Raw genomic sequence first — 72,089 nt, 5'->3', positions numbered from 1 at the left:
AGGATTGATCATAAGTGTATGGCTCCTCCCACCTTTTGTTATCACATCCTTGATACATTTTTTCATTGTAATCTCCACTTCCTACAACATAGTTGTAATCATACTCATAGCCAAAATGAGAATTCATGATAGCAAGAGGAAAATAAAAACAAAATCAAATAAGAAGCAAGAAAATTAAATCCTAAAACTAGCAAGAGCTAACAAAAGCAAACATATTCACACTATTCACATATATACAATAACCAATAACATAACACCATTGCAATTCCCCGGCAACGGCGCCATTTTGACGATTGGATTTTTGACGGTTTAGAATTTCACTAATGAAATCTCGTTGTAAAGTATAGTTTCTAAACCAAACAATAATCCTTTCATACAAAAATTTGTTTGTCACTAGTACAAACCCCTAGAATTTATAAACCGAAGTATTGGACCTCGGGTCGTCTCTCAAAGGACTTGCAGGGTAGTGTTCTTGTTATTGGTTATGGATTTATTTATTTTGGGGTTTTAGATGAGAAAAATGAATAGTAAATGGTAAGAAAACTTTATTAACAAAATGGTCTTGGCAAGATTTGGTTGTCAAGGGTCTTCATCATTATCACTAGCCACAAGTATGGTAGTTGCAAGGATTAATCCCACTTAGTCATCCTTAAATCAATTAACAAAGGAAAGTCAAGTGAGTTATATCAATCCTAGTCCATAAGTCCTAGCTTTCCACTAATTGGATTAATGAAGGCTAGAGTTAATGGCTATCAACTAGCAATCAATTGGACACTAGTGACTCAAGAAATCCTAAGTTACCTTCTCAAGCCAAGAACATAAAATTCTACTCTAACATCCTCTCAAGCATTTCATCAAACACTTGGAGGGTAATGAAAGAAAGCATTTTTATTTGTAAGAATAAAAGGAATCAACAACCAACAATTACAACCTAACTCACTTCTCTCTAGAATTAGGATTAGGATTAGGATAATCTTTCTTCTTAGATCTAGATTTAATTCATGCTTTGATTCAATTTTCTTTTATCAATTCTTAATCTTCTCATCTCTCCCTTTCTAGTTATGTGCTTTGATAATTGTAATTCTTCATTTTGTTTTGGATATATTGTTGTTCCTTTGTTTTCTTCCAATAATGCAATTTGAGGTAATTCATGATAGTTGTGATTTCCTTGATTGTTGTTGTTAATTCTTTGCAATAATTGTAGTTATATTCTATTCTTGTTATCAATTTACTATGCTTTTCTTTTGTGCCTTCCAAGTGTTTGATGAAATGCTTGGTAGGATTTTAGTGTAGGTTTTGTTCCTCTTGGCTTTGGTTGAGTAATTAGTGACTCTTGAGTTATCTAATCCTTTTGTTGATTGATAATTAGAAGTTGCTAATTGATTTGAATACCTCTAAAGCTAGTCTATCCTTTAGGAGTTGATTAGGACTTGAGGAATCAAATTGATTCATCCACTTGACTTTCCTCCATGGTTAGAGGTTAACTAAGTGGGAGTAATGGATAATTTGTTATCACAATTGAGGAGGATAACTAGGATAGGACTTCTAGTTCTCATGTCTTGCCAAGAGCTTTGCTAGTTGTTAGTTTATTTTCTTTGCCATTTATATTTCTTATCTAAAATCTTAAAAACCCCCAAATATAACTCACAACATAACAAGACACTTTATTGTAAATCCTAGGGAGAACGACCCGAGGTTTAAATACTTCGGTTTATAGATTTTAGGGGTTTGTACTTGTGACAAACAAATTTTTGTATGAAAGGATTATTGCTTGGTTTAGAAACTATACTTCGACGAGATTTTATTTGAGAAATTCTAAACCGTCAAAAATCCAATCGTCAAAATGGCGCCGTTGCCGGGGATTTGCAATGGTGTTATGTTATTGGTTATTGTACATATGTGAATAGTGTAGATAGCTTGTCTTTTGCTTGTTTACTAGATTTTGTTAGTTCTATTTTGTCTTTCCATAATGAATTCTCACTTTGGCTATGAGTTTGGTTCTAATTGTGTTGTAGGGAATGTGAACTTCAATGCTAACATGTACCAAGGATGGAACACTCAAAGATGGGAGGAGCCTCAAGGAATTGATCACTCCTATTGGCAACAACCTCCGGATACTTATAGGTATAATTTCCATCCTAATGCATGTCAATTTAATGGCTATGATGACTCTTCTTGTGACACTCAACAACCACCATCATATGCCTATGAATCTCATCCTCAACATGAACCTCAACCATACTCACAAGCCTTTCCATACCAAGCACCTTCCTATGATCCATATCCATCATATGACAAATCATCCATACCATATTTTTATGACCATCATGAGCAAGAACCCTTCGAACCACCAAAACCTTATCAAGATCACTACCAAGAACCACCTCAATACACACCATCTCCACAATTTTATCAAGAAGAACCACCTTCCTACCATGAATCCTCTCTCCAAAATAATGAACCTTCCTACTCACCCCAAGCCCCAATAGATGATTCTCTCACCTTGCTACTTCAAGGACAAGCGGATATGCAAAGGAACACCTTAGAATTTGTGACTAACTTGACCAAGGTAGTGCATACTTTAGCCTACAAATGTTTGAACACTCAAGGTGCTTCCCTAGCCATATATGGAGAATCAATTGAAGAGCAAAGCGTGAAGGAGAGATTGAAAACTCCGGTGGGGGATAAGGGATGCTATTTTGTGTTGGAACAATTGGAGGAGCCTATGATCATTGAAGAAAAGGAAGAAGTGGTTGAAGATCTAGGGGATGTTGAAAGTCCATGGGAATGTAGCATCATGGAGCACTTTCCCAAGAAGCTTGATATTGATGTTGAGGAGGGTGCGCAACCTCCAAGGCATGCCATAGTTGGAGACTTGGAAGAAGCTTATCAAGAGATGGATTCAATCATGGATGAATTCCTCTCTACAATGGAATCCTCTCCCATTGGACATGAAGTTGAAACTATAAAAGAGTGTGCACAACATCCCAAGGATAACGAAAATGGCATGGTGTATATCGAAATTGAAGAATATGAAGAGGTTGATCTAGAGATGGATTCATTCATCAATGAATTCCTATCCAAAATTGAATCACCTCTCATTGGGCAAGAAACCGAAGCTCTTGAAGACAACACCAAGCCAAGCGAAAAAGGGGAAAAGGTTGAAATTGAAGAAGCTTGTGAAGAGGTGGAAACAACCAAAGAAGAGCCTAAAGAAGTAGACCTTGCATTGTCTAAGTGTGGGGAGGTCTCCCTTCCCAAGTCACCATCCAACACAACATTCAAGTGGGTAAAACTTCTATCCCTAAGCTTCACTTTCTCACTTGAATATGGTTTGATTGAAAATGATGGGCAACTTAGAGCTCTTTGTGGAGTTAAGAGTAAGAGGGAATGGTGTAATGGTTGGAAAAAGAATGTTAGGATCATTAAGGTTAAACCCTCAAGGCATAAATACTATGGTTGGAGGAATGCTAAATTGCATGGGTCTAGGAAGTTGTTTGGAAGCCTCTTTGAGAATTCCAAGGCCATACCACCCGGATGGAATAATGACGATCAATCTAAGGACGGGTGTCAAAACAAAGTGTGGGATCCCGGATCGCACAATGAAAATCAAATTTGGGAGCTCATGGTTTGTGGAGAACTCCATCAAAGCTTGAAGATATTGAAATTGAAGAATGGAGCTTATTGGAGATTCAAGCATTGGTGGAAGTTCCAAGATGAGTACAAGCACAAGCCACCTTGAGAAGAGCTCCCCATAAGTCCAACTTAAGGACTTAAACTAAAAGTGCTAGGTGGGAGACACCCCACCATGGTAAACTCTTTCCATACTCTTTTAGTTTTGTTAATAAGTGAATTGAGTTGCCATTATAGGTAGATTCTCATTTTCATTTTTATCTTTTGTAACTATTGGTAAAATTAGTTTAATTTCTTGTTTTTTATTGTTTTATTGAGTTTAGTTAGAAGTATAATATGATAAATAAGGTTTTAGGGTGTTTTGGTAGCAGTTTGGAGGTTTGGAATGCTTGGATTGGTGCAAGAACTTAGAAAAAAAGATTTTTGAAAAACAGAACACCATCCACGCGTGCGCGCACATGACGCGGACGCGCACCTGAGCATTTTTGACCATCCACGCGGACGCGCACTGTATGCGTACGCGTGGATGCAAAAAATTCAACCCCAGCCAAAAACCCGAGAGTTAGGCCTGGGCTGTGCGAACATTGGGCCTAAGGCACAAGCCTATGCACGCGTGCGCGCACCTGGCGCGTACGCGCACATGATCTTAAATTCGCAATGCACGCGCACGCACACTGTGCGCGCGCGCGTCGATTGCACAATCTGCACCCCAGTACTTTTACCCGAGAGTTGTGCCAGACTTGGGCCGACACTATGCCTCCGGCCTAACTCGATGCACGCGTGCGCGCACTTGGCGCGTACGCGTCCTTCGACCAATATACCCATCGACGCGTAAACATGCATGACGCGCACGCGTCGGTAAAAAAAAAAAGAGTTTTTTTCTCCTCTTCCATTTTCTTTTGTTCATCACATTCGCATACTTCTACTCTTCCCATTTTCATTTAGTTTTTGTAGTATGTTTTCGTATTTTTAGTCATTTCAATAATGGTGTTGGATTCTTACACTCAATTGTTGAGAAATTCTTGCATTATTTTGGTGCTTCTTGACTTGTTTGATATTGTTGGGTGATGAAACTTTTAAATCAATGCTTCATCTTGTATAACTCTTATGTCTTTGTGCATTGATATGACCTCATATTGTCTTTCATGACCCACTTCTTCTTATGTGAACTTGATGTGCCATATGCTCTTCATGCTTTGCTTTCACTCTTGCATCAAGCATCATTGATATGCCATTAGCTTATATTGTTTTTTCACTTACATGTGTAGCTACCATGTAGTAGAGAAGCATACCTTTATTTGGCATTAGCCCCCGCCTATATTCTATTTGCTTTGATATCTTTGTTATAGGCTTAATTTTCTTTCTTTTTCTCTCCTTCTAGGTTGGCCACCAAGAAGGAAAGGAATGAGAAAGCTTCTAAATGGGGCAACAAACAAGTTCATCCGCACAACCTTTTGAAGGAGCTCATCAATTGTAGCAACCCGTCCACCTTGTTCTTCTTTGCATGCACCGAGGACGGTGCAATCTTCAAGTGTGGGGAGGTCATTCGACCGATCTCCGTGGGTAACAATTTCCTTTTTCAACACCAATGTTAGCTAGCTATTGCATTGCATGATAGGTTGCATGTTAAGTTAAAATTTATACATATTTTACTACCTTCTTCTTAGGACTACTTGGTTAGGGTGATGATTTCTTTTCCAAGAAACTGTTTTAGGGCACCCTACCAATTTGAAAAAGAAAATTTGTGGAACTTGCTTGAAAGAATTTATTTTGGAACATGGTTTTTGAGCTAAGAACACAAGCAAGTGAGATTTGAGCCTAATAGTGTGGTTACATCTTATAACCACTTATTTTTCCTTCTTGTGTGTATTATTCTCTTCCTATGATTGTGATCTTTGCTGGTTGACAAACCCCATTTTTAGGGTTTATCTTGTATTGATTTTAGGGGATTTTATCACCTTTCACCCACATTTATTCAATAAAATAGCATGGTTTTGTATATTCTCCTTTAATTGTGCTTAAGAGTGAAAACATGCTTTTTAGGTCTTAAAATAGCTAAATCTAATTCTCCTTGATTCCATTAGATGCCTTGATATGTTTGTTAAGTGATTTAAGGTTTAGGAGGCAAAGATTGGATCAAGGGAATGAAGAAAGAAAGCATGAAAAGTTGGAGAATTCATGAAGAAATGAAAGAACCGGAAAGCTGTCAAGCCGACCTCTTCGCACTTAAACGACCATAACTTGAGCTACAGAGGTCCAAATGAGGCGGTTCCAGTTGGGTTGGAAAGATAACATCTGGGGCTTCGAAACGATATAAGATTTGTCATAGTTGCTACACGTATGGTGGCGCGCACGCGCATAGTACGCGCACGCACCGTTGCTGCCATCTGGTTCACTTAATGCAACATGTGGCCAGCGATTTTAGAAGCCTTGTGGGCCCAATCCAACTCATTTCTGATGCTATTTAAGCCAAGGATTGAAGAGGAATCAACTAACTTTTAACCATTAGTCATAGTTTAGTTTTAGAAGTAGTTTCTAGAGAGAGAAGCTCTCACTTCTCTCTAGAATTAGGATTAGGATTAGGATTAGTTCTTAGATCTAGGTTTTAATCTTTGCTTTCTTCTACTTCTACCTTTCAATTCTTTGTTGCTACATTCATCTTCTTCTATTCTTTTGTTGTAATTTCCTTTATGTTGTTATCACATTTTATTGTAGATCTAGTATTGTTCTTTCTACATTCTTCCAATTCAATAAGAGGTAATTCATAATAAATGTGTCTTCTTTGCCCTTCCATTGTTGATCTCTTGTTTTTGTAGTTATAGATTCCTTTAATTCTTGCAATTTATGTTGTTTACTTCTATTGCACTCTATGTGTTTGTTGAAATGTCTCTTTTAGTTTTAGTGTAGATTTTGTTCCTCTTGGCCTAGGTAGAGTAATTAGTGACACTAGAGTTATCTAATTCCTTTGTTGATTGATAATTGAAGAGATTGCTAATTGGTTTGGAGTGCACTAAAGCTAGTCTTTCCTTGGGAGTTGGCTAGGACTTGTGGCTCAAGTCAATTCATCCACTTGACTTTCCTTTCTTTAGTAAGGGTTAACTAAGTGGTAGCAATGAACAATTCTCATCACAATTGAGAAGGATAACTAGGATAGGACTTCTAATTCTCATACCTTACCAAGAGCCTTTTATAGTTGTTAGTTTATTTTCATTGCCATTTACTTCCATGTCTCTTATCCAAAACCCCAAAACAACTCAAACCAATAACAAGACACTTTATTGCAATTCCTAGGGAGAACGACCCGAGGTTTGAATACTTCGGTTTATAAAATTAGGGGTTTGTTACTTGTGACAAACAAATTTTTGTATGAAAGGATTATTGCTTGGTTTAGAAACTATACTTCGACGAGATTTTATTTGAGAAATTCTAAACCGCCAAAAATCCAATCGTCAAAATGGCGCCGTTGCCGGGGAATTGCAATGGTGTTATGTTATTGGTTATTGTATATATGTGAATATTGTGAATAGTTTGATTTTTTTTGGATTGCTTGCTAGTTAGGACTTTGTTTCATTATTTCTTAGTAGTTTTTGTTTTTATTTTCTCTTTTCACTATGAATTCTCATTTTGGCTATGAGTGTGATTACAACTATGTTGTAGGAAGTGGAGATTATAATGAAGATGTGTATCAAGGATGGGATAACCAAAGGTGGGAGGAGCCATATGCATATAATCAATCCTCATGGCAACAACCCCCACCAATGCACTATGAAGAAGAGCCATTCCATGATGCATACCAATCAAATGGCTATGGTGAATCCCCTTGTGATTTTCAAGAACCACCACCATATGCCTATGATCCATATCCTCAACATAACTCTCAACCATACTCACAAGCCTCTTTTCACCAACCACCTTCATATGACCCTAATTCATATCCATCCTACCAACAACCATATGAGCAATATGAACCACACATAGAGCAACCACCACAACATCAACATTTTCAAGAGCTACCCCCTCCATATTATTACCAAGATGAACCACCTCCAATATACGAAAATTTTCAACCACAAGATGAATACTACTTTCCACCACAACCTCCCATGGAAGAATACTCATATCCATTGATCCAAGAGCCACATGATCCTAATCATATTATCCAAGAGGAACAAGAGTCAAGGGATCATCTCAAGGAAGCATTGGATCAATTTCAAGCAACCATGGAGTGTGTTGTGCAACAAGTGGAAAGAATGGAAAATATTGAACCACCACAACTCTACCAAGAAGAACCACATTCCTACTATGAACCCTTCCCCCAAATTGATGAATCCTTCCACCCATCCCAATCTCTAATGGATGAAACCCTTGGTGTTCTTGTTGAAGGGCAAGAAGAGATGAAAAGGGATGTGCAAAATTTCATGGCCGCCTTGGATGCGGTAACAAATCAACTAGCCTCCCAATGCTTGAACACTCAAGGAACTCCCATGGCTACATGTGGAGAATCAAATGAAGAACATAGCATGAAGGAGAGATTGGAAACTCCGGTGGGAAATGAGGGAAGTTGCTTTGTATTGGAACAATTAGAGGAAGCTTTAATTGTTGAAGACAAGGAAGAAGTGGTAGAAGACTTAGGAGATGCGGAGCCTCCATGGGAACATAGAGTTGAAGAAAACCCCTCCAAGATGATTGAAATTGATGCTAGGGAGGAAAGTGCACACCTTCCAAGGCATATTCCATACGAAGACTTGGATGGGATAGGGCAAGGATTGAGTTCCCTTGGTGATGAAGAGCAAGCATCAAGTCCTAGTGGTGGAGAATCCTTTGAACTTGAAGAACCTTCTCCCGGTGCATTTGAAAATGTTGTGGAGGTAAACTTCTTTCACCCTCCCAATTATAGTTTGATTAAGGGAAAAGGCTTAGATAGTATTAATGAACAAATGATTGAATTAGAGAAATCTTGTGAAGAGGTGGAAGTCCTTAGAAATAGAAGGATGGAAGTGGAATACGCTTTGTCAAGATCGTTGGAAGCATCTTTGCCTAGGTTGTCATCTACTCCCTCACTTGAGTGGGTAAAATTCATTTCTATTAGCTTTATTGTCCCACTTGAGTATGGCTTGCTTGAAACGGATGGTCAACTTAGGATGCTTTGTGGAATGAAGCGTAAGCGAAAGATGTTTCGTGGTTGGCGTTGCAAATCAAGGCTCATTTTGGTTGATACTTCAAGAGTTGAATACAAAGGTGGGAATAGTGCTCAAATAGATGGGTCTAGGAGGATTGTTGGGCACTTCATAGAGAATTCACCCTACTCACCACCCGGTTGGACTAATAATGATGATCAACCTCAAGACGGGTGTGAAAACAAAGTGTGGGACCCTGGATCACAAAAAGAGGATCAACTTTGGGAGCCCCAAGCTTGTGAAGAACTCCGTCAACACTTGGCTCAATCCATGAGAAATCTTGGGGCACAATGGAGAACCAAGCATTGGTGGGAGTTCCAAGATGAGTACAAGCACAAGCCACCTTGAGAGAAGCTCCCCATAAGTCCAACTTAAGGACAATAAATAAAAGTGCTAGGTGGGAGACACCCCACCATGGTAAACTCTTTCCATACTCTTTTTGTTTTGTTAATAAGTGAATTGAGTTGCCATTGTAGGTAGATTCTCATTTTCATTTTTATCTTTTGTAAATATTGGTAGAATTAGTTTAATTTCTTGTTTTTATTGTTTTAGTATAGTATGATAAATAAGGTTTTAGGGTGTTTTGGTAGCTGTTTGGAGGTTTGGAATGCTTGGATTGGTGCAAGAACTTGAAAAAAAAATTTTGAAAAACAGAACACCATCCACGCGTTCGTGCACATGACGCGGACGCACACCTGAGCATTTTCGACCATCCACGCGGACGCGCACTGTACGCGTACGCGTGGATGCAAAAAAAATTCAACCCCAGCCAAAAACCCGAGAGTTAGGCCTGGACTGTGCGAACATTGGGCCTAAGGCACAAGCCTATGCACGCGTGCGCGCACCTGGCGCGTACGCGCCCTTCAACCAATATGCACATCGACGCGTAAGCAATAAGTCAGTCATTTGTCTGGTACCTAACAATGGTATCAGAGCCAAAGGCTGCTGATTAATATATTTTTTTCGCTGTGAGTTACCGTAAAAAAAAAGGCAGCAAAGTATAAAATTCCAAATTTTAGTGGGAGTAATTTTTTCATATGGAAATTGAAGATAAAAGCCATTATAAGAAAAGACAATTGCGTGACAGCAATTGAAGGTAGACCCACTAGAATTACAGATGAAAAATGGAAGGAGATGGACAATAATGCTGTTGCAAACTTACACTTGGCACTAGCTGATTCAGTTTTATCAAGTGTAGCAAAGAAAAAAGACAGCAAAGAAAATTTGGGATGCTCTCACCAAATTATATGAAGTCAAGTCACTTCACAATAAGATATTCTTGAAGAGAAGACTTTATACTCTTCGAATGAATGAATCCACATCGGCAACGGATAACATCAATAATCTAAATATGTTATTTTCCCAACTCTCATCGTTGGAATATACCATAGTGGAAAATGAACGTGCAGAGCTTTTACTTCAAAGTCTACCAGATTTATATGATCATCTTATCATTATTTAACTAATAATATTTTGACTGATTATCTTTCTTTTGATGACACAGCTGCTGCGATTCTTGAAGAAGAATCTAGGCACAAGAACAAGGAAGATAGATTAGAAAGTTCAAAACAAGCAGAGGCTTTGTTGATGACAAGAGGGAGATCAATGGAGTGTGGTTCCAGTGGGAGTCAAAGTAGACCAAAGTCACAAAGTAAGAAGCAGGTCAAATGCTACAATTGTGGTAAGAGAGGGCACTTCAAGAAAGATTGTTGGAATAAGAAGAGTATAGAGAAGGTTCCAGAAGGATCAAGTTCTCAAGGATGTGTTGCGAGCACCTCTGATGATGGAGAAATCCTGTATGGCGAAGCAATAATTAGTTCTAAAGGCAGTAAACAACTTACTGATGTTTGGATTGTTGATTCAGGAGCAACATGGCACATAACTTCTCATCGTGATTGGTTTTGTACATATAAACCTGTCTTGGAAGGATCAGTGTTTATGGGAAATGATCACGCCTTAGAAATTGTTGGAATGGGTACTGTCAAAATAAAAATGTTTGATGGTTCTATTCGTTCACTTCAAGGGGTAAGACACGTGAAAGGCTTGAAGAAGAATTTGTTGTCGATTGGGCAATTGGATGAACTTGGTTGTAAGACCCATATTGAAGGTGGGATCTTGAAAGTTGTTAAAGGAGCTCTTGTAGTAATAAAAGCAGAAAAGATTGCAGCAAATCTATACATGCTTGTGGGAGAAACTTTGCAAGAGACAGAGGCATCAGTTGCTTCAACAAGCCAAGAAGAAATGACGATGATATGGCATTGCAAACTAGGCCACATGTCAAAACGAGGCTTGAAGATTCTTGTAGAACGTAATTGGTGCACGAAATTGTGATCTCAATGGCGCCAACAACTTGGTACGCATAATTGTAATCTCAACTCTTTTTCACAACTTCGCACAACTAACCAGCAAGTGTACTGGGTCGTCCAAGTAATAAACCTTACGTGAGTAAGGGTCGATCCCACGGAGATTGTCGGCTTGAAGCAAGCTATGGTCGCCTTGTAAATCTCAGTCAGGCGGATACAAATGGTTATAGAGTTTTAATAATTAAAAGATAAATAGAACATAAAATAAAGATAGAGATACTTATGTAAATCATTGGTGGCAATTTCAGATAAGTGTATGGAGATGCTTTATCCCTCTTGAATCTCTGCTTTCCTACTACCTTCATCCAATCCTTCATACTCCTTTCTATGGCAAGCTGTATGTAGGGCGTCACCATTGTCAATGGCTACTTCCCATCCTCTCAGTGAAAAAGGTCCTCTACGATTTCCCGCATGGCTAATCAGCTGTTGGTTCTCGATCGTGTAGGAATAGGATTTACTATCCTTTTGCGTCTGTCACCACGCCCTACAGTCGCGAGTTTGAAACTCGTTACAGTCATCCCATCCCAGATCCTACTCGGAATACCACAGACAAGGTTTAAACTTTCTGGATCTCAAGAATGCTGCCAATTGATTCTAGCTTATACCACGAAGACTCTGGTCTCACGGAATGGAAGGCTCTGTTGTCAGGAGAGGCAACCATGCGTCGTGGACCAGGAATCCAAGAGATACACACTCTAGCTTTCACAGGTAGAACGGTAGTGTTTGTCAGGCACGCGTTCATAAGTGAGAATGGTGATGAGTGTCACGTATCATCACATTCATTAGGTTGAAGTGTGAATGAATATCTTAGAATGAGAATAAGCATGAATTGAATAGAAAACAGTAGTCATTGCATTAATACTCGAGGAACAGCAGAGCTCCACACCCTTAATCTATGGTGTGTAGAAACTCCACCGTTAAAAGTACATAAGTGATAGAGGTCCAGGTATGGCCGTGAGGCCAGCCGCCAATGTCTAAGATCGCATAAACTGATCAAAGATAGATACCCCAATGAAAATAAAATAGTAAAAAGTCCTATTTATACTAGACTAGTTACTAGGGGTACAGAAATGAGTAAATGATGCAGAAATCCACTTCCGGGCCCACTTTGTGTGTGCTTGAGCTGAGCATTGAAGCTTTCACGTGTAGAGGTCTTCCTTGGAGTTGAACGACAATTTGTAACTTGTTTCTGGTGTTTGACTCTGCTTTGCAACTTGTTTCTGGTGTTTAACGCCAGAATATGGCAGAAAGCCGGCGTTAAACGCCAGTTTGTGCCGTCTAAACTCGGGCAAAGTATGAACTATTATATATTGCTGAAAAGTCCTGGATGTATACTTTCCCACGCAATTGAGAGTGCGCAATTGGACGTCTGTAGCTCCAAAAATTTCATTTCGAGTGCAGGGAGGTCAGAATCTAACAGCATCAGTAGTCTTTATTCAGCCTCTGAATCAGATTTTTGCTCAGGTCCCTCAATTTCAGCCAGAAAATACCTGAAATCACAGAAAAACACACAAACTCATAGTAAAGTCTAGAAATGTGAATTTTTCTTAAAAACTACTAAAAATATACTAAAAACTAACTAAATCATACTAAAAACTATGTAAAAACAATGCCAAAAAGCATATAAATTATCCGCTCATCACAATACCAAACTTAAATTGTTGCTTGTCCCCAAGTAACTGAAAATAAAATAGGATAAAAAGAAGAGAGTATACAATGAATCTCACAATATCAATGAAACTTAGTCCCAATTAGATGAGCGGGGCTAGTAGCTTTTTGCTTCTGAACAGTTTTGGCATCTCACTTTATCCTTTGAAATTCAGAATAATTGGCATCTATAGGAACTCAGAATTTCAGATAGTGTTATTGATTCTCCTAGTTCAGTATGTTGATTCTTGAACACAACTACTTTATGAGTCTTGGCCGTAGCCCTAAGCACTTTGTTTTCCAGTATTACCACCGGATACATAAATGCCACAGACACATAACTGGGTGAACCTTTTCTGATTGTGACTCAGCTTTGCTAAAGTCCCCAATTAGAGGTGTCCAAAGTTCTTAAGCACACTCTTTTTGCTTTGGATCACGACTTTAACCACTCAGTCTTCAAGCTTTTCACTTGGACCTTCATGACACAAGCACATTGTTAGGGACAGCTTGATTTAGCCGCTTAGGCCTGGATTTTATTTCCTTGGGCCCTCCTATCCATTAATGCTCAAAGCCTTGGATCCTTCTTACCCTTGCCTCTTGGTTTTAAGGGCTATTGGCTGTTTCTGCTTGCTTTTTGCTTCTCTTTCTCTTTCTTGTTCTTTCTTTCTCTCTTTTTTTTCGCTTTTTTTTTGCAAGCTTTCTTATTCACTGCTTTTTCTTGCTTCAAGAATCAATTCCATGATTTTTCAGATTATCAATAACATTTTTTTTGTTCATCATTCTTTCAAGAGCCAACAATTTTAACATTTATAAACAACAAGATCAAAATTATGCACTGTTCAAGCATTCATTCAGAAAACAAAAAGTATTGCCACCACATCAAAATAATTAATCTAATTTCAAGATAAAATTTGAAATCCAAGTACTTCTTATTCTTTTGTAGTTAAGCACATTTTTCATTTAAGAGAGGCGAAGGATTCATGGAATTATTCATAGCTTTAAGACATAGACACTAGACACTAATGATCATGTAGTGAAGACACAAAACATAGCTGACACAATAAGCATAAAAACCAAAATAGAAAAATAAATAGACAAGGAGATTAAGGAATGAGTCCACCTTAGTGAGGGTGGCATCTTCCTCTTGAAGAACCAATGGAGCGCCTAAGCTCCTCTATGTCTCTTCCTTGCTTTTGTTGCTCCTCCCTCATAACTCTTTGATCTTCTCTAATCTCATGGAGAATGATGGAGTGCTCTTGGTGCTCCACCCTTAGTTGGTCCATGTTGTAACTCAAGCCTTCCAAGGAGGTGTTGAGTTATTCCCAATAGTTGTGTGGAGGAAATTGCATCCCTTGAGGCATCTTAGGGAATTCTTGATGAAGATCTTCCTCATGCTCTTGTTGAGATCCATGAATGGGCTCTCTTGTTTGTTCCATCCTTTTCTGATGGGTTTGTCCTCTTCAATGAGGATGTCTCCTTCTATGTCAACCCCAGCTAAATTGCATAGATGACAAATGAGATGAGGAAAGGCTAACCTTGCCAAAGTGGATGACTTGTCAGCCACCTTGTAGAGTTCTAGAGGTATGATCTCATGAACTTCTACTTCCTCCCCAATCATGATACTATGGATCATGGTGGCCCAATCCACAGTCACTTCAGATCGGTTGCTAGTAGGAATGATGGAGCGTTGGATGAACTCCAACCATCCTCTAGCCACAGGCTTAAGGTTCGGTCTTCTCAATTGAATCGGATTGCCTCTTTAGTCTCTTTTCCATTGAGCTCCTTCCACACATATGTCCATGAGGACTTGGTCCAACATTTGATCAAAGTTGACCCTTCTAGTGTAAGGACGTGCGTTTTCTTGCATCATTGGCAAATGGAATGCCAACCTTATATTTTTCGGACTGAAATCTAAGTATTTTCCCCGAACCATTGTAAGCCAATTCTTTGGATTTGAATTCATACTTTGATCATGGTTCCTAGTGATCCATGCATTGGCATAGAACTCTTGAACTATTAAGATTCTGACTTGTTGAATGGGGTTGGTAAGAACTTCCCAACCTCTTATTCGGATTTCATGTCGGATCTCCGGATACTCATTTTTCTTGAGCATGAAAGGGGCCTCAGGGATCACCTTCTTCTTGGCCACAACTTCATAGAAGTGGTCTTGATGGACCTTTGAGATGAATCTCTCCATCTCCATGACTCGAAAGTGGAAGCTTTTGCCTTTCCTTTCCTCTTTCTCGAGGTTTCTCTAGCCTTAGGTGCCATAAATGGTTATAAAAAAACAAAAAGCAATGCTTTTACCATACCAAACTTAAAAGGTTTGCTCGTCCTCGAGCAAAAGAAGAAAGAAAGAAGGGGAAGAAGAAGAAAATAGAGGAGATGGAGGGAGATATTTGATTCAGCCAAGAGGGGGAAAGGTGGTTGTGTTGTGTGAATATGAAGGAGTATGAGGGATTTATATAGGGGTGAGGGTAGGGTTGGATTTCGGTCATTAGGGTTGGGTTTGGAAGCGAAAAGTGTTTGAATTTTTAAAGTGGGGTAGTTGGGGTTTTTTGGGGAAGAGATATGGAGGTGATTGGTAAAGAGAATATAGGGAAGAGGATATGATTTGATTGGTGGTAAGAGAGAGAGAGGGGTAGGGTAGGTAGGGATCCTGTGGGGTCCACAGATCGTGAAGGGTCAAGGATGTATCATCTCTGCTCCTATTAGGCGTACAAAATGCCCTTGCTGTGCAATCCTGGCGTTTAACGCCAGATTGATGCTTGTTTCTGGCGTTAAACGCCAGCTTTTATTCTTTTCCTGGCGTTAAATACCAAGTTGCAACCTGTTTCTGGCGTTTAATGCCAAATTTTAGCCTGTTTCTGGCGTTTAATGCCAGTCTGGTGCTTGTTTCTAGCATTTAATGCCCAGAATGGTGCCAGACTGGGCGTTAAACGCCCATTCTGCTACCCTTACTGGCGTTTAAACGCCAGTAAGTGTCTCCTCCAGGGTGTGCTATTTTTAATGCTGTTTTTTATTTTTCTTTAATTTTTGCAATTATTTTTGTGACTCCACATGATCATCAACCTAAAAAAGAAAATAACATGAAATAACATAGATAAATAAAAATTGGGTTGCCTTCCAATAAGCGCTTCTTTAATATCAGTAGCCTGATAGTGAGCTCTCATGGAATCTCACAGATGTTCAGAGCATTGTTGGGATCTCCCAACACCAAACTTAGAGTTTGAGTATGGGGGTTCAACACCAAACTTAGAGTTTGGTTGTGGCCTCCCAACACCAAACTTAGAGTTTGACTGTGGGGGCTCTGGTTGACTCTGCAGTGAGAGAAGCTTTTCTTGCTTACTCTCCATGGTTACAGAGGGAGATCCTTGAGTTTTAAATACAAGGTAGTCCTCATTCAATTGAAGAACCAACTCTCCTCTGTCCACATTAATCACAGCTTTTGCCGTGGCTAGGAAGGGTCTTCCAAGAATGATGGATTCATCCTCATCCCTCCCAGTGTATATGATTATGAAATCAGCAGGGATGTAAAGGCCTTTGACCTTTACTAGCACGTCCTTTACATGTCCATAAGCCTTTTTCATAGAATTGTCTGCCATCTCTAATGAGAATTTGGCAGCATGTACCTCAAAGATTCCCAATTTCTCCATTACAGAGAGTTGCATTAAATTTATGCCTGACCCCAGGTCACACAGAGCCTTCTCAAATGTCATGGTGCCTATTGTATAGGGAATTAGGAATTTACCAGGATCCTGTTTCTTTTGAGGTAAAGTGTGCTGAACCCAGGTATTCAGTTCATTAATGAGCAATGGAGGCTCATCCTCCCAAGTCTCATTACCAAATAGCTTGGCATTCAGCTTTATGATTGCTTCTAAATACTGAGAAACTTCCCTTCAACAATGTCTTCATCTTCTTCAGAAGATGAATAGTCATCAGAGCTCATGAATGGTAAAAGAAGACTCAATGGAATCTCTATGGTCTCTAGGTGAGCCTCGGATTCCTTAGATTCCTCAATTGAAGACTCCTTTTTGTCCAGAGGATGTCCCAAGAGGTTTTCCTCACTGGGATTCACGTCCTCCTCCTCCTCTGTGCATTCGGCTACACCAAGTAAGGTTATGGCCTTGCACTCTCTTTTTGGATTTTTTTCTGTATTACTTGGGAGAGTACTAAGAGGAGTTTCAGTGACTTTTTTACTTAGCTGACCCACTTGTGCCTCCAAATTTCTAATGGAGGACCTTGTTTCATTCATGAAACTTAGAGTGGCCTTAGATAGATCAGAGACTATATTTGCTAAGCTAGAGAGGCTCTGCTCAGAATTCTCTGTCTGTTACTGAGAAGATGATGGAAAAGGCTTGCTATTGCTAAACCTGTTTCTTCCACCATTATTAAAGCCTTGTTGGGGCTTTTGTTGATCCTTCCATGAGAAATTTGGATGATTTCTCCATGAGAGATTATAGGTGTTTCCATAGGCTTCACCCATGTAATTCACTTCTGCCATTGCAGGGTTCTCAGGATCATAGGCTTCTTCTTCAGAAGATGCCTCTTTAGTACTGTTGGATGTATTTTACAATCCATTCAGACTCTGAGAAATCAAATTGACTTGTTGAGTCAACACTTTGTTCTGAGCCAATATAGCATTCAGAGCATCAATTTCAAGAACTCCCTTCCTCTGAGGTGCCCCATTAGTCACAGGATTCCTTTCAGAAGTGTACATGAACTGGTTATTTGCAACCATGTCAATGAGTTCCTGAGCTTCTGCAAGCGTTTTCTTCAGATGAATAGATCCACCTTCAGAATGGTCCAATGACATCTTAGACAATTCAGACAGACCATCATAGAATATATCCTGGATGGTCAGAAGGACACTTTTTGGTCAGTTGCTTGTTTCTCTCCCAAGCTTCATAGAGGGATTCACCTTCTTTCTGTCTGAAGGTTTAAACATCCACTCTAAGTTTACTCAGCTTTTGAGGAGGAAAGAACTTGGCTAAGAAAGTTGTGACCAGCTTATCCCAAGAGTTTAGGCTATCTCTAGGTTGAGAGTCCAACCATGTTCTAGCTCTGTCACTTACAGCAAAAGGGAAAGCATAAGCTTGTAGACCTCATGATCAACTCTATTAGTCTTAACAGTATCACAGATCTGCAAGAATTCAGTTAAGAACTAAAAAGGATATTCTGATGGAAGTCCATAAAACTTGCAATTCTGTTGCATCAGAGAAACTAATTGAGGCTTAAGCTCAAAATTTTTTGTTCCAATGGCAGGAATTGAGATTCTTCTTCCATGGAAGTTAGAATTTGGTGTAGTAAAGTCACCAAGCATCTTCCTTACATTGTTGTTGGGTTCGGCTATGTCTCCTTCTTTTTCGAGATTCTCTGTAAGGTTTTCTCTATATTGTTGTGCTTTAGCTTCTCTTAGCTTCTTCTTCAGAGTCTTTTTAGGTTCAGGATCTGCTTCAACAAGAATGTTCTTGTCCTTGCTCCTGCTCATATGAAAAAAAAGAGAACAGAAAAGAAGAGGAATCCTCTATATCACAGTATAGAGATTCATTTATGTGAGTAGAAGAGAAGAAGAATAGAAGAGGAAAAATTCGAACACAGAGAAAGAAGAGAAGAGGGTTCGAATTATGAGTAGAAGAAAAGTGTTAGTAATTAAATAAATAAATAGAAGAAGATGAGAGAGAGGAGTTTTCGAAAATTGTTTTTTAAAAAATGGTTAGTGATTTTCGAAAATTAGAGATAGAAAAGTAGTTAGGTGGTTTTGAAAAAAAAATAAGAAACAAACAAAAAGTCAATTAGTTAGCTGAAAAAGATTTGAAAATCAATTTTTGAAAAGATAAGAAGTTAGAAAAGATTTTGAAATTAAAGTTTGAAAAAGATATGATTGAAAAAGATTTGATTAAAAAAGATATGATTTGAAAAAGAATTGTTTGAAAAGATATTATTGAAAAGATATGATTGAAATTTATTTTGAAAAAAGTTTAATTTTTAAAATCAGAATTAATGACTTGACTCACAAGAAATCAAAAGATATGATTCTAAAATTTAAAGTTTGAATATTTCTTAACAAGAAAGTAACAAACTTAAAATTTTTGAATCAAACCATTAATTATTAGTAATAATTTCAAAAATTATGAAATAAAGATAAGAAAAAGATTTTGAAAATAAATTTTAAAAAAATTTCAAAAATATAAAAGAAAAATGAAAAAATTTTGATTTTTGAAAAAGTTTTGAAAAGATAAGATTTTTAAAATTGAAATCTTGACTTGACTAACAAGAAACAACTAATTTTAAAAATTTTTGACTAAGTCAACCCAAAGATTTTGAAAATTATGAGTAAAATAAGGAAAAAATATTTTTTTGAATTTTTAATAAGGAGAGAGAAAAACACAAATATGACTCAAAACATAAAAATTTTAGATCAAAACCAATGATGCATGCAAGAACACTATGAATGTCAAGATGAATACCAAGAACACTTTGAAGATCAAGATAAACATCAAGACTTATTTTTGAAAAAATTTTCAAGAAAAAAAAAACATGCAAGACACCAAACTTAGAAATTTTTAATGTTTAGACTCTAAGAATTCAAAAATGCATATGGAAAACAACAAAAGACACAAAACAAGAAAATATGAAGATCAAACAAGAAGACTTGTCAAGAACAACTTGAAGATCATGAAGATTGCAATGCATGAGTTTTCGAAATTTTTTGAAAATTAAAAAGATGCAATTGATACCAAACTTAAAAATTGACGCTAGACTCAGACAAGAAACACAAAATATTTTTTTGTTTTATGATTTTATAATTTTTTGGATTTTTCGAAAATTATTTTTAGAAAAACGAAAGAGAAGAAAAAATTTTTGAAAGATTTTTGAAAACTTTTTGAAAATAAAATAAGAAGAAAATTACCTAATCTGAGCAACAAGGTGAACCGTCAGTTGTCCAAACTCAAACAATCCCCGACAACGGCGCCAAAAACTTGGTGCACGAAATTGTGATCTCAATGGTACCAACAACTTGGTACGCACAATTGTAATCTCAACTCTTTTTCACAACTTCGCACAACTAACCAGCAAGTGCGCTGGGTCGTCCAAGTAATAAACCTTACGTGAGTAAGGGTCGATCCCACGGATATTGTCGGCTTGAAGCAAGCTATGGTCACCTTGTAAATTTCAGTCAGGCAGATTCAAATGGTTATAGAGTTTTAATAATTAAAAGATAAATAGAACGTAAAATAAAGATAGAGATACTTATGTAAATCATTGGTGGGAATTTCAGATAAGTGTATGGAGATGCTTTATCCCTTTTGAATCTCTGCTTTCCTACTGCCTTCATCCAATCCTTCATACTCCTTTCTATGGCAAGCTGTATGTAGGGCGTCACCGTTGTCAATGGCTACTTTCCATCCTCTCAGTGAAAAAGGTCCTCTATGGTTTCCCGCATGGCTAATCAGCTGTTGGTTCTCAATCGTGTAGGAATAGGATTTACTATCCTTTTGCGTGTGTCACCACGCCCTACAGTCGCGAGTTTAAAGCTGGTCACAGTCATCCCATCCCAGATCCTACTCGGAATACCACAAACAAGGTCTAGACTTTTCGGATCTCAAGAATGCTACCAATTGATTCTAGCTTATACCACGAAGACTCTGATTTCATGGAATGGAAGGCTCTGTTGTCAGGAGAGGCATCCATGCGTCGTGGACCAGGAATCCAAGAGATACACACTCTAGCTTTCACAGGTAGAACAGAAGTGTTTGTCAGGCATGCGTTCATAAGTGAGAATAGTGATGAGTGTCACGGATCATCACATTCATCATGTTGAAGTGCGAATGAATATCTTAGAATGAGAATAAGCATGAATTGAATAGAAAATAGTAGTAATTGCATTAATACTCGAGGAACAGCAGAGCTCCACACCCTTAATCTATGGTGTGTAGAAACTCCACCGTTGAAAGTACATAAGTGATAGAGGTCCAGGCATGGCCGTGAGGCCAGCCCCCAATGTCAGATCGCATAAACTGATCAAAGATAGATACCCCGATGAAAATAAAATAGTAAAAAGTCCTATTTATACTAGACTAGTTACTAGGGGTACAGAAATGAGTAAATGATGCAGAAATCTATTTCCGGGCCCACTTGGTGTGTGCTTGGGCTGAGCATTAAAGCTTTCACGTGTAGAGGTCTTCCTTGGAGTTGAACGCCAGTTTGTAACTTGTTTCTGGCGTTTGACTCTGGTTTGCAACTTGTTTCTGGCATTTAACGCCAGAATAGGGCAGAAAGCTGGCGTTAAACGCCAGTTTGCATTGTCTAAACTCGGACAAAGTATATACTATTATATATTGCTGGAAAGCCCTGGATGTCTACTTTCTAACTCAATTGAGAGCGCACCATTTAGACTTCTGTAGCTTCAAAAATTCTATTTCGAGTGCAGGGAGGTCAGAATCCAACAGCATCAGCAGTCCTTCTTCAGCCTCTGAATCAGATTTTTGCTCAGGTCCCTAAATTTCAACCAGAAAATACTTGAAATCATAGAAAAACACATAAACTCATAGTAAAGTCCAGAAATATGAATTTTGTTTAAAAACTACTAAAAATATACTAAAAACTAACTAAATCATACTAAAAACTATGTAAAAATAATGCCAAAAATTGTATAAATTATCCGCTCATCAATAATCTCATTCCCGGGCTTAAATCGGCAAACTTACCATTTTTTTAAGCACTGCGTTACAAGCAAACAACATAGATTGACGTTTGGTAGATCAACTGCTCGGAGCAAGCACATATTGGAGTTGATTCATTCTGATGTGTGGAAATCGCCGGAGATGTCCCTAGGAAGAGAAAAATATTTTGTATTATTTATTGATGATTACTCTAGGAGGCTATAGGTGTACCCAATCAAGAAGAAGTGAGACGTGTTTGCGATGTTCAAAGAGTTCAAAGAAAAGTTAGAACTTGAATATGGAAAGAAGATCAAGTGTTTAAGGACAGATAATGGAGGAGAATATGTTGATGATGATTTTCTAAAATTTTGCAAGCAAGCAGGTATTCAACGACAATTCACAGTTGCATATATGCCTCAGCAAAATGGTGTAGCAGAGCGAATGAATATGACTCTCTTAGAAAGAGCATGAGCTATGTTGCCAACTGCAGGTTTAGCCAAGTCTTTTTGGGCAAAAGCTATTAAAACCGCCTGTTATGTGATAAATCGGTCACCATCAACTGCAATTGGGTTAAAGACACCAATAGAGATGTGGCAAGGTAAGCCACCTAATTATTCTTCTTTACATATATTTGGTTATCCTGTGTACGTGATGTACAATTCCCAAGAAAGAACAAAGCTAGACCCAAAGTCTAGAAAATATATATTCTTGGGTTCTGCTAACGGAGTTTAGGGGTATCGCCTGTGGAATCCCACTGCCCGCAAGGTAGTTGTCAGTAGAGATGTGATATTTGTAGAAGATGAATTGTAAAAAGAACAAGAAAATGACAGCACTATTAAAGAGATAACCACTGTTCAAATAGATAAAAAATACAGAGAAGGTGATCTTTCTGAAGTAGAACCACAGCATGAAGAACAAGAAACAGAGGATAATGACATAGAAGTTCGTCGATCCACTCGACAAAGAAGAACACCATCATGGCACTCAAATTATGTTTTGACAAACCATGATGCATATTGTCTTTTAACAGAAGATGGAGAGCCAACAACTTTTATGAAGGCTATGCGCAATCCAGACGCTTCTATGTGGATGACAGCAATACAAGAAGAAATTGAGGCATTACATAGGAACTATACCTGAAAACTTACTGAACTTCCAGCAGGTCGGAAAGCCATTGGTAACAAATGGGTTTACAAGATCAAATGAGATAGCAATGATCAGGTGGAACGATATCCTGCAAGATTGGTTGTCAAGGGATATGCTCAGAAAGAAGGTGTTGACTTCAATGAAATATTTTCTCCAGTGGTGAGACTAACTACTATTAGAGTAGTTTTGGCTATGTGTGTTGTATTTAATTTACATCTAGAACAATTAGATATAAAGACTGCTTTTCTTCATGAAAAACTTGAAGTAGAGATATATATGCTCCAACCAGAAGGTTTTGAAGAACAAGGAAAAGAAAACTTGGTTTGCAGGTTAACTAAATCTCTATAGGTCTAAAGCAAGCGCCAAGGTGTTGGTACAAGAGATTTGATTCTTTCATTATTGGCCTTGGATACAACAGACTTAGTTTAGATCATTGTACCTATTACAAGAGGTCTGGTGATAATGATTTTATCATTCTGCTGTTGTATGTGGATGACATGTTGGTGGTAGGTCCCAACAAAGATCAAATCCAAGAATTGAAGGCTTAGTTGGTTAGGGAGTTTGATATGAAAGACTTGGGACCAACAAACAAGATTTTAGGGATGCAAATTCACTGAGACAAAAAGGATAGGAAGATTTGGCTATCGCAAAAGAATTATTTGAAGAAGATCTTGCAACGCTTCAACATGCAAGAATGTAAGCCAATTTCAACCCCATTTCCTATGAATTTTAAATTATCCTCAAGTATGTGCCCTAGTAGTGAAGCAGAGAGGATGGAAATGTCTCGAGTATCATATGCATCAGTAGTGGGAAGCCTTATGTATGCCATGATCTATACAAGGCCAGATATTGCTCAAGCAGTTGCGGTGGTAAGTCGATTTATGGCAAATCCGGGTAAAGAGCATTGCAATGTTGTTAAGAGGATCTTGAGATACATCAAAGGGACCTCGAATGTTGCATTATGTTTTGGAGGATCGGAATTCATTATCAATGGATATGTCGACTCAGACTTTGTAAGTGATCTTGATAAATGAAAATCTACTACACGCTATGTGTTTATACTTGCAGGAGGAGTTGTGAGCTGGCTATCTAAATTACAGACTGTTGTAGCTTTATCTACTACAAAAGCTGAATATATGGCAGCTACACAAGCATTCAAGGAAGCTATTTGGATCCAAAGATTGATAGAAGAACTCGGGCACAAACAACAGAAGATTTATGTGTATTGTGACAGTCAGAGTGCCTTACATATTGCAAGGAATCCTGCCTTTCATTCAAGAACAAAACACATTAGAGTACAATATCACTTTGTTCGGGAAGTAGTAGAAGAAGGAAGTGTTGATATACAGAAGATTCACACTAAAGATAACCTAGCAGATGCCATGACAAAACTAATCAACACAGAAAAGTTTGAATGGTGTAGATCCTCATACGGCCTATGGAATACATGAGAAACATGAATTTTAAAAATTTATCAAAATTAGCTTTAAGTGGGAGATTGTGAAAATTAGTAAAGCTAATTTTAGAAAATATATAAATAAATAATAACTAAATAAAATGAAAGGTAATAAACAATCCTAGTTTATAACCTTAGAATTTTAATGGTTGAAAAAGAGAAGAATTATATACCTCTAATTGACGGATGGTTCATATTGAAGAGACTCACCTATAAATTGAGTTTTTCTTTAATTCATTTCAATCAAGTCATTCAGATAGAATAACATAATATTTCTTTGAGTAGTTTTCTCCTATATATATAAAGAGAAGTGTGTTCTCCTTTTGTCAAGAGAGAGTGTTATTGTAATCTCCTTGTGATAGAGAGAAGTTGTAATTCTCAAAGAAAGTTATTCAATTGTTTCTATATTTTACACAAATTTCTAATTTTTTTTATCTCTATATTTTGTTGTGTCATTTGTCTGGTACCTAACACATCTAGTTGCCTAATATGGTTGATAGGTTAATATATGTATGTTCTCTAAGCTCCTTCTTTTACACCTATTAATTATGTGGATATTCACTCCTTAAAATACGAAATACACCTTCTAAATTTAGTATCCAGAAAAAATATTATTTGTAAGCACTAAAAAATTATTAGTTTTCTCAAATATAGCAGCCAAATATTGTCGTTTTAAATGATCTCATTTTTAAGCTTAATGATTTTAAATTATCCTAGATTTATACATATTCATTATTTTGATTAATAACGATGTCAAAATTTTCTAGCAGGTCTTTCACTATAAGGAGGACAACAAAGAAAAAATAAAGAGGGGGATTATGTGGATGATAAGAAAAACGATAAGTTTTTATGATGAGACAAAGACTTTTCAAAAAAAAAATGGTAAGCATCGCCCATCAGGAATAAATGCATATCATTGAAAATGTTTCCTACAATATCAATTGAAGGACGAGACAAAGGTAACAAATAATAAATTGATATTTCATTCTATCTAATTTTAAACCCTTTGAATCACTGTTTAAGAAGCTTATTGAATGTGATGGTAACAAAACTTTATCTCGAAATACTCTTATTTTATATTTCTTTCCCTTAAATCAAATATGGCTACGTAAAAGACTCCTTAAGTTTTATTAATTCATCCCACGCTCATTCGTATTTGTATCTTTATTTATACGAAAAGTGCAGACAAAATACTTTAAATCGTTTGAAGCAAGCGTATACACATATTGAGAGTTCCAAAACTTTGGCTGAACAAAGAGATGAAGAGGTAATCAATTTATATTTTATTTTAGATATTTCTTCATTTTTTGTTATTTTCATTTGTTAGTTATATGATTATGTCAATATCAATGTTGTTACAAAAGCAATTACAGAGAAAACACATAATTAGAGAAAAGATATAGAATATGGTTCATAAAAAAAAGACGGAATGGAAATCTAGTATGTCTATAGGAAGTAATTACGAATATTGAGAACTAATATGAATCCTACAAGGAGCTTTCACAAAATGATTCGCTTGCACAAGTCTTTGAAAAGGGACAAATATGACGAGTTCATAGTGTAGGTTTTGGACCACGTCCCACTCAACTTTTTTGGTAATACTGCACAACAGTCAGACTCTGGTGCGTAAATTGAGGAGCATTAGAAGATGATTATCGAATTAAAGGCAGCGGCAGAACAAAAGAAGATTAAGAGATAGACGATGGAGAATCTTTTGAGATACCTAATTCAACAACAAAGAGATGATTTGTCATCTGACGTTGCTGTAGAGTTGGATTCTTTGGGAAGTGCACCGACTTTATTTCTCGCAAGACCATCTTCTTCTGGCAATCGTGACTTACAAGAAAAGCTATGAGTTTAAATCAACTGAAGTAGAGACTATAAAATTCTAGTTGATTTTGTCTTCACATTTTATTTACCTAATAGTACTTTTTTTTTAATTTATAGGCAATGATGAACATATGCACTTATGACAAATTTATTTTCATTTTATATATTATTTTTATTTATATATTATTTTCATTTTATATATATATTATTTTTATTTATTTATTTTCATTTTAGCATTTTGCTTTTTAATTTGATTAAATGTTTTTTATTTTAATTAACTTTAATAAATTAAACAAAAATAAAAAATTATTGAATATGAAATAGAATAAAAAGAACCAATAATGAAAATAAATAATTTGGCGGCAGTTTATAGAATCGCTGCAAAAAGATTGTAATATTTGTATTTTGGTTTTAACAGCGGTTGTGAAACCACCGCAGTAAAAATGACAAGTTTTGTTTCCTTGTTGGCATATTGTGGTGATTCAAAACCACCGCTAAAGGATAAGCAGTATTTGTTTCAACTGATTAACTGCTGTTGAATATGTGTGTATGGTAGTTCATTTATTTTATTGACAAAGTATCATAACCGATATATACATTGGATCATCTAAGCAGCACGCGAAACGCGGGTTGTATTATGCATGCTAGTTTCATATTTAAATGGAATCAACTTATCTCTGTCTTAATTTGCCTTCCACAACGGTTCTTAACGCCAATTTTCCACAAGGTTCTGAAAACCGAACCGGTCATCGAACCGCTCTAGGTACTGGTTTATTGGTTTATAGGTTCAACCGGTCCGACCGTGGTTGAACCGTAAAAACCGTTTTATAATAAAATAATAAATAAAATATAAATAAGCACATAAAAATATAATTATAGTCTAATCTAAACTTGAAAATATCATTCAAATTAAAAGCATTACATAAACCAAATGTTATAATCTCATTCAAATACAAATTCAAAGTTCAAAAGTCAACAAACAAACAACCAAACATAACATAGCAGCATCAAAATGAGCCAAATTTGTCATCAACCATCAAAATCCTCCATAATTTGCTGCAGATTTGCGTCATTGATTTCATCACCTTCATTTCCACTACTTGAACCAGAAAAAGCAAGTGGTGCAGCATAAAATGTACTAGTACTACCACCACCACCACCTTGATCTAAATCAGCATCAATCTCATCTAAGAAAATATAATCATATTTTTGTATTATGCAAGTATCATAGATGTAGTAAATTACACCGGTAAGCAGGATAAGGAAAAATGATCCCAGTACTGATCCTGCATTCATCAAAACTCCATCTTTAGAAAATTTTCACATTTACTTGCTTTCAGGCTAATTAATAATGATACCAAGAAAGGCATTAAAAAAAAGAGAAGGCATAATGAAGTGAAAACTAACCTGTTGTTACCAGAGCTGTTGATGGTCCTACAACTACACCAGTAAACTTAGATCATGCAATCACTTGAAAAAGCAATAACCCTGAATTTGTTGAACAAGTTAAAAGGTACATAAAGCTAGTCGGAATCATGGACTGATTCATTGATTTGGATGTCTAATGTTTTCATGAAATTCATCTACTTGCTTCAATTATTTGTTAATAAACATCTAAGAAAGAATCTACTCCAAAACAACAAGAGTCAAGCTTAATTAAATTGGCTATTAGTCATGTCAAATGCAACAAAATGAAAAAATAAAATAAAAAAATAAGCTACCTTAATGGTTGTCTAAACAACTGAATTCATTCTTTGTACTATTCCAACTACACGTGTTCCCTTTTGATTCACAGTAATCTCAACTCTCAAGTTCACAACAAATGAACATTGAACAAACAACATCCAAATTCCAAAATCAGAGTATACAAACAACATCTCAGGTTCAAAAAATTCATAATTCAATTCACAAAATCATCTCTCAAAATCAGAGTATACAAAACGTCAAAACCAGAGTTCACAATGACAAAATCATGTCACAAAATCAGAGTTCACACAATCAGATTTCACAAAATCAGAATTCACAAAATCAATTCACAAAATCAATTCATATTTCATCACAGAATCAGTTCATAATCATATTTCATCACAGTTTCATGACTTCATCAGAGTTCAGTCAGTTCACAGAGTTGATATCACTATATCAGTTCATAACAGTTTCAGAGACTCAGAATTTCATCAAAATTCTTTGTTCACAGAGTTCACAGAGTATCAGATTTCATCACAAAATCATGTTCATAAATCATAACTAAATTAAAAAATAAAAATTACCTGGAAATGAGGACTTCAGTTCTTCAACGCTGCTGACGCTTCTCTATTGCTTTCTCTCAGAGGCAGACGCTGACGGCGAAGTGGCTGAGGGCGCTGACCGTGCTGACGCTGCTGAAGGCGCGACGGAGGCTGAGGGCGCGACGCTGCTGAGGCCGCGAAGCTGCCGAGGTCGCGACGCTGCTGAAGGCGCGTCGGAGGTGAGTGCGTTGAGGGCTTCAGGCGTTCTGTCTCTCACAGTGGGTCGTGGTGGGTCGTGGCCTGGTGGCCTCGTGGGTGTTGTTCTGTGGGAGTGGGTGTGTGGGTGTGGGACGCTGAGGCTGGAGTGAAGCACGAAGACGAAACTGACGAAGGAGAAAAGGGAATTAGGGCTTCCCACATTGCAAAACGACGGCGTTTTGCTGTCAGGTTAAAAAACCGGCCAGGTCCCGGTTCGGTTCGACCGACCGATAACCGGCCGGTTCGTCAGTTCAATGCCGGTTATCAAATTCTGCGGTTTTCTTTGTTGACCGAACCGCTTTAGCGTCTGATTTACGGTTCGACCGTCCGGTTCAACCGACCGGTTCGAACCGGTTTTCAGAACATTGATTTTCCATTAATTAGAGAACACTGCAGGTCTTTAAACACTACAGCGCTCAATTCTCTCAAGTCTCAACCACATTAATATCAGTGATTTCAAAGGCATTTCATTTCAGAAACTAAATTTTGATAGAAAAACAATACTTCCGCTACAACCTACAGACTGAATAATTTACAGGCAAAAACAACAATATGCTTCCACCACTTTGCATTGACTTCTTTACGAGCTAATTACTCCAACTCTGAGTTAGTATTTGACTTTCGCTGTGTCACACTTTGCCAAGGTGAATACGTAACGGCCCGTGAAATAAGGTATACTATGAATGCAACATATGCAGCTGTTAGCACGCACACTACAGTGCCGACTATTGCGCCATTCACTTCGTGCGAGAAGAATTCCAGCAGAAGGTAGCCGTTAATCACTATCACCAGAACAGTCACGAGCCATGAAATAATCTGCAAACACATAGGAAGCCACTCAGCAATCAGCACTTTAATCTAACAAAAACAAAAAATTGAGCAGAGTATTGGGAAGAATTCACAGTTAGTACAGAAACCACATTCGATTGAAGTTCAGAGTAAACAGATCCTCTAAATTGAAAAAATTCACTTCTATGACGAGAATAGATTTCCACCAGTGATTAAATACTTTTGTAGGAGTCATGACAGAATGCACCTCGCTGATCAATGGTGGAAACCTATAATCAACATAATGCACCTTCTCTAGCTTCACAGATGACATTACAAACTTGTAATTAAATTATAATCAACAATTAAGCTTGCAAGTAAAGCATGTATGAAGTATAAACAGACCATGCATGTGAGTGCATTGACTGCTAAGAATGTTTTTGGGCTTCTTGTATAATAATAGGATAGATATTCAGGCAACTGACACAAACTTCAATTAAGTGAGGATAAAAGTACAATTTCATCTACAAGATAACACAAACAACAACATTCTAGATGTTTGGCATATGACTCATGCCAATTATGGAATTTCATGCAATTTCCAACTGCGGGATTATCCAATAAACTGAATTGCATAATATAAGATATTGAACACACCATGATGAAAATAAATAAATAAATAAATAACAAGTATAAATAATATTGACTTTGGCATTTTAGAGTAGTGAAACTGGTTCTCTAGACACACAACACCTCCTTTAATTTCTCAAGACAGGATAGTAAAATTGTGCTTCCGTCAGTTTCATCAGAAGCAGACTCTAAATTCTTTATTGTAAAGGAGACTAAGGATTCACATCAGTTCTAACTTGTCAGCTGCCTAAACTGCAGGACAGAAAAAACCAAGTAGCCACTTCTGAATTACCTCCATCAGTCCATCCTAATTCAACTAAGGTTTAATTTAATGGATCAATAGAATATATATATATAACAGGTAGTCCTAAGCACAAGCATCCCATGTTAACGCAAGGTCATGGAAAGAGCTGCAACCAAAGGGTGTAATGTATATGCTGCCTAACATGATATTACATCAGTGGCTGTTTTCACGGCTTGAACCCGTGACTATATATAACAGAAATTTCGTACAAAATGAAATTTTTGGCATCACAAAGTACTTCAAATGTAAAAATATATTGATAATATGTATCTAGTAATGACTAATGTGATCAAAGTGGAGATGAGAGGATCATATATACCTGGAGGACGGGGCCAATTCTGAAACTTCCCATTATCTGCTCCTTTGACACCAAACAAAGCAAGGGAATAAGTGCAAAGGGGATTTGAACTGACTGAAGAACATTAAGCCACTCATTCAGAACATCTAACGATTGCTCAGAGGTGTCGAAAATAAGAGCAACTATCATAGTTGGAATAATTGCAAAACTTCGTGTAATTAGTGCTCTCATCCATTTTTTCAACCTTAAATTTAGGAAACCCCCCATGATAAATTGACCTGCATAGGTACCCGTAAGAGTGCTACTTTGTCCTGCTGCTAATAACCCAATACCCCATATATACAGTATTGGAAATAATCCACCCCCATACTGCTCCTGAAGATACTGTCCTGCATTTACAAGACCAATGTTGTTTGCTAGTTCGGTACCATAGAACCCCTTAGCAAAAACGGTTGTGACAAATATATTAATAACAAAGGAGACTATAAGGGCCATGGTGGACTCTATTGAGTAATAATTAAGAGCTTCTTGAACTCGGCCTTTATTCCGATGATCAACCCTCCTTGATTGAACAAGCGCAGAGTGCAAGAACACATTATGAGGCATAATAATGCAGCCCACAACTCCAACAGCCTGCTGTATAGTTCTAGAGCTAAGCTTCGGAATCAAAATACCTACAAAGGGTAAAGCATGCGCTGTATCAGCTCTAAAGCAACATAACACATAACGATTTACTTTCTAGCAAAGCAATTTGGAAAATTTACTTAAAGTAAACTTTGGATAAGTTCAAATGAATGAAATCAACTACTTACCAAGAAGCAATTCCTTGCCACTGGGCTTTGTTTCACCAAACATCCATGCAAAGGCAACCGCCATTATCGCAATGAGAACAGCAAAAACAGCTTCCAGTTTCCGCACACCATAATTCTCCAGAAGAAGAAAAACAAAACTATAACAAACAAAACAAAACAAAACAAAACAACCATATGTCTCAATGTTTGACTTGGGAATACTACAAAATACAAAGACATGATTTAACAAACAAAAATGCTTATTTTAGTAACTTCCATCCAGGTTCCAACATTTTAATTTAAAAAAAAAAAACTCAACGATTCCATTCCACTGAAGATTCGTCCGGAAACATATTTCTTTTCTTTCTCTCCCTCTAATCTCAAATGAGACCATCAAAATCACCGATACCTTCATAAAAGCAACAATTTTGAACATATCTTGCAAAATGTTACTCCTAGAAGTTCCAATCTATTACTGTCACTTTTTGGTGTGCCCTTTTCGTAGCTCCTCGGATCAATGTATAGCAACAGTAACAATGCCAGAAACACCAACATTGACATATAAAAATCATACTAGATGTTAAAAAAAAAAAAAAAAAAATCAGCTATCAAATCAGTTGTCAGCGTAGAATACATGTTGAAATACAAAATACACCCTAAAAATGAGGGCAAATAGCATTTTTGTAAACCGAAGAAACCAATAAACACCTAAGGATAAAACTTGATAAACTAGACTACAATTTGAAACATACAGTTTGGCACAAATAATGTAAATCTAAAATCTAACGAAATTATGCTAAACTTACCACAAAAAAAAAAAGCAGGCCAAAAAAGGAAATATAAAATTTACCAATCAAGAGCAGTTATGGTGACTCCAGCCCAAAGAGGCACAAAGCCATTACTAAGGATCCTTATAGCAATAGCACTACCAATAACCTCCTGAATATCAGAACCAATAAGTGCCACCTCAGCCATAACCCACAGCACGTTCCGAGCCCACGTCGGGTACTCCTCCCGACAAAGCTCCGCCAGGTGCCTGCCCGTTGCCACGCCGAGCCGGGCCGACAGCAGCTGGATCAGCAGGCCCATGGCTGTGGCCCACATGAGCAGCCACAGCAGCGAGTACCCCGCAATGGCACCGGCCTGCAGGTCTCCTTCCAGGTTCCCTGGGTCCAAGAACGCTATGCTCATGAGAAAGCCCGGGCCCGTGAATAGCCATAGCTTCCTCCATGAGAACGGTGGGGCCCGGGCCCAGTTCCCGGACTCGTACTCTGACTCGTCGATTCCAACTACCACGATCTTCTCGGAAGAATCGTAGGCTGTTTCTTCTAACTCATCGGCTTGTTGCGGTGAGTCCAGTAAGAGGGGTTGCTCGTGTTCTTGTGGAGTTGGAGGCATGGTTATGGCTATGGCTATCGAATTGAATAATGTTTGATTGATGGAGGGTTATTATGTGTGAGAGTTCTAATGGGTATTGTGAAGGGTCACTGTCCCCTTTTATGCTTTTCTGCCTTTTGAATTTCATTCATTTATCATGATCCGCTTGAAAGAAACTTAAATCTAAACTAAAATGAGTTAATTTAGTAGAAATGACTAATTAGCTGAATTTTGGGGAAAAAGAAATTATCTACAGAGTTGGCAGTTGGGGATTGGAATTTTAAAAAACCAAATTGAAGAGAGGTTATATTATTGTATTATTATTTACCACTCCAATGTAGAGATTTTAGGGTTCTTTTCTTTAATTAACATTTTCAATAAATAAAATTAAGAATTTAATTATCTTGTGTTTTAACTTCTAAAGACATATTTTAAAAACACAATAATAAATTTTTTTAAAATATTTGATATATTCAATGTATTAAAAATATAGAATAATTTATTTTCTAGTAACTTTTAATAAATGATTTTTTACGATATTCTTAAAATTTACTTTGAAAGCACATATTAACAAGCCTCATTAAAATGCAAATCTTCCTGTCTTTCTTGTTTCAACACAGCTTTATTTATTTTAGGATAAAAGTGAGTACTTTTATTCCCGAAATTGAAAGATTAATTTATTTAACAACGGCTTTAAGGATAAAGATCTGGACTATTTGCACAACTTGTGTGTTTAATTGTATATTTAAGATATGAAAAAATATAAATTATATTTAATGGTTTGGGTATCTTGTAGTCGTAGTTGTAATCACATGAGGAGAAAGTGGTGTTTGTTAATGTGACTTGTTTCTTAGCTTTGCTATGCTTTGATACTGATATGCCATGCTCGTGTTGAGTTGTACGGCTGAGGGGTGGTATGAGTGCAGAGCACACACGCGTGTGTGGGCGCAACATGTAAGTTTAGCTACACGTCAGCTTCAGGGAAATGATTCGACTTATTTTTCATCCATGTCATCGTTATCTGCATGGTGGGGAAGGAATAAAATGGTGGGAAAAGAATAAACATGGATATTATTATAGGATATTTAATTATTTATTATGAAACCAAAACATATTTGTATAGGATATTATACGCAGGGGAGTAAGTGGATTTAGATCATTCTATCAACCGTTTTATCTATTCATATGTATACATTAAAAATTAGTAATTAAATTAATTATTTATATAAAATATATAAATTAAAATATAAAATATATATTAAAAATAAATTAAATAATATATATTTATATATAATGATTATCTTTTAGTATACATATTATGTTTTGTAATTTGATTATTCTATTAAAATTGAATCGATTTAATTTAATTGTTTTTAATAATTAATGAGTAATCAGTATAATTGGATCCGTTCTTATTGGACTAGATATCAAATTTAGTCTTACAAAAATTGATCTAATTTGAGTATCTAATTTTATACTATATATTTAATTAAAAAATATAATTTATAATGTTGATTGTGATATTAATATATTATAATGTTGATTTGTGATGACAATTTGTAGTTTTAATCGTTATTTTTTTTAAGTATTTATAGCATTTTTCATCACTTTTCTATAATTTTTTATTATTTACTTTTTTTATTTTAATAAGGTATCTGAATACTAGAACAAATTCTAGCTGATTTTTAGTCGAACTAGATTAATTCGAATCTAAATAAAAAATATACTGAATCTAGTTTAAACCAATCTGATTATATTTTAATTAGTTTAGGTATTTTTTATTTAAATTGAACCAATTCAACTCAATTATATTTATATTTTTAGATTAATAGTTAAATTTATCTGTGAAATATTACTCATTCTTTAAACTAGTCCTTAAATAATTTTTTTAGTCATATTAATCTTTAAAAAATAAAACATGAGTCAAATTATTAGTCTTTCCGTTAGTTGAATATGACGTATCACGTTAAGTGTCACATGACATGATGACGTGATACGTTAATGATACATGTCACAAAATAATTAGTTGATATGTCAATGACACCTAACACACCATGTGTCATCTGATATGTAAAAATCAAAATAATCCTTAAAAATTCATATATAAGTTATTTTCATTTCTAAAATTTTAAAAATTAATAAAATTAATCTTTATATAAATATTTTTTCTTCATAATATTCAATTTAAAATATTTTTTGATAGTACTAATTATTACTTTTTAGACCTTAATAAAAAAATTCTCTTTACATAAAATAATAAAAATAATAAAATTATTATAAAATTATTTTGTCATTTGTATTTTAAAATTTTATATTTTTAAATTATAATTTTTTTATAGTAAAATTTTTTTATTTAAACGAGTTTATCAAATTATTGTTGATTCTATATTTAAAAATTTAATATTTTAAATCTCACTAAATAATATAGTAATTATTTTAAAATTTAATTTTTTTAAATTATAATTTTTATTATTATTTAATTTAAATAGTAGAACTCAATAATTGAAAAATCGATTTGTGGAAACACTTGTTGAATCTTAATATTTTAATATAATTTTTTTTAAATAATTACTATATTTATTTAGTGAGATCTAAAATATTAAAATATTTAAAATAACTATTATATTTATTTAGTGAAATCCAAAATATTAAAACTAGTTATATACTTAATTTTAATATTTTGAATTTCACTAAATAAATATAATAATTATTTTAAATATTTTAATCTTTTAGATATCACTAAATAAATATAATAGTTATTTTAAATATACTATATTAAAATATTAAGATTCAACAAGTAATCACACAAATAAACTTTTCAATTATTAAATTCTACCATATAAATTAAATAATAATAAAAATTATAATTTTAAAAAATTTAAAAGATTTAAATTTTAAAATAACTACTATATTATTTAATGAAATTTAAAATATTAAACTTTTAAATATATAATCGACAATAATTTGATAAACTTGTTTAAATAAAAAAAATTCACCATAAAAAAATTATAATTTAAAAATATAAAATTTTAAAATACACATGACAAAATAACTTTATAATAATTTTATCATTTTATGTAAAAAGAATTTTGTTTATTAAGATCTAAAAAATAATATTAAAATTAGTACTATTAAAAAGTATTTCTAATTTATTATTATGAAAAAAAAATTATATAATGACTAATTTGATTAGTTTTTAAAATTTTAGGGATAAAAATGATTTACATAGTCTAGGGACTATTTTGATTATAAATAACTTTTTTATATGTCAGGTGACACGTGACGTGTTAGGTATTACTGGCACGTTAACTAATCATCTTGTGACACGTGGCATTAACCTACCACATCATCATGTCACATGGCACTTAACGTGATACGTCATTATCTAACTAACGGAATGACCAATTTAAATCACATTTTATCTTTCAAGGACGAATATAACTAAAAAATTAATTATTATGGGACTAATATGAAGAAAGAGCGATTTTTCATAAACGACTTTGATTATTAACCCTTGTGTTTTCATTTGAAACATTGTTATAGTATATTTATTATATGTTTATTGTTTCTATTAATTAATTATGGTTAAATATAATTTTTTTGTCAAATAATTTTTTTTTTAAAATTCTATTAGATTGTTAATTAGTGATTATTTAGAAAATATAAACAAAGCATATTAATTTGTTCCACTAATAAACCCTCATTAAAAATGATAAACAAAGTAAGTGAAAAACAGGAAAAAAATATATGAAAAATTCAGGTTAATTTTCAATTACAAACTTAATTTATTTAATAGAATATTTGTAATATTTTTCTAATTCAGGGGTATAATAATTTAGTTCAAACCAAAAAACACTAATAATGAAAAACTAACACATAACACAGTCGTATAAATTTTTCACACAAAAATGATATATTTTCATGAAACAAAATGACTATATACTTTTCATATGAATTTAAAAAAATGTCAGGTCTTATTTTTTTATTTAAGATTCAATCATTCATTCATTTATAATACAACCAGTCAACCAGATGCTAAACCATATATAATTAGTTGGATAAAACATACCAAAACTAAAATATTAGCCAAGCTTTTATTATTTACAAATTTAAAACATACGAAAATGAACTGACAATAGATGAAGTTCTTCTAAAATAAAATAAAAATTCGTAAAATAAAAAATAAGAGTTTAATCACTATTAAATTAAAATAATAAATTTATATATAAAAATTATAAATTCAATAATAATTAATATATTACTTTATTACTTTATAATTTTTTCCGTTTTGAGGATCTTTCACAAATTCACATTGAAAATGGCATGTACGAGCTGAGTGTTATTTAATTATTTTACATTAATGTTTCATCGTTAGGAATATACAGAAGCAAAAGGACAAAGAATGAAGGCGCAGAGAAGCAAGGAATTGAGTCTGCCAAGAGTGCCTGGGCCACGAGCTAACAGGCGTCATTGTCGTACATGGCTCGTGTATACACGGGCTCTCACTCAATTGCTTCTCATTTTGGTTTTTCTTCCTTTTGGTAAATTATTATTGCTTTAGTTTTATTTGAGATGTTTCATCTTTGTTTATAAATTATAACCTTTTAAATGTTTTATTTTGTTTTAAAATTTTTCATAAGATTTAAATAAATCTGAAAAGATACTAACACCAACGTAATTATTTAAATATTAGTAACCAACTATGCTAAATATATATTAAAAATCAATTATATAAATTAAATTGATCATCTATTTAAAATAAATATACGTTAAAATATATATTTACACATAAATATATAATAACTGATATAATAATTAATTTTTATATATACAATTTTTTATTAACATATTTATTATTAATATATTTATTGTCCTTATATTAGTCTCATTACCAATATATTTATTCATTAAATAAATTTTATATTCTCTAACATAACCACTATTAATTTTTTCCTTGCCTATAATTTTTTTTTGACAGAAGAAAACTTTTATTTAAAAAAATTATCCAAACAGTACTTACATATTACAGAAGAAACATTAGATCTGCCTTGCCTATAAAATTATTATCACGTGACTAGGGGTGTCCATAGATCGGATCATATCCGTAGATCTGCGGTATTTATCCGCATCCGATCCGATAATTGCGGATATGATCCGATCCGCAGACTGATCGGATCGGATAGGATCCGATCCGCACCTATTAAGGATCGGATTGCGGATTTCTGTGTTGTATCCGCGGATCCGATCTGCAGATCCGGAGATCCGCAAAAAATAATTAAAATATATATATATATATATATATATATATATATATATATATATATATATATATATATATATATATATATGTTAGTTACTTTGTGTTGCAGCCACCACCTAACTTAACCCTAATCTCATTTTGCACTTCACACTTCACAGAGACACAGACCACAATTCACCTTTCGTCCCTGACTAGTGACTCCCTTCGGACCCTTCCCTTCCTTGTTCCTTGCTTCCTTCCTTCACGGCGCTGAAAGCCTGAGACAAAGTAAAACCCAAATCTCCAGACCCCAATCTCACTCTCACCCATTCACCTATTCTGCCCGTCTGCCGTTCACCCCGCCGTTCAACCCCTGACCCCCAATCTCTCAGACTCTCACGGTCTCACCTATTTTGTCATTCACCCCGCCGTTCACCCCGTGACTCCCAATCTCTGAGAGTCTCACCTATTATGCCGTTCAGGTTGTCGTTCACCCCCGTCGTTCCTGCCTGTGCTGGTCGGCTTCCTCCTCAACGTTGACGACGATGTTCAGATCCTTGAGCAGGCTGTTCAGAGCAACACTAGCAGTAGCTGCTTGGATTCTCTGCCTCTCTGGTTGAAAGCCTCCAATCTCTCACCCCTAGGCCCTAATCTCATCACCGCGTTCAGGAGTCAGGACTTTAGTCTTCAGGTAATTTTCATGAGTAACCTGCTGAATTGAAATGCTCTATTTCTCTATTCTGTGTTTGGACTCGATTTTTTGACTTATTTTCAATACATAATAGTAACCTGTTGTAATTACCCTTACTGTTATTGTGTTTTTTAAAGAATTCTGCTCATGTTATTGTTTATATGAATTATGTGAGATGCTGGTGTTCTATTCTATGTTTATATGATTTATGTAATTATGTGAGATGTTTCTTGCAGGATTGTGTTGCTTGAAATGGCTGATAGGCAAGCAGTTACAAACAATACAAGTGGATCTGAGGTAGGCAGCATTCCTACTCCACCAAATGTTGCTGCATCGACACCTTCTGAGTCAGCAAGGGGAGGAGAATCAGTGACTAATCCAGCCTCAAGTGATGCTCCTACTGCTGGGACAAAGACATAGACAGGCCAGCCAGGTAAACGAAAGGCTAGCAGGCCCCTTTCTATTGTTTGGGATCACTTTAAAAAAAATGCGAAAGAAACTAAAGCTCAATGTAAACATTGCTTGAAATGGTTACAATGTCATAGTCGTAGGGATGGCACCTCTAATCTAAAAAAACACATTGGAACTTGTGCGAAGAACCCAGATAATCAAGTTGATAAAAAACAAAAAACCCTTGTGTTCACAAATTCCAATTTAGATGAGCCACCAACATTGAAGGCAGTAGACTTTAACCATGAGCGGTGTAGGCTTTCACTTTGTAAGATGATAATAATTGATGAACTCCCATTTAAGTTTGTAGAAAATACTGGATTTAGGGACTTTTGTGGTGAGATGCAACCTCAATTTAAAATCCCAAGTCGTCAGACAGTTGCTAGAGATTGTATGCAATTGTATGTAGAGAAAAAGACCAAACTTAAATCCCTCTTAGAGTTGAACCATCAAATGATTTCCCTAACCACTGACACTTGGACGTCTGTTCAAAACATGAACTATATGTGTATAACTGCTCATTACATTGATGATGGATGGATGTTGAATAAGAAAATATTGTCTTTTAACTTGATTGCTGATCATACTGGTCCTACCATAGGAAAAGCGTTAAAGAAGTGCCTGAAAGATTGGGGTATTCGAAAGCTTTGTACTGTAACTGTAGATAACGCTAGTGCCAACTTTGTTGCTGTGAATACTTTGGTTAGAATTATGCGAGAATGGAATGGTTGTACTATGTTGGGTGGGGAATTTGTCCATCTGAGATGTGCTGCCCATATTTTGAACTTAATTGTTTGCGACGGTTTAAAAGATTTAAGCTCTTCTATTTCTAGGATAAGAACTTCCTGTAAGTTTGTGAAGTCCTCTCCATCTAGATTAGCAACCTTTAGGAGGTGCGCACTTGAGGCAAACATTACTAGTCGTCAAATGATTATTCTTGATGTGCCAACTAAGTGGAATTCTACCTATATGATGTTGGAAGTGGTTGAAAAGTTTGAAAGGGAATTCGCTCGGCTTGCGAGAGAAGATGCTCATTTTGAGAGATATGTTGACGATGAGGGGGCCTCCTACTGATGAAGATTGGAGTAGAGCTCGTATTTTCATGCGGTTTTTGCAAATTTTCTATCATGCAACTCTTTCATTCTCTAGTTCTTTGAATGTCACCTCAAATACTTTTTTTCATGTATTGTGTAAGATATTATGCACTTTGAATAAATGGATTGTAAGTGATGATTTGGTGTTGCGTGAGATGGCATCAGCTATGAAAGCTAAGTTTGATAAGTATTGGGATGATTCTGATCACCGTTACTCTTCTTTCTCTTTCACTTCAAATGACAAAGCCAATAAACCATCTTTAAATTATCTAGTGCTTGTTGTTGTGTTCCTTGATCCCCGTTATAAGTTGGAATATATTCAATTCACTTTGTCTGAGATGTATGGTGAAGGTGAAAAGTCTTCAAGGATCTTCAAAAAATTGAAGGATATTATTGCTAAATTGTTTGAGCAATATACCATATGGAATCCTCGCCCCCCTGAAGATACTCAAGATACTAGTTTTTCTTCCGATACTACACCAAATCCTAGTTTAGACACGAGTGACATTGATAGCATTATGATTGAAGACCCTATGAGCAAGTGGAAACAAACACAAAGGATAAAGTTAAGTGAGCTCAAGAAGAATGAGATGAATAGGTATTTGGAAGATGAAGTGGCGGAAGATTTTAGTGGATTTGACATACTGAGGTGGTGGAGAGGAAAGACTCTGAGGTATCGAGTTCTGTCTTGCATGGCTAGAGATATATTAGCCATTCCTGTTTCTACTGTGGCGTCCGAGTCAGTTTTTAGCACCGGAGGTCGTGTCCTTGACCCTTATCGTAGTGCTTTGAGTCCCACCACTGTAGAGGCATTAATTTGTACTCAAAATTGGTTAAAACCTGCTAAGATTTTGGTTGAGCTTGATGAAGGAGATGTTGCGGTTGATTCAGGTATATAATGAATTGGTTCATTTATTTTTCGCTCTTCTTTATTCTTTATTTTATCCCATTGGCTTTGACATATTTGGTTGTTTAATTGAAAAGAATTTTCTGGAGTTACTAGTGCTGGAGATCCTAAAGTTCAAAGTCAATTACATCCTTCTGAACCATCTTAGGTATTATAAGTTTATAACTAAGTACTTGTATTAGTGTATAATAACTTAGACTATTTTTTGTTCAATTTATTCTAACATGTTTTACTAATTTTTTAATATGTATTATTTTAATAGGAATACACTATTCATGTTTGCTGCTGATGGCTGCTGCCTGCTGATTTAAGAAGGGATGGCTCAAGTTTAATTTTAAGTAGCAAGAAACTTCATTCTCAATGTTCTTTCAACAATCTTAGATTTTAGTGTCTTATAATCTTGGATCAAGTTATTTTGTTTCTGCTGATAGTTGATAAGCATTTACAGATTCAAATTGTTTAGATTTTAGTGGAGTACTATGTTGCTGTTTTATTTTAAATAATCTTGGATCAAGTTGTTTTGTTTCTGCTGATAGTTGATAAGCATTTGCAGATTCAGATTGTTTAGATTTTAGTGAGGTACTATGTTGCTGTTTTATTTTAAATAATCTTGGATCAAGTTGTTTTGTTTCTGCTGATAGTTGATAAGCATTTGGAGATTCAGATTGTTTAGATTTTAGTGGAGTACTATGTTGCTGTTTTATTTTAAATAATCTTGGATCAAGTTGTTTTGTTTCTGCTGATAGTTGATAAGCATTTGCAGATTCAGATTATTTAGATTTTAGTGGGGTACTATGTTGCTGTTTTATTTTAAATAATCTTGGATCAAGTTGTTTTGTTTCTACTGATAGTTGATAAGCATTTGCAGATTCAGATTGTTTAGATTTTAGTAGAATACTATGTTGCTATTTTATTTTAAATAATATTGGATCAAGTTGTTTTGTTTCTACTGATAGTTGATAAGCATTTGCAGATTCAGATTGTTTAGATTTTAGTTGGGTACTATGTTGCTGTTTTATTTTAAATGAGGCTTTTAGTATTTTAGTGCTTGTTGTTTACTTGTTTTCACTTATTGGAAGTGTTTGTTGGAATCTTTGTTATTATATTTACTTGTCTCTTAGTTTGTATGTTTTAGTAATTTAGTTAGTAGTGTTAAACATGTTATTTATATATTGTATTATTTTACTTTTGTTATTTAGGAAAAAATTGATTAAATTTATTTTAGGAACAAATAGGTTTAAAAGTGTGAAAGAAACATCTTTTATTGAACTTTTTACTTAAAAAGATAATTAAAAAATGAGTTTAATCTTGCGGATATATCCGCAATCCGATCCGATCCGATCCGCAAATGTGTGGATCGGATCGGATCGGATCCGACACTGAAAAATGCGGATATTGTATTCGATCCGATTCGATGAGAATTGTGCGGATCGGATCGAATTTTTTGCCATATCCGATCCAATCCGATCCGTGGATACCCCTACACGTGACTGTTACAATAGTCAGCTATATAGGATTAACTTAATAAAAATAGTTTGATATAGATAGTTAGATGCTAATAGAAAATAGTTAATGTTAACTAGCATAAGTTAGTTAAAATATGTGCATATATGATTATAATAAGATTTTACTAATTAATTTTATTATTTCACTCGTTTTTTTTAAATTGTTAATTCTTTTTTTCTTTTTGTTCTCTCTCTTCTCATCTTCAATCTTTCATTGTGTTCTGAGCTTCAAAGTTTTTTTTATAATAAGGTGAATTTTTTTCTTCATTTGCACAACTCATATAATAAAGATTAATGAAAATGCATCGTTTCTAGTTTTTGTGCTTATGAAAAACGATGACTCCAATCAACGAGTGGGAAAAAAAAGATCTTAGTTTGTTCATTTTTTTAGTGACTCCATAGCGGATTCAATTTTGAGGAATGATGATTCTTCAAGATCCGATATTCATACTCATGTTCGATTACCCAATCTACTCATTCAATGAGAATCACAACTTAGTCATGACAATGTAAGCGCTCTTTCAGATTATTCAAGTATGTTCTTTCTTCACTTTGGAGAAAGTCCATTGATTCTAATACTTTCTCTGAAATTAGACGCTAAAAACTATAATGAGTGGTCACGAGCAATGATGATTATGTTGAAGTCCAAGAATAAACTTGGCTTTGTGATGGTACATTACCGAAATCTAGTGTGAATGATCTAAAATTTTCAGCTTGAGACAAGTGCAATTCCTACATGGTGGCATGGATTCTTCAATCTTTGAGCAATGAAATTTCGAGAAGTATTATTTATGAAGTAGTAGATATTTGAAAAGATTTAAGGCATCGTTACTATCAAGGTATATCTTTTAAGATTATGGAATTGGAAGAAGATTTGTACTCATTGAAGAAGGAAGATTCAAGCATAATAAATTACTTCACAAGTCTGAATGTTATTTGGTAAAAGTACCATTACTCCATGTGATTCTTATCATTTTTCAAGACAAACGAAATTACGTTTTCTTGTATATGGTATAAAAGTAGATTGTTATTTTGATTTCATACATATAGATATATGGAGACATATTACTATTCTTTCTAGTTATGGTTATAAGTACTTCTTTATCCTAGGGGATGAGACAAACTAAGTAAATTCAGATGGTTATTTTTTTATGAACTCAATTCACAGCTAGCAACATTGTTACAAATTTTTATTAATCTCATTCAAACACAATTAAATAAGACAATTAAATGCATACGTGATAATGAACCCGAATTTAGACTAAAAATATTTTTTGGTTCAAAAGGTATACAACATCGGACAAGCTATGTTGAGACTTCACAATAATTTTGCTATGGAGAAGAAACATTGAACTATCCTCAACATAGTTAGAGCTCTCATATTTCAATCTAACTTTTTAAATTTTTTGGCACTTTGTTGTTAGTCATCTTGTACATCTTATTAATTGGTTCCCTAGCAGAAAATTGTATGAAAAGTCTCCATTTCAAATTCTATTTGATGAACTGCATGTCTTATTTAAAAAATTCAAAAGTGTATGGTTGTCTTGCTTATTTTACTACTTTAACTGCTAATAGAAGAAAACTAGATAATAAAACTAGAAAGTGTATTTTCTTAGGATTTAAATCAGAAACCAAAGAATACATTATTTTTTACATGAAAGTCTTTCTTTCAAAAAAATATGCAATTTTACAAAATTTATTTTGGATGCAAACTAAAAGATGCCACTTTTGATTCTCAAAATGCAATACACACAAGCATACAATCTTATGGCATCACAAATTATAATATGTTCACACTTAATTTTTATTCACAACATATTATTCATAACCAAACACCTACACATAGTACAACTTCTTACACAAACATAAGACAATGCACCATTCATAACATTACAAGATGCACATGACACTCAAACATTATTAGAGTACTCAGAGAGCATGCAAATTCATAAAATACATAAAACACACATATAGCACTAAGAAGAACTACCTGGGAGACAATGCCTCCTTATTTGTAGAACTACCACTGCATGATAGTGGCTGCGTCCACCAAAGTTCAAGTACCAACCACACAAAGGCATCCACTCTTTGAGGTAATAGACTATAGTGCTCTTTTACAAAATCACAAATCTTTTGTATTGTATATATCTTCTAATCCTGAACCCAAAGCATATCAAGAGACTGTAATGCACGAATGTTGGAGGAAAGTCCTTCAAAAGGAGTATTGGCACTTGAAAGTATTGCACTTGGAGTTTTATTGATTTACTAGCTAACAAGAGGCCAATCGGGTGCAAGCGAGTATTCAAGATGAAATATAATCCTGGTGGCCAAGTTAGTGAAACTCGTAGCTTTTACCTTGACTCGCTAAGCTAGTTCAGAATCGTAATTCATTGAATCGTAAGACAGAACATAAACGTGACTCGTAAGATATAAAAATAGAAAATTTGATATCAAAAATTAATTTCACACATAATAAAATAAATCTCAAATAAACCAAATTACTCATAGGATTATAACTAATATATATCATAAGTCAAAAGTCACAACCCATAACATAAATTTACAACTCAACTCACAATTCAAAACATAAATTCACATCTCACAAGTTTATACGACACTAAAATAATTTCAAGTAGCAAATAAACCAACCAAACTACTAGAATGAACAACTAATTAACTAAAGTCTAAATAAGTCATTTAATAGTCATTATATTCTTCATCAATCATAAAATCTTCATGAGTTTCACAAGCTTTCGCATTACCATCTTCATTACCATGAGTAGGCAGAGGAGGTCCTTGGAGAAGTTTTTCAAACTCATCATCATCAAGATAAGGAATTACCAAAGGATCCTTAGAGGCACCAATAACTTTATTACCACTTGCTCCATCATTCAAATTCAGGATATGAAATTAGATCATCTGAATCTTCTTCTTCTCCATCTTCATCAGCAACAATCCAGTTTTCATCAAAATCCAACTCATAAAGACTATAGTCATAACTAAGACTTTTTTTTAGTTTATTTTTTCTTTGTCAATCTTGAGTTCGTCATCACAAACACAATATTATTTACGGTTTTAGTCTTCAACCGGTTTTTTATTTTTATCTGAATCTTTCAAAAGTATATAAAAAATATTAGTCAAATAATAAGATAGAAATTGAAGAATTATCAACCAAATTTATAGAAGTAAATGCAAATTATATTTAATTACTAACCATCTCAGAAGCGCTCCAATTGCGTTCACATCTGGATGAGCTACATGTCAAATTTAAGACACGAATTGTAAATTATTGGAGCTCTGGATGTTGATCTCCATAAAAATTCCACCATTGAGCTGGAGTTTTAGTAGAAATTGCATTTTGAGCTACTTTACTACCAAAAAACTCTTTTCGATTATTAAAATCTTCAAGTTGAACATCCATCTTAGTGATTAGATCTGGATTTTCTGTTATTCTTTCCATACAAGCATAAAACTTCTCCTTAAGCTCAGAAGCAACTTTAAAATAAGAGCTATAATGAATTTGAGAATTCAAATAATAGCCCACAACATGCAAAGGCGTATGAAGTTTTTTGTCTCATCTTGTGTCAATAATATCCCTAATAGACATATAACTGAAACATAAAAAAATTAATAAATTAGTTAAAAAATAGAGTATTATTCATGTATTAATAAAATTAAAAAAAAGTTAGGCAATTTACCTTGTCTTAACTCCTTGAAATGCATATCATGTTTTTTTCTTTGCACTTTTCATTTCTTTATAAATAAACTTCATTGCTGGCTTTTCTTTTGAATCTACCATATGAAGCACACGAAGAAGAAGGTAGGAAGCCCTCAAGCAAATCACCACCTCTTTCCAGAACATCTTATCCAATACCACACTTGCAATTATCTTTCCATCTTTTGTCTTTGTAAACTTACTAGAAGTCTATTGATAAGAAAAAAAAGAACATTCTTATTAAGGAATCTTTGTTGTCATTGAGGCATCCTAAAGTAAGGTAAGAAGTTGCAAAATGGGTCATACCTAACCTCACTAAATGTTTTCCCTTAGTGTGGATATGTAGTAGTGCAATGAGAACAGTCCTAGTATATATGTAAGTAGTAATCTTTCTACCTTTATAAATTGTGTCCTTGTAAAATGTTATTTTTTTTCTTCTAACATTAAATCAATGCAACGTGCTGCGCAAGGCATCCAAAACAACTTTTTTCTCTTTTTTATTAGCATTTTTGTGCAGTTTTCTATTTAGCCGTATTGTTAGTGATAACTTGGATGACATTTTCTTCACCAATCTCTTCAATCACATCATCTATCATTTTAAAAATTTTGTTAGCTGTCTTAATAATATAAAGCCATTAATAAATTTAAAAATAGCCCTTTTTAGGACTATTAACCAAAAAATTTAAGATGATCCATCTTTTCTTATCTATCCAACCATCAATCATTATTGTACAACCAACTTGCTTCTAATATATTCTATGTTCCTCTAGTAATTGTTGAACAAGCTCCACGTATTTCTTCAAAAGAGACACCCTTAATTCATGGTAGGATGGCGGCTTCAATCCGTGTCTATATCTTATAGCTTTCTCAAACATTCTAGTGTATTTCTCGCTCCTTGATACATTGAAAGGGATACCATTTTTGTAAAAAAAAAAAAGCACTAATCTCTAAATATACTCTCTCTCAAATTCTTCTTAAATATATTGTTGATTGTTGTTTAAGTATTAATGTGTATTTTCTTGAATATGTTGCCCTCTAATTCTTTTCTCTTTCTTTTTTCTCTGATAGTATCATCTTTCTTAGTAGCTCTACCTGGACTTGCCCCATGTAATATCCGGTCTAATAGAAATTAATTAAATAATAAGTTAAATAGGAGCGAATATGGTTGAAAGATTTGGCAATTAGAATTTGATGATTTAAATATGATATTTAGATTCAGTGAATTTTTTCAAGTCGGAAAACATAGTTTTTTGCGTAAAAGCGCGCAGTGGAATTTTGACCGGCAGTACCGGCTGAGATCTGTCTGGTACTGCAGTTGAAAAAATTGATTATGAGTAAATAAGATTAAGAAATGAGGAATTATAATTATGGGAGGTAGAAATATTTAAAGTGCGATTTAGAGCGCAATCTAAAAGGGTTTTGGCCCAAAAATTGGGCCATCAGACAAAATAAGTGAACTGGGCCTAAGTGAGTCTAAGACCCAATATATATAAACATTAGTTATGAGCATTTCAGCTCATTTTACCCTAAAAATAAGAAGAGGGGCGCTAAATTGAGAAGAGAGAAGAGAAGAGAAGAAACATAACTCTCTTTGATCTTCAAACTACCATAACTTGAGCTACGGAGCTCCGATTGACGAGCCGTTTGCGGCCACGTGACGCTCTTCTCATCCTCTACAATTCTATCTAAGTTTTTTAGTGAGTATTCCATTCATCTCTGCTCAATTTTTGAATTCCCCATTGTTACACGTTTTTGGGTAGTTAGTGTTGAAATCTTGTGATTTTGGGTATTTAGGGATACTCCAACATGAATTCTAAGCGGGTTCTATCCCTACTTCATATGGGCTGAGGTAAGAAGTGCTCAAACCCTTGTGATTTATCATTTTTATGAGCCCTAGATTAACGTATGTATGTGAAATTGGTTATGTTAGTGTATTTGGTGATTTTGATGCACAATTGGGGGGTTGGTGTTGCTTGTGGAGCTTTGGTGAGGCTTGGAGCTAAGAGCTGATGGAGACTTCCATAGAAGAGGCTCAATTGGTTTGACTACAAGAGGTACGGTTTAAGTTTCATTTAAGTACCGTGTGGTGTGATGAGAATTTCTAGGCTAGATGCCCCTAGGATTAAGTTTGGATTGTGTAAATGATTGGTACTAATATGCATAGTTGGTATGTAATGTGAATTAATGATTGGGTTGAGAATTGTGTGGCCTTGTATGCTTGGTGTATTGAGAATTTGATGTATTGGGTAATGAGTATTGATTTGTGGTTTATGCATTTAAATTGTGAAATTAGACTGGAGGCCATGAATGTTGGGCCGGAGGCCAGAAAGAGGTAAGGAAGGTAAGTTGATGTGTGCATTGTATGATGACACAAGTGATTGGATGAATCTCAGATAATAAATATATGAATGATTGGGTTGGTTATTGAATAATAAGGTTTGAGGAGTTGAAGTGTGGAATTTGGTAATTTTGGGTGAAATTATATAGATGAGGTATGTTTGGTTTTGGTTGAGATATATTATGTGGTCATATATGTGATTATGATTATTGATGCCTTGATGGTATGACGATGCATGAGAGATATGTATGTTGTGATATATGCTTGAGGAATGATTAAGGTTGATTTGTGGGTGAAACCATGTGATAGTGAGTATGATATTAATTATGTATAATGATGATTGATTGGAAATAGTATTGTTGGAAATTGAGAGGAGGAAGGATGTATGACACGTTAATGTGTTTATAATTTAGCCATTTGTTTGAAATGGGTAAAAATAGTTATATGGAAGTTTTGTGAATTGTGGTAAGGTGTTAATACATGAGTTGAGGAGGCTTGATGTTGCTTTTGGTATATTCTGATTGATTTCAAAAAGGGATGAAATTGGCATGTCTTGGTTGATTTTGAAAAGGGTTGAAAATGACTTGTTTTGAAAATGGCACTTTGTGGTTTTGTATAAAAATATGGTTTTTGGGCATACTTTGATGGGACATAACTTGGACTCTATATCCCCATTTTAAGTCAAATTCATTTAGAAATGAAATTGGATCCGGGATGTTCATGCCGTTTGAAGAACGGGCGAAAAATATTTTGAAATGAAGACGTTATGTCTGTTGGAAGATTGGGGGTTCTATATGTGGATTCTGCAGTTTTTAACTTAGAAAAATTTTAAGCAGAATACCCACCCACGCGTAGGCGTGCTTGACACGTACGTGTCGTTTTTCAAAAAGGCACCATCCATGCATGCGCGTGGTGTGCGCATGCGCGTCGATGCGCTGCACCCAAAGCCGAGCCATTTTTCCCGAGAGTTGCGCCAATTTTGTGCGTGGGGCACAAACGCACCCACGCGTACGCGTGGCTGACGCAGGCGCGTCCCTTTGCTGTTTTTCCACCTACGCATACGCGTCGATGAACATTGTGGCAATCCACGCGTGCGCGTGGAGGACGCATACGCGTGGCCCTGTTTTCATTCCAAAGTTGATTTTTGAGTTTTAAAAGCCAAATCTCATACTTCTAAGCCTCCGATCTCACCCCTTATGTATTAAATCATTATGATATGCCTAGCAATGAGAAAGGAGTTAGGGCACGTGGTAACTTGCGAATGAAGTACGGGAAAAAGTTATGATCAATAATGATCAAATATGATTATATGAGATATGGAGGATGACGGTGGAAGTACTGTGTATGCCATGAGCCGAAGGGTTATATTTATTGATAAATGACTGGTTCTTGATTGAACCATGAGCCAGATGGCTGAGTTATTGCCGGGTTACGGCGAAGCCATTATTGATTATGGCTGAGTATAAATGCATATATGATTAATGAATGAATGTGTAACATGGATAATAATGGAAAATGTTGAAATGTGATGTGACCTCGGGTAGTAGGCAGTGGCGTTATCCACTTGCTACGGGTATAAGACGGGAAATATTGTTTATGATAAATGAGTTTAATTATGGAGTTTTGAATAAATGTGTATTTGTGATACCTGGGTAGTAGTAAGGGTGGTGGTTCATCCTGCCTGCTCCAGGTTAATGTTTGAGATTTGATAACAATGATGATTGCTTTTAAACTGAACGAATATTTGTTTTGAGATCCTGGGCAGTAGCAAGGGTTGTGGTTTGCCCCACTTGCTCTAAGTCAGAAATTGTGACACCTGGGTAGTAGCAGTAGTAGTGGTGAATCCATTCGCTCCAGGTTGAGCTTTTAAACACCCGCTTGGGTAGTAGCCGCAGTAGTAGTTATTTCACTGGCTCTGGGTTGAGCAGGTAGTAGCAAGGGGGTTGTAGCTCAAACCTACTTGCTCCGCAAGGGGTGTTTCTGTCCAATGGTTAGCTACCAGGACATGTCGGGTTGGCTATATAACTGACAGATGATATCATCAGCCATAGGGCAGGCATACATCATTTGCATATGTTTGAATTGTTTGGGTTTGCCTATTTATTTTGGATTTCTACATCATATATGCTATGTTACCTGATTATGTGCTACTTGTTCTACTTGTACCTTATTTGTGTATTACTTGCCTGTATTGCTTGTGTTTGTACAACTGAGAGGCCCCTCATACTGGTGTCGGTGGATATTGAGGGTTGTTCTTGATAAGATGAATTGATGATGCGATTGCATGATGATGATGATTATTGAATGAGATAATTTGAGCTCTCTGGGTAGATGCAATGATGTGGTTTCACTAGCTCCAGGTGAAGGTATGATGTATTGATATAGAATTGCTGAGGTAGAACAACTGGTGATAGTTTTGCTTATGATTCTGAGTCTGATTCGTGGAAGAGTCAGCGAGTTAGGAAACATGTGAAACATGAATTAGATTTAGCACTCCCTTATGACAGTTGCCTATTCATGGATTAGCGAGAACCTAGGATGGATAATTGGTGAAGAAGTTTAGGATGCTTAGTGAGTTTTTTTTGCAGTGCATTGTATTTATTTGGCACTTTTACCGTACTGGGAACCCATGGGCCTGGGGTTCTCATTCCGTCTATATCTCTTGTTTTTCAGATACAGGTCCAGGTGCTCAGAAGTGAGTTATGGTTCGTCTGAGAGACGGCGAAGATCTTTTTTTTTTCTACTTTGTGTTTTGCTTAGAATCTCTCCACCTTTGTTTTGAAAAGATTATATTATGTATTGAACTCTTTTGAACTTGCCTATAGAGGCTCTCATGTTTCCTTTGGGAGAGATTAGGATATACTGTTGTCAACTACTTTCATACTTACCCTAGCCGGCCTAAACTTCGCAGGTCGCGACTAGTGGCTATTTACTTATGTTATATATATCTATCTGTTATCTATCTCTTAATCTCCTTTATGCCTTGTTCGTATATTGTTTTTGGCTTCACGATTTATCTTTTTGTTGTCGAAACGTGAGTGATACGTCTTCGCAATTTTATTTATACTCTTTTCAGGCTTCTCGATTAATACTCTTTCCGAAATTACCTATATTTATATATTAAAAATCCACCTGAGAGTCGTACCACCGTAGTATCATTGACTTATGACTCGAGCATAAGGATTTGAATATTAGGGTGTTACATTATGATATCAGAGCAGTTCGTCCTCGTGAGCCTGAGGGATGGAACTGCTTATGCTTTAATACATACTCTGAGTCTGTGCATGTACTAGTTAGGGTATCTAACCAATACATCTAACATGAAGTCCAGGAGTGTACCTTTGGTACTTTGAAGCACTATACTTCTGATATTGAGACTGATCAACTTGATATTGATTGTTTGGTGTGTATAGGAACCAGATGTGGCGCCTCGTGGACCCGGTCGGGGAAGTGAGAGAGATCGTACTAGTACACAGAAACTGGAAATCAACCCGAATAACCTGGTAAACCTTATGGCGGCGTTGGAGAATATGGCTGCTGCTATGCAGGCCACTACGGAAACTCTTGGGCAACAGATAAACAATAATGACAATGGTGGAAGGGAAGCTCATAGGGGTGGCAGGAGTACCCGACCCGCCCCAACCCCGTCGGGGCGGGTTTAAACCCGACCCGGAGCAGGGCGGGTTTTGACCGGGACGAGTGGAAGAACGGGGCGGGGCGAGGTCGGGGTCAGGCTAAACCCGCCCCTACCCGCCCCGGAGTACATATATATATATATATATACCATTTAAGTTTTTAGGGTTTCTATCTTACAGCCACCAGCCTAACCTAACACTGTACTCATTTCATTTTTCCATTTACGCGTTTCACCCTCCCCAAAGAACCCTAGCGGAGAAGACTGAAGACTGAAGAGGGAAGGAAATTAACTTCCTCTTCTCCGTAGTGAACCTCAGATCTAGTGACCTTCACTGCGCCATCGAGCCTTCCGCCGAGCTTGTCGCCGTCGCTGCGCTGCCGTCCTGCCGAGCCCGTCACCGAGTCGCTGCCACTGCGCTGTCGTCCTGTTGGTGCCGTGTCGTCGCCCTGCTGAACCCTCGAATTTACTCATCATTGGCTCCTTGCTGCACTACCGAAGCTACTGAGTGAACCCCTCTTTCTCACCGTCTTCCTCCAAGTGGTAAGTTTCCCTGTTTGTTGTCTCTGCGCTGCCCTCCTAGAGATTGCCTTCACAGTATTTGTAACTTTAATTAATTTTAATTTCATAGTTTTAGTTAGAGTTTAACTAGTTAGAGACTTAGAGTTTTTTACTGTATTCTCTTGTGATTGAGGTATTGCTTGCCAAATTAATGTTAGAGTTTGCCTTCACAATATTTTCATACAATTGCTTGTTAATTTTAATTTGAGCCTTTTTGATGTGCCCATTGCCCAGTGATGAATTTAAATATTGTATATCAATTTGTATGAAACTCTAGCATAATAGTCACATAAACCACAAAAGATAACACCACTGTAATGCCATATTCAGATTATGGACTTTAGGCAGTGACGAAAAAATAGAAGAGAGAATTAAGACTATCAGTAGTATAAAAATATATAGGTGTGGGTCAAATTGAGTATGTTGTGCTATGATACAAAAACAAAATACAAAGCACTATTCCCTATTTATAATAATATTACAAAATCAAATCTTATTTAGATGAAGAAACAAATCTGAAGTATAAGGAAATATAAACATGAATCCTAAGAGATAAACTGATAATGTAATATTTTAAGATATGATATGAGACATTATGTGATACTATAAGATACAGTATAGACATTTCTATTTTTATGCTTATTGTAACCAAAGAACTTCATATATTTCTAATTTAAATATCTAAAAAGTTTGATCTATTTAATTTGTGGTTGGTTAATGATTAACCATAGCTTTATAAAACTTCATGCATCTAATTCCCACCTTGTACTACTATTTCAAAGTTTGTATACAAATAGATGCAGTTTATTCACTTTTGTGATCTTGAAAACTCTTCTTTAGTAGTTGTGTATCTCAATGAATATCTGAATATTGTACTTGTAATTGAACCACTTTTTGTCATAATTTTTAGGACTGCAATGACTTTTAATTTACGAGGAGTTTCTGCTCTGAAATTTTAATTTATTTATTATTCTATTTAAATCCTACTAAATTTCAATTAATATAATTTTACTGAAGAGATTGGATAAAATTAAAACAAAATTTTCAGATTATGTTGCTTTTTTCATTCTTTAATATTCGTATTGCATATCACTCACTTAATTATAGTGCTAAACTTCCAGTTTTGTTTCTCTGTCCCTCAAGATACATGTTATGGCTCTTCCCTTTCATTCTTTGCATGAAGAATCTTGTATGCTTAATTGAAATGAGCTGATCTTGTATGCTTAATTGTAATGAGCTGATCTTGTTTGCATTTCATGTGGAAATTTTATAAAGCTATATCTTCTTCATTCAACTATTGTGCTGTAAGGAAAAAAAAAACATTTTGCTTTGGTTCTGGTTGTGGTTGCTTGGTGCATAGTTCAATGACTATGTCAAGTGGTTTATGTGGCTTATTATGATTTTTAGTGTACTTCAATTTGTGTTTACTTATCTTAGTGGCTTAAACTTCCAATTCTCTACTCTTTCACTTATGCATTCTGATCTTTATGCATTCATTGGTTGGATTTATGTTAATTTTATACCCTCAGTAATTTTAATTTTATTGATATAGGTATTTTCAATGTAGGTTTGTTAAGATAATTTCATGGCTAGTAATGCTAGAGAAGACACACAAAGCAATAATGTTCCTACCGATATTGAAGTTGAAGTTCAGAGTAATGCTAATCCAACTTCAGAAACTCCACAACCAACGGATAATAATGCCTCAAATCCAGAAGGATCAAATCCTGTTGAAGGTGACAATAAGGCTAATGTTAAGAGTGCTTATTGGGAGTATTTTGATCGTTTCAAAGTTGAAGGTGAATGGAAGGCAAAATGCAAATTTTGCAAGAGTGTGCTTAGTGCAAATCTGAAGAATGGTACTAAGTCATTGAGAAACCATGTGAACCGCTACTGTAAAAGAATAAAAGTGGTGAACTCAAGGCAATCATCAATTATTGAATCACTAGCAAAACAAGCACATGTGCAAAAAGTAAATGAAGATGGCTTTGTGTTTGATCCTTCAAAGACAAGAAAGTGTGTCGCCGAAATGATTATCCTGCATGAGTATCCTTTGAGTTGTGTGGACCACCATGGACTGAGGCGATTAGTTGCATCAATGCAACCAACATTTAAAATGCCTAGTCGCAACACGGTTAGAAAAGACATCTTGAAGATGTTTGGGGATGAGAAGCTGAAGCTAACTCTTCAACTAGATAAAAATGATAGCAGAGTTGCAATAACTAGCGACATGTGGACTTCCAATCAAGAAAAAGGTTACATGGTTGTCACAGCTCACTATATCGGTAGTTCGTGGAAGTTGCAAATGCGCCTATTGAGGTACTTCATAAACTTCATAAACTTCTCTATATTGTGTTGTATTAGTATGTTGACATCTAAAATGCATGCATGTTTGTTTTATTTTTCAGCTTTTGTTATGTTCCTTGTCCCCATACAAGTGAAGTTCTTACTCAAACATTGATGAAAATATTGTTAGAATGGAATGTTGATAGAAAACTGTCTACTGTTACATTAGATAATTGTTCTACTAATGATGCTATGATAGATGAATTGTTGGGGCGGCTAGATTCTTCATTCTTGATGTTGGGGGGTAAATTGTTGCATATGCGTTGTTGTGCTCATATACTGAATTTGATTGTGAAGGATGGTTTGAGTATAGTTAAGGAAAGAATTGAAAAGATTTGTAGTAGTGTATTGTATTGGACTGCAATGCCGAAAAGGAACGAAACTTTTGTGAGTTTGTGTGATAAAACAGCGATTCCATTTACTAAGAAATTGGTTCTTGACTGTCCGACTAGATGGAACTCAACTTATTTGATGTTAGACACTGCATTATTGTATAGAGCTGTCTTTCCTAGGTTAAGACAAAAGGAACCCCAATATAAAACTGTGCCAAGTAATGAGGAGTGGGAACTTACCAAGGAAATATGTGATAGATTGAAGTTGTTTTATGATGTTACTCAACTATTTTCTGGTTCTAAATATCCGACTGCCAATCTTTATTTTACTCTTGTTTGTAAAATAAAAGTCTCAATGGATGAATGGCAACTTTCTAGTAATTCTTTAATTGCTAATATGGCATCTAGTATGAAGAAGAAATTTGAGAAGTATTGGGATGAGATTCATGGCATTATGGGTGTTACTGTTGTTTTAGATCCTAGGTACAAGATGGTTGGGGTTGAATTTCAATTTGGAAAAATGTATCCATATCCAATAGAATGTTCTAAGCAAGTTGACAGAATTCATCAGTTGTGTAATGAGTTGGTTAATGAATACAATCAAAAAATGAGTTCTGATGTGTCACATGTTGGTACAAAAGAAGTTGATGAAAGTGGAAATACAAGCATATTTGGGGGTGATGATTATATGGTGTATCTTAAAAGAAGAAAGATGACAAGGGGTTCATGTGTGAATGTTGAGTTTGATCATTATCTTGAGGAGGACATTCATCCTCCAAATGATCCTAATTTTAATGTTTTGAAATGGTGGAAGAACAATCAAATGAAATTTAAAGTTTTGGAAAAAATAGCCAAGGATATATATGCCATTCCGGTATCCACTGTTGCTTCTGAATCTGCTTTTAGTACAAGTGGTCGTGTGATTTCTCCTCATCGCGGAAAGCTCAAATAAAGCATAATTGAAGCTTTAATGTGTGGCCAAAGTTGGCTGTGGGCAGCTTTAGGGAATAAAGGTGACATATTACTTAATATTCATTTATGTTAATTTTTTACATTATAGCAATTATTTTATTAATTGCTATCTCTTTTGATTTTTAGGTTTAAATCTTGATCTTCAAACCTTTAATGATGATGAAGATGTGGAAAGTGATCAAGAATAAGGATTGAAGACTTTTTAATATTTTAACGATGTAATTTCTTTATGTTTGTATTTTAATTAAGTTATTTGACATTGTATGGACCTTTTTAAATTTCAAGTTATTTGATATTATATGAATCTTATGTTTGTATTTTAATTTAATTATAAATTTTAAGTTTGTATCTTAATTTATAAATAAATGTGTAAAAAATAAAATGTCATTTAATTTTTATAGGGGCGGGTACCCGTGGGGGCGGGTTAGGGTACAGGCGCCTACTACCCGTGGGTAGGGGTGGGGTGGGTAGTAGTGGAATGCAAGGAGGGTGGGGCGGGGTCGGGTAGGGCTAAAACCTGCCCCTACCCGCCCCACTGCCACCCCTAGAAGCTCAAGGCTCGATGACACTGGCAACTTTCTTAAAGGTTAATCCACCTAAGTTCAAGGGAACCACCAATTCGACTGAAGTTGATACCTGGTTTCAGGCTATGGAGCGAGCACTGCAAGTGCAGTTGGTACTCGAGGAGCAGTGTGTTGAATTTGCTACCTATCTATTTACTGGGGAAGCATCGCATTGGTGGCAAGGGGCCCGACACCTCCTGCAGTAGGGGGATGATCCTATCACTTGGGATGCCTTCCAGGTGGAATTCTATAAGAAGTAATTTTTGAATTCCGCCAGGACAGCCAAGGAATTGGAGTTACTGCAGCTGAAGCAAGGTGCTATGTCTGTATCTGAGTATACAGACAAATTTGAGGAGCTATTCAGGTTTTTCCGCATGTGTCAGGGAGCTCTGGGAGACTTCGAGGAATGGAAATGCATTAAGTATGAAGGAGGGCTCCGAAGCGACATCTTAAGTTCAGTGGAACCAATGGAGATCTGAACTTTTTCAGAGTTGGTGAATAAGAGCAGAATTGCTGAAGAGTGTGTGAAAAGGAGTGTTGTAGAGAAAGGAAGTCATAGAGAGCACAACCAAGGATTCGCACCTAGGGGTCGAGAGCTTAAGGAGAGAGGATATGTACAACACTTTCCCCAAGGACAGAATAACTTTGCAACGAGTGAGGAGTCCCAAAGAAACGGTAAGGGAAAACGGGCAGCGGCTGCTTCTGATGTTTTGAGCTATCAGAGATGTGGAAGTCATCACCCAAATAGGCCGTGCCGATTGGGGTTAGGTGTATGTTACAAGTGCGGGTTACCAGGGCATGTATCAAGAAATTTCCAACAAGGAGAGAGTCAGGATGCGGGCCGATTGCGACAGTAAGATTGAGGTAATTGCAATAATCGGGCTTAAAGGACAGTGCATGATTTTATAATACCGCCTGAATGTCGAGCTTAATATTAGACTGAGAAGCAAACCGGATGGTCCGAGTAAGGATTTGCCTTAATACAAATGGATAAATGCCTGTGATGTAAATGATTTTCTATTGAGAATGATGTGTTGTGTTTGTTATGTAGTTAGTTGATTTCTGAATTTTTGGTGAAACGGATTGAACCCGTGACTTTTAGTTCCTTTGATTTAAATAGATAAGGAATGGTCCTAAATGATGGATTTGGAAACGTTGATTTGAAATGCCAGTCATGCTAAGTTGTGGTTGAGTACTTGAGAAAGTAAGTGATAGAGCTAGTACTAGATGAGAGATCAGAATAAAGCAGCAGAAACTTGCAAAAGCAGTAACACAGGATAGCTACGAATAGGAGCTGTAAAAGTTTACTATAATATCTTAAGTTTGAATACTAGAAGGGTTAAGCGGGTTACTGCAAGTAATGATCCCCAAATAGTTGGAATTGATTGCAGCTGCGAGCTTTGATGGTTCTAAAGCGGATGAGGAAATTATCATTGATGCGTAATTGGATTTAGATGATGAGAGAGTGCAAGTTGTCGTGTTTGAGAGATGAGTACTATGATGTTTGATCATAGTGACCTTGGATTTAGATTCAGATTTATAATGATTGGTTTTGAAAGATGAATGTGAAAACCATTAAATTGAAATGCTGATGTGGTACTGAGATTGGTTTGAAGGAACCCGTGACGGGTGGTAAACTCCAGTTTTTAGGAGAGGTGCTGTCAAAATTTCCCAAGAATTTGAAAGAGTGTTGGTTATAGTTTTGAGGAGAACCTTTTATTTGATAACTTTAACAAAAGAGATGTGTTTCAAATGCTTTTATAGATTATTAAAGGAAGCCGGATTCTTATGATTTTGTTAGCTTGTTATTCCAAAATCATTTGATTTCTAGAAATGAAAGGGGTTTTTAATTGATGAGTCAGAGACTTTATAACAGCAAGTCATATAGAAATTCGAGGGATTGAGAATAAGAAAGTAAGTTTAGAGGTTATGCTTGTAGTTGAACTCTGATTAGAGGAATTGGCTTGGCAGAGAGAGAGGATAGTGATGGAGTATGATTAAGGTGTTGTGATGATATTTGATTATAGTGATGTGGGATGATGGCTATGATTAACGATGATGGCAATATTATTGATGACATGATTTGAGATTTAATAGGGTGAGAGTTGATGAGACGATAAAAGTAAGGAACGAGGCTGTTGGTCGGCGTTGAACGAATGACCGAGACCCACGGAGATAGAAAAATCAGAGCGCGGCAATGGAAGCGCGCAGAGTAAAAGGACCTTGGAAATGTTATGCGTTGGATATAAAGGCAGACTACGCTTGCGTACTCGCAGTGATGGATGGAATTTTCAAGGGCAAAAATTTTCGTTAGGGGGGTAGAATGTAATACCCGGTCTAACCAAAATTAATTAAATAAAAATTTAAATAGGAGCGAATATGGTTGAAAGATTTGGCAATTAGAATTTGATAATTTAAATATGATATTAGGATTCAGTGAATTTTTCTGAGTCGAAAAACATAGTTTTGTGCATAAAAGCGCGCAGTGGAATTTTGACCGACAGTACCGGCTGAGATCTGTCTGGTACTGCAACTGAGAAAATTGATTATGAGTAAATAAGATTAAGAAATGAGGAATTATAATTAGGGGAGGTAGAAATATTTAAAGTGCGATTTAGAGCGCTAATCTTAAAGGGTTTAGGCCCAAAAATTAGGCCAACGGACAAAATAAGTGAACCGGGCCTAAGTGGGCCTAAGACCTAACATATATAAACATTAGTTATGAGTATTTCAGCTCATTTTAACCTAAAAATAAGAAGAGGGGCGCTGAATTGAGAAGAGAGAAGAGAAGAGAGGAAACCTAACTCTCTTTGATCTTCAAACCACCATAACTTGAGCTACGGAGCTCCGATTGACGAGCCGTTTGCGGCCACGTGTCGCTCTTCTCATCCTCTACAATTCTATCTAAGTTTTGTGGTGAGTATTTCATTCATCTCTACCCAGTTTTCGAAATTCTCTACTGTTACACGTTTTTAGGTAGTTAGTGTTGAAATCTTGTGATTTTTGGTGTTTAGGGATACTCCAACATGGATTTTAAGCGGGTTCTATCCCTACTTCATATGGTCTGAGGTAAAAAGTGCTAAAACCCTTGTGATTTGTCATTTTTATGAGCCCTAGTTTGATGTATGTATGTGAAATTGGTTATGTTAGTATATTTGGTGATTTTGATGCATAATTGGGGGGTTGGTGTTGCTTGTGGAGCTTTGGTGAGGCTTGGAGCTAAGGGTTGATGGAGACTTTCATAGAAGAGGCTCAATTGGTTTGGCTACAAGAGGTACGGTTTAAGTTTCATTTAAGTACCGTGTGGTGTGATGAGAATTCCTAGGCTAGATGCGCCTAGGATTAAGTTTGGATTATGTAAATGGTTCGTGCCAATATACATAGTTGGTATGTAATGTGAATTAATGATTGGGTTGAGAATTGTGTGGCATTGTATGCTTGGTGTATTTAGAATTTTATGTATTGGGTAATGAGTATTGATTTGTAGTTTATGCATTTAAATTGTGAAATTGGGCCGGAGGCCGTAAATCTTGGGGCGAAGGCCGAAAAGAGGTAAGGAATGTAAGTTGATGTGTGCATTGTATGATGACACAAGTGATTGGATGAATCTCAGATAATGAATATATGAATGATTGGGTTGGTTATTAAATAATAAGGTTTGAGGAGTTGAAGTGTAGAATTTGGTAATTGTGGTTAAAATTATATACATGAGGTATGTTTGGTTTTGGTTGAGATATATTATGTGGTCATATATGTGATTATGATTATTGATGCCTTGATGGTTGACGATTGGATTTTTGACGGTTTAGAATTTCTCAAATAAAATTTCGTCGAAGTATAGTTTCTAAACCAAGCAATAATCCTTTCATACAAAAATTTGTTTGTCACAAGTAACAAACCCCTAATTTTATAAACCGAAGTATTCAAACCTCGGGTCGTTCTCCCTAGGAATTGCAATAAAGTGTCTTGTTATTGGTTTGAGTTGTTTTGGGGTTTTGGATAAGAGACATGGAAGTAAATGGCAATGAAAATAAACTAACAACTATAAAAGGCTCTTAGTAAGGTATGAGAATTAGAAGTCCTATCCTAGTTATCCTTCTCAATTGTGATGAGAATTGTTCATTGCTACCACTTAGTTAACCTCTAACCATGGAGGAAAGTCAAGTGGATGAATTGACTTGAGCCACAAGTCTTAGCCAACTCCCAAGGAAAGACTAGCTTAAGTGCACTCCAAACCAATTAGCAATCTCTCCAATTATCAATCAACAAAGGAATTAGATAACTCAAGTGTCACTAATTACTCTACCTAGGCCAAGAGGAACAAAATCTACACTAAATCTAGAAGAGGCATTTCAACAAACACATAAAAGGCAATAAAAGTAAACAACATAAATTGCAAGAATTAAAGAGAGATCTAACTACAAAGGCAAGAGATCAACAATAGAAAAGCAAAGAAGAACAATTATTATGAATTACCTCTTATTGAATTGAAAGGAAATGGAAGGAACAATAGTAGATCTACAACAAAGCATAAGAACAACATAAAGGAAATTACAATAAAAGAGTAGAAGAAGATGAATGTAGCAACAAAGAATTGAGAAGATAGAAGTAGAAGAAGATGAATTAAAATCTAGATCTAAGAACTAAACCTAATCCTAATCCTAATCCTAGAGAGAAGTGAGAGCTTCTCTCTCTAGAAACTACTTCTAAAACTCAACTATGCTAAACTAAACTAATGGTAACTAGATGTCTCATCCCTCTTCAATCCTTGACTTAAATAGCATCAGAAATGAGTTGGATTGGGCCCACAAGGCTCCTAAAACCGCTGGGGACGATTTCATTAAAGTGGGCCACGGATAGAATCGGCGTGCGCGCGCAAAGTGCGCGTGCGCGCCCCGGAACGCGAAGCAACATATGGCAAAATTTATATCATTTCGAAGCCCCGGATGTTAGCTTTCCAACCCAACTGAAACCGCATCATTTGGACCTCTGTAGCTCAAGTTATGGTCGTTTAAGTGCGAAGAGGTCGGCTTGACAGCTTTCCGGTTCTTTCATTTCTTCATGAGTTCTCCAACTTTTCATGCTTCTTTCTTCATTCCCTTGATTCAATCTTTGCCTCCTAAACCTTAAATCACTTAACAAATATATCAAGGCATCTAATGGAATCAAGGTGAATTAGATTTAGCTATTTTAAGGCCTAAAAAGCATGTTTTCACTCTTAAGCACAATTAAAGGAGAATATACAAAACCATGCTATTTCATTGAATAAATGTGGGTAAAAGGTTATAAAATCCCCTAAAATCAATATAAGATAAACCGTCAAATTGGGGTTTGTCAACCTCCCCACACTTAAACCAAGCATGTCCTCATGCTTAAACCAAGAGAAAGCAAAGGGATCAACATTTATTCAATGAAAACTAACTAAATGCAATCTACCTATATGAAACTATCTACATGAATGCAATTGCTTGGTCAAAATAAATTAATTCCCAAGAAGCATATATAAGCACAAGGGCAAAAGGTATTAACAACCATGCCAAACCACAATTGAATTGAGCTATTAAATATTTTTACAAACTTGCATGAAAGGAGATGATCATTGGTGGAAACATGTAATTGAGCATCAAACCCTCACCGGATGTATTTGCACTCTATTCACTCAAGTGTTTAGGGTTGATTCACTCAATTCTCTCCTAATCATGCTTTCCAAGATTTGTTTTTCTTCTAACAATCGACATATATTTCATGCATGCATACAAGTATCATGAGGTCTTTTCTTTAGGTTGTAATGGGGCTAGGGCAAGGTAGGATGCATATTTGGTTAAGTGAGTTTGAAATTTGAATCTTTGATAAGCTTAAACTTCCCACCTAACCTATGACATCCTATACAATTAAGTTCTAATCTAACTACCCATTTTTCACTTTTTCACATACTCATGTATCCTTTTTCATTTCATAACACTTATGCATTGATTTTATTGAGCTACACTTTGCTTTGGGGCATTTTGTCCCCCTTTTTATTTCTTTCTTTTTCTTCTTTTTCTTTCTTTTTCTATATTTTTTTCTTTTCCATACTATTTTTTTTCTTTTTTTCTTTTGTTTTTCTCATTTTTTTTCTTTCTATATACAAGAGCATCAATGCATAAGGTTTTACATTTGATCAGTACATGAGTATGTACCCAATTCCTAATATTTCCAATAATAATACAAAACTACCCTTTTATTCCCCCAATGTCCCAAGGTTCCCACACTTGAATGATACTCACACACACTAGCCTAAGCTAATCAAAGATCCAAATAAGGACATTTATTGTTTTTCGCTCTAAGGCTTGTAATGTGCTAAATTAAAGAACCAAGTGGGTTAATCGTAGGCTCAAATTGGCTAACAATGGAAGATAAAAGGTAAGGCTATTTGGGTAAGTGAGCTAATGAAATGATGGCCTCAATCATATAAATGCATGAATACACAAAATAATGGACATAAAGAATCAAACAAATCAAAGATTACAATCATAGAAAGAGAATAATGCACACAAGAAGGAAAAATAAGTGGTTATAAGATGTAACCACACCATTAGGCTCAAATCTCACTTGCTTGTGTTCTTAGCTCAAAAACATGATCCACAATATATATAATTCAAGCAAGTTCTATGAAAAGTTTTTACTCAAATCAATTGAGGTGCCCTATATATAGAAATCTTGAAAAATTCCATTATTTTGACTAAGCTTATTGTGTATATATATGCAAAAATAGGAAAATGCAAGTAAGAATCCTAAAATCCTAGAATGAAATGCAAAAGTGTTGGGATTAGAAACTTGTCACCCAAAATCGCCGAACGGTCGGACGACCTCCCCCACTTAAAAGTTTGCACCGTCCTCGGTGCACGCAAAGGAGAGCTAGGTGGACGGGTTGCTACAATTGATGAGCTCCTTCAAAAGGTTGTGCGGATGACTTGTTTGTTGCCCCATTTAAAGCTATTCATATCTCCCTTCTTGGTGGCCAACCAAAAAGGGAAGAAAAAGAAAGAAAGTTAAGCCTATAACAAAGATATCGAAGCAAATAGAACATAGGCGGGGCTAATGCCAAATAAGAGTAAGGTTCTCACTACATGTTAGCTACGCATGTAAGTGAGAAAACAATATAAGCTAATGGCATATTAACTAATACTTGATGCAAGAGTAAAAGCAAAGCGTGAAGAGCATATGGCACATCAAGTTCACATAAGAAGAAGTGGGTCATGAAAGACAATATGAGGTCATATCAATGCACAAAGACATAAGAGTTATACAAGATGAAGCATTGATTTAAAAGTTTCATCACCCAACAATATCAAACAAGTCAAGAGGCACCAAAATAATGCAAGAATTTCTCAACAATTGAGTGTAAGAATCCAACACCATTATTGAAATGACTAAAAAAAAAAAACGAAAACATACTACAAAAACTAAATGAAAATGGGAAGAGTAGAAGTATGCGAATGTGATAAGCAAAAGAAAATGGAAGGGGAGAAAAAAAAACTCTTTTTTTTTACCGACGCGTGCGCGTCATGCGTGCTTACGCGTCGACGTGCATATTGGTTGAAGGACGCGTACGCGCCAGGTGCGCGCACGCGTGCATCGAGTTAAGCCGGAGGCATAATGTCGGCCCAAGTCTGGCACAACTCTCGGGTAAAAGTACCGGGGGTGCAGATTGTGCAATCGACGCGCGCGCGCATTGCGAATTTAAGACTATGTGCGCGTACGCACCAGGTGCGCGCACGCGTGCATAGACTTGTGCCTTAGGCCCAATGTTCGCACAGTGCAGGCCTAACTCTCGGGTTTTTGGCTAGAGGTGAAATTTTGCATCCACGCGTACGCGTACAGTGCGCGTCTGCGTGGATGGTCAAAAAATGCTCAGGTGCGCGTACGCGTTAGGTGCGCGCACGCGTGGATGGTGTTCTGTTTTTCAAAATTTTTCTAAGTTCTTGCACCAATCCAAGCCTTTCAATCCTCCAAACAACTACCAAAACACCCTAAAACCTTATTTATCAGATTATACTTCTAACTAAACTTAACAAACCAATAAAAACATGAAATTAAACTAATTCTACCAATATGTACAAAGAAAGAAAATGAAAAGATGTTACCATGGTGGGGTGTCTCCCACCTAGCACTTTTGTTTATTGTCCTTAAGTTGGACGTATGGGGAGCTCCTCATCAAGGTGGCTTGTGCTTGTACTCATCTTGGAACTCCCACCAATGCTTGGTTCTCCATTGTGCCCCAAGATTTCTTATGGATAGAGCCAAGTGTTGATGGAGTTCTTCACAAGCTTGGGGCTCCCAAAGTTGATCCTCTTCTTGTGATCCGGGGTCCCACACTTTTTTTTCACACCCGTCTTGAGGTTGATCATCATTATTAGTCCAACCGGGTGGTGAGTAAGGTGAATTCTCTATGAAGTGGCCAACAATCCTCCTAGACCCATCTATTTGAGCACTACTCCAACCTTTATATCTCACGTTTGATGCATCAACCATAATGAGCCTTGATTTGCAACGCCCACCACAAAACCTTTTTCGCTTACGCTTCATCCCGCAAACGTCCCTAAGTTGGCCATCCGTTTCAAGCAAACCATATTCAAGTGGGATAATAAAGCTAATAGAAATGAATTTCACCCACTTAAATGAAGGTATAGATGGCAACCTAGGCAAAGATGCTTCCAAAGATCTTGACAAAGCATAGCCAACCCTCGTTCTTCTATTTCTAGGGACTTCCACCTCTTCACAAGATCTCTTGATCTCAATCCCTTGTTCAACAATTTTATCTAAACCTTTTCCTTTACTCAAATCATAATAGGGAGGGTGAGAAAGATTTACCTCCTCAACGTTTTCAAATCCAACCGGAGAAGGTTCTTCATGCTCAAAGGATTCTTCATCACTAAGACTTGATGCTTGATCTTCATTTCCAAGGGAACTCAATTCTTTCTTAATCCCATCCAAGTCTTCATATGGAATATGCCTTGGAAGGTGTGCACTTTCCTCCCTAGCATCAATTTCAATCATCTTGTAGGGGTTTTCTTCAACTTTATGTTCCCATGGAGGCTCCGCATCTCCTAAGTCTTCTACCACTTCTTCCTTGTCTTCAACAATTAAAGCTTCCTCCAATTGTTCCAATACAAAGCAACTTCCTTCATTTCCCACCAGAGTTTCCAATCTCTCCTTCATGCTATGTTCTTCATTTGATTCTCCACATGTAGCCGTGGGAGTTCCTTGAGTGTTCAAGCATTGGGAGGCTAGTTGATTTGTTACCGCATCCAAGGCAGCCATAAAATTTTGCACATCCCTTGTCATCTCTTCTTGCCCTTGAACAAGAACACCAAGGGTTTCATCCATTGGAGATTGGGGTGGATGGAAGGATTCCTCATTTTGGGGGAAGGGTTCATAGTAGGAAGGTGGTTCTTCTTGGTAGAGTTGTGGTGGTTCTATGTTTTCCACTCTTTCCACTTGTTGCACAACACACTCCATGGTTGCTTGAAATTGATCCAATGCTTCCTTGAGACGATCCCTTGACTCTTGTTCCGCTTGGATATCATGATAGGGATCATATGGGTCTTGGATCGATGGACATGAATATTCTTCCATGTGGGGTTGTGGTGGGAGGTAGAATTCATCTTGTGGTTGAAAATTTTCATTTATTGAGGGTGGTTCATCTTGGTAATAATATGGAGGGGGTGGCTCTTGAAAGGGTTGATATTATGGTGGTTCCATATATGGCTCATATGGCTCAAAAGTTGGTTGGTGTGATGGATATGGATTAGGGTCATATGAAGGTGGTTGGTAGGAAAAGGCTTGTGAGTATGGTTGAGAATTATGTTGAGGGTATGGATCATAGGCATATGGTGGTGGTTCTTGAAAATCACAAGTAGATTCACCATAGCCATTGGATTGGTATGCATCATAGAATGGCTCTTCTTTATAGTGCATTGGTGGAGGAGGTTGTTGCCATGAAGATTGATCATATGCATATGGCTCCTCCCACCTTTGATTGTTCCATCCTTGATACATCTCTTCATTGTAACTCTCATCACCTACAACATAGTTGTAATCACACTCATAGCCAAGGTGAGAATTCATAGTGAAAAGAGAAAATAAAAATGAAAACTACTAAGAAATAATGAAACAAAGTCCTAACTAGCAAGCAATCCAAACAAAAATCAAGCTATTCACAATATTCACATATATACAATAACCAATAACATAACACCATTGCAATTCCCCGGCAACGGCGCCATTTTGACGATTGGATTTTTGACGGTTTAGAATTTCTCAAATAAAATTTCGTCGAAGTATAGTTTCTAAACCAAGCAATAATCCTTTCATACAAAAATTTGTTTGTCACAAGTAACAAACCCCTAATTTTATAAACCGAAGTATTCAAACCTCAGGTCGTTCTCCCTAGGAATTGCAATAAAGTGTCTTGTTATTGGTTTGAGTTGTTTTGGGGTTTTGGATAAGAGACATGGAAGTAAATGGCAATGAAAATAAACTAACAACTATAAAAGGCTCTTGGTAAGGTATGAGAATTAGAAGTCCTATCCTAGTTATCCTTCTCAATTGTGATGAGAATTGTTCATTGCTACCACTTAGTTAACCTCTAACCATGGAGGAAAGTCAAGTGGATGAATTGACTTGAGCCACAAGTCTTAGCCAACTCCCAAGGAAAGACTAGCTTAAGTGCACTCCAAACCAATTAGCAATCTCTCCAATTATCAATCAACAAAGGAATTAGATAACTCAAGTGTCACTAATTACTCTACCTAGGCCAAGAGGAACAAAATCTACACTAAATCTAGAAGAGGCATTTCAACAAACACATAAAAGGCAATAAAAGTAAACAACATAAATTGCAAGAATTAAAGAGAGATCTAACTACAAAGGCAAGAGATCAACAATAGAAAAGCAAAGAAGAACAATTATTATGAATGACCTCTTATTGAATTGAAAGGAAATGGAAGGAACAATAGTAGATCTACAACAAAGCATAAGAACAACATAAAGGAAATTACAATAAAAGAGTAGAAGAAGATGAATGTAGCAACAAAGAATTGAGAAGATAGAAGTAGAAGAAGATGAATTAAAATCTAGATCTAAGAACTAAACCTAATCCTAATCCTAATCCTAGAGAGAAGTGAGAGCTTCTCTCTCTAGAAACTACTTCTAAAACTCAACTATGCTAAACTAAACTAATGGTAACTAGATGTCTCATCCCTCTTCAATCCTTGACTTAAATAGCATCAGAAATGAGTTGGATTGGGTCCACAAGGCTCCTAAAACCGCTGGGGACGATTTCATTAAAGTGGGCCACGGATAGAATCGGCGCGCGCGCGCAAAGTGCGCGTGCGCGCCCCTGAACGCGAAGCAACATATGGCAAAATTTATATCATTTCGAAGCCCCGGATGTTAGCTTTCCAACCCAACTGGAACCGCATCATTTGGACCTCTGTAGCTCAAGTTATGGTCGTTTAAGTGTGAAGAGGTCGGCTTGACAGCTTTCCGGTTCTTTCATTTCTTCATGAGTTCTCCAACTTTTCATGCTTCTTTCTTCATTCCCTTGATCCAATCTTTGCCTCCTAAACCTTAAATCACTTAACAAATATATCAAGGCATCTAATGGAATCAAGGTGAATTAGATTTAGCTATTTTAAGGCCTAAAAAGCATGTTTTCACTCTTAAGCACAATTAAAGGAGAATATACAAAACCATGCTATTTCATTGAATAAATGTGGGTAAAAGGTTATAAAATCCCCTAAAATCAATACAAGATAAACCGTCAAATTGGGGTTTGTCAATGGTATGACGATACATGAGAGATATGTATGTTGTGATATATGCTTGAGGAATGATTAAGGTTGATTTGTGGGTGAAACCATGTGATAGTGAGTATGATATTGATTATGTATAATGATGATTGATTGGAAATAGTATTGTTGGAAATTGGGAGGAGAAAGGATGTATGACATCTTAATGTGTTTGTAATTTAGCCATTTGTTTAAAATGGGTAAAAATGGTTATATGGCGGTTTTGTGAATTGTGGTAAGGTGTTAATACATGAGTTGAGGAGGCTTGATGTTGCTTTTGGTATATTTTGATTGATTTCAAAAAGGGATGAAATTGGCATGTTTTGGTTGATTTTGAAAAGGGTTGAAAATGTCACTTTATGGTTTTGTATAAAAACATGGTTTTTGGACATACTTTGATGGGACATAACTTGGACTCTGGATCCCCGTTTTAAGTCAAATTCATTTAGAAATGAAATTGGATCCGGGATGTTCATGCCGTTCGAAGAACGGGCAAAAATATTTTGAAATGAAGAAGTTATGTCCGTTGGAAGATTGGGAGTTATATATGTGGATTCTGCAGCTTTTAACTTAGAAAAATTTTAAGTAGAATACCCACCCATGCGTAGGCGTGCTTGACGCGTACGCGTCGTTTTTCAAAAAGGCACAATCCATGCGTGCGCGTGGTGTGCGCGTGCGCGTCGATGCGCTGCACCCAATACCGAGCCATTTTTTCCGAGAGTTGTGCCAGTTTTGTGCGTGGGGCACAAACGCACCCACGCGTACGCGTGGCTGATGCGGGCGCGCCCCTTTGCTGTTTTTCCACCCACGCATACGCGTGGATGACGCATACGCGTCGATGAATATTGTGGCCATCCACGCGTGCGCGTGGAGGAGGCGTACGCGTGGCCCTATTTTCATGCCGAAATTGATTTTGAGTTTTAAAAGCCAAATCTCATACTTCTAAGCCTCCGATCTCACCCCTTATGTATTAAATCATTATGATATGCCTAGCAATGAGAAAGGAGCTAGGGGACGTGGTAACTTGCGAATGAAGCAAGGGGAAAAGTTATGATCAATGATGATCCAAGATGATTATATGAGATATGGAGGATGACGATAGAAGTACCGTGTATGCCATGAGGCGAAGGGCTATATTTATTTATAAATGGCTGGTTCTTGATTGAACCATGAGCCAGATGGCTGAGTTATTGTTGGGTTACGTCAAAGCCATTATTGATTATGGCTGAATATAAATGCATATATGATTAATGAATGAATGTGTCACATGGATAATAATGGAAAATGTTGAAATGTGATGTGTGACCCCGGATAGTAGGCAGTGGCGTTGTCCACTTGCTCTGGGTATGAGATGGGAAAGGATGTTTATGATAAATGAGTTTAATTATGGAGTTTTGAATAAATGTGTATTTGTGATACCTGGGTAGTAGTAAGGGTGGTGGTTCATCCCGCTTGCTCCAGGTTAATGTTTGAGATTTGATAACAATGATGATTGCTTTTAAACTGAACGAATGTATGTTTTAAGATCCTGGGCAGTAGCAAGGGTTGTGGTTCGTCCCACTTGCTCCAGGTCAGAGATTGTGACGCCTGGGTAGTAGCGGTAGTAGTGGTGAATCCACTCGCTCCAGGTTGAGCTTTTAAACACCCGCCTGGGTAGTAGCTGCAGTAGTTGTTATTTCACTGGCTCCGGCACTACAAGAAAAATACCCATTCAGCCACACTTTTTTTAAGCTACATTTGAAAAGCATAGCCTATTCATAGAATAGGCTACGCTTTTCTCTGTGTTGCCTTTTTATAGGAGAAAAGAATACACAAATGCGGCATCATTTAAAAAGCGTAGCCTTAGGTATTATAGAAATCACTTATAAAGCGTAGCCTTATGTTAATATCTATAAATACAATTTTCATACCAAAGGAAACGCTTTTAAAGGGTAGCATATTTGTTAAGTTTTGGGTAGGCTTTAAAAGCGCTGCCTAATGTAAAAATGCCAAATACACATGTATAGGACACTTAGTGAATTTTTTTTGTTTCTTTTTATTTCTTCTCATCATCGAAGCCCTGCACTCTATCTTCGTCATTCCTTCTTTCCTACCAGAGCACCAAATAACAAAACCCTAGCCGCTTCTTCAATCTCCCCGTCATTGTGCCCTCCTTCATCATGCGCCACTGTCACCGTCTCACTTGTCTGCTCATCGTTCTTAGTCGTGCTTTGCCGCCGTTCATCCATCTCGCAGCTCTTCCTTGTAAGGTTGTGAAAACCCTAGCCTCCACCGCGCCGCCATCAATCTCACCGTCGCCGCTCGTCGCGCTCAAGATCGCCACTAGGTTCGTCGTTCTCGAGGTCCCTCAATCCCTCGTTCGCCAATGTTTGCTTTCCTGTCCTGTTTCACAGTTTTTCAGCGTCGTCCTTCGTCGTGTTTGTCGCCAGCTCGCCGTCTTCGAAGGTCCATGCTCTGTTCGTGTCTCACTGTAATAGTGTAATGACATTGTTCGGTTTTTTGCTCTGTTCCTAAGGGTTATTGATCTTTGAACTATTCTTGAATGATTTATGTTTTCAATTTTTCATTCATTGATTAATTGATTGTTGATTAGCTCTTACTGCTGTTTATGATTATTAATTGTAAATATGCTGTTGTGCTGCTGTTCTTTGTGCTTGTGACTTAATTGTGATTATATTGTGCTGTTTGTGATTATTTCATCCTATATTATTGTTAGATATCCAAATCAGTTAGATATATCTATGTTAATGAGTTACAAAATATAAATCTGATTAACATGTTTCTAAATTATTGTTAACAAGTATAGACTTTTCTGACCTGTCCTTCTCTTGTGATTTTTTTGCTGATATATAATTCAGATTCAGATTTTATCTCAGTTGAAGTAGTAACCAAACAAGAAATTAGCCTTATTAGCCTTATTCTATTTAGTTGCAGGTAGTTCCTTCATTCTTGTTAATGCTTTGTTTTCCCCTTTCTGCAATCAAGAAGTGCTCTCATTAAGCGATTCCTGTGTAGGTTCGGATATATATCAGAAGACTCTTGCCAAGGCACTTGCAAAGCATTTTGGTGCAAGGCTACTAATTGTGGATTCCCTTTCACTACCTGGTGTACGTTTTATCAGATATTCTTTTGCTACTTCTTATTATCTGTTTGTATTGTTGAGATGATTTCTTCCTAAATTGCTGTTAATATAAATAGAATAATAATAGTTTTTGTTATGTGATTGATATTTCAGGGAACTCCATCAAAGGAAGTTGATTCTGCTAAAGAAAGTTCAAAGCCTGAACGACCATCTGTGTTGGCCAAGAGAAGTACACATGCTGCTTCTTTAAAACA

General features: G+C 36.0%; 2 protein-coding genes and 1 long non-coding RNA gene across 3 annotated transcripts in view; 2 read left to right on the top strand and 1 right to left on the bottom strand.

Annotated features, from left to right (window-relative positions):
- Nucleotides 1–28,855: 28,855 nt before the first annotated feature.
- LOC112799830 (metal transporter Nramp3.2) lies at nt 28,856–33,332 on the bottom strand. The gene is made up of 4 exons (XM_025841843.3): nt 32,046–33,332; nt 31,217–31,353; nt 30,426–31,078; nt 28,856–29,220 (listed from the first exon to the last, which is right to left on the bottom strand). The coding sequence occupies exons 1-4, from the start codon at nt 32,591–32,593 to the stop codon at nt 28,996–28,998; spliced, it is 1,563 nt and encodes a 520-aa protein (XP_025697628.1). The 5' UTR covers nt 32,594–33,332; the 3' UTR covers nt 28,856–28,995.
- A 22,914-nt stretch (nt 33,333–56,246) lies between these two features.
- LOC140183915 (uncharacterized) lies at nt 56,247–56,660 on the top strand. The gene is made up of 2 exons (XR_011880500.1): nt 56,247–56,397; nt 56,483–56,660. It is a non-coding gene; the product is annotated as an uncharacterized lncRNA (long non-coding RNA).
- Nucleotides 56,661–70,912: 14,252 nt separating this feature from the next.
- LOC112701227 (uncharacterized) overlaps nt 70,913–72,089 on the top strand; it is a 2,606-nt gene continuing 1,429 nt past the window's right edge. The window contains exons 1-3 of the mRNA XM_025752032.2: nt 70,913–71,198; nt 71,769–71,860; nt 71,989–72,089. The exon at nt 71,989–72,089 is cut by the window's right edge and continues 119 nt beyond it. Of these exons, the coding sequence (XP_025607817.1) occupies nt 70,913–71,198; nt 71,769–71,860; nt 71,989–72,089 (479 nt within the window). The remainder of the gene's footprint in view (nt 71,199–71,768; nt 71,861–71,988) is intronic.

Source organism: Arachis hypogaea, chromosome 1 (assembly GCF_003086295.3).
Source record: "Arachis hypogaea cultivar Tifrunner chromosome 1, arahy.Tifrunner.gnm2.J5K5, whole genome shotgun sequence".
NCBI lineage: Eukaryota > Viridiplantae > Streptophyta > Magnoliopsida > Fabales > Fabaceae > Arachis > Arachis hypogaea.
The sequence above is the reverse complement of the archived record's forward strand: the minus strand, read 5'-3'. Positions and strand labels throughout refer to the sequence as shown.

Bases quoted from the DNA above. Each gene is read 5' to 3' on its own strand.
- LOC112799830 (XM_025841843.3), bottom strand. From the start codon at position 32,593: ATGCCTCCAACTCCACAAGAACACGAGCAACCCCTCTTACTGGACTCA. The intron at 31,079-31,216 runs GTAAGTAGTTGA...TACCCTTTGTAG, and splicing joins TGGCAAGGAATTGCTTCTTG to GTATTTTGATTCCGAAGCTT. The intron at 29,221-30,425 runs GTATATATGATC...ATGTGTTTGCAG, and splicing joins GAATTGGCCCCGTCCTCCAG to ATTATTTCATGGCTCGTGAC.